General features: G+C 31.1%; 2 protein-coding genes and 1 pseudogene across 2 annotated transcripts; 2 read left to right on the top strand and 1 right to left on the bottom strand.

The window, feature by feature from the left end:
- Nucleotides 1-6,176: 6,176 nt before the first annotated feature.
- Nucleotides 6,177-9,032, bottom strand: LOC145567920 (protein RGF1 INDUCIBLE TRANSCRIPTION FACTOR 1-like). Its single transcript, XM_081627342.1, has 4 exons — nucleotides 8,785-9,032; nucleotides 8,449-8,649; nucleotides 7,536-7,751; nucleotides 6,177-6,989 (listed from the first exon to the last, which is right to left on the bottom strand). The coding sequence occupies exons 1-4, from the start codon at nucleotides 8,785-8,787 to the stop codon at nucleotides 6,696-6,698; spliced, it is 714 nt and encodes a 237-aa protein (XP_081483468.1). The 5' UTR covers nucleotides 8,788-9,032; the 3' UTR covers nucleotides 6,177-6,695.
- Nucleotides 9,033-30,971: 21,939 nt separating this feature from the next.
- Nucleotides 30,972-31,541, top strand: LOC145566977 (uncharacterized). The gene has a single exon (XM_081626223.1). The coding sequence runs from the start codon at nucleotides 30,972-30,974 to the stop codon at nucleotides 31,539-31,541; it is 570 nt and encodes a 189-aa protein (XP_081482349.1).
- An 18,408-nt stretch (nucleotides 31,542-49,949) lies between these two features.
- On the top strand, nucleotides 49,950-50,639 carry LOC145567921 (putative gamma-glutamylcyclotransferase At3g02910 pseudogene; annotated as a pseudogene).
- The last annotated feature ends 6,078 nt before the right edge of the window (nucleotides 50,640-56,717 follow it).

Genomic DNA, 56,717 nt, shown 5'->3' with positions numbered 1-56,717 from the left:
GGGAAGTACGCTGAGCTCTTCATCATGTTCAAAAGAAGAACCTAATAGAGTGAGAAAGGGCGCGACCTATCAAAGTAAAGAGTAGTAAGGGCTAATTGAAGTCAATCTTCAAGGTATTTTGATGACATAAGGCATTGGATACCTCCTGCGTAGAAGCGGACTCCCACAGGTAGTAAGAGGGAATCGATTGAATTGTTATTTTTATAGATGAGCCGTAGTCCTGGGACATGGAAATTTAAGTAGTTGAAAGGTTTGTTTTAAATTCTCGAGTTGCGGCTAAAGAAGGTTTACCGGGCAATGCCATCATCCCTTTCCTTAGATGCCCACTTCCATCGGGGAGCAACATTGGGTAAGGAAAAGCTGCTTTCAAATCGGCTCACATAATGTCTTAGCTTAGAGATAGAAGATCATCGTTTACAAGCTCACTTGACATCACCAAATAGTGAACATACCAAGAATATCTTTTCTATAGCTTATCCAAGATCATTGTATGTCATCTATATTAATAAGCCCAATATCGTTCAATACAATGAGATTATTATCATATATATACATACGTAGGTGATAATTAAGTTAACTAAGGTTTACTAATCACGTGTAATATTGTTTATATTTTTAAGGAATAATGGAGCAAATGGCATGCATATTTTTTTTTTTTTTTATTAATTTAAAGTGGTGCTAGTTCATCATTTGCACAAATTAAAGTTGCAAATTGTCCCACACTCACTATAGGTAACCATGCATTTTGCAATCTAGTCTCTTATCATTTGCTTAATTAAATCACATTTATTATTATGGCTCCATTACTCTATGTTCAATTAGTTCCTGTCTTATACGAGTATTACTTTTTGAAATTTTAGATATGACAATTTGAGTATTTATGGGTTATGGAGTACATAGTTATTGATTATACGGAGTACATAGTTATGGATTATAAATTTCTTCAATCATTTAGTAATTGTGCTTCAACAATGTATGTATCGTAAAATAAAAAAATAAAAAAATTGAAAAAAAACAATGAGATGATATTATTCAAATAAAATCAACTCACGGATAAAAGTCAAATAATGAGCAACTTTTTTTCATTGACCGGTATCATTAGTATCATCGAAACAACTACAGTAACGGCCTAGCTTCAATTATGTTGCTATATATTCTCACAAGTGACACAACCCGTAGATATCATCTAGCCGACCTCCATTATTTTCATTTTCAAAGGTGAAAAATCAAAACATCATCAGCATGGTGTAGGCATGAACAAAAAAAAAAAAAAGCTTCTTTTTTTATGGATATTATTACTAAGAAAAAACCTTCAAAAAATATCTTTTCTCCAATTTTTATTTCTGTAAATAAATACTCGTAATAGAATAGAAAAGAAAGGACAGAAACTAAATAAATTGACTGACATCATCGCTAAGGCAAGCAAGTTGATTAAGTTGGGACTTTTATTCAATTGAAAGTTGAAACCTTGCATTTTAGTGGGGTCCTTTTCTTTAATTATGAATGAATGTTTTTAATTTAAGTGAAGGTCCAATTTGTTACACAATTATAAGGAAGCATGACATGATAATACGCCAACTACATAATATTAATTATATTATGCAAATATTTAATATACTATAGTATGGTGTATAAATTAACTATAAATATAAAAGGTCCAATCAATCATGAAGCTTTATTTTGTGAAGGGGATGGATGATGCATATTGCACCTTAAAAGGGGAATAAAAGGATGCATATTTTTAAGCTTTTAGTATTTTTATAAAAATTTATAATATCTCTTTTAATAATTTAATTGATTTTAGTAGAATTAATTTTGGTTATACATAGCCCACTAACAGCATGGCTGCAGCTTCTGCGATTGCCTATGCATTCACCTTTTTGTACAAGAATAATTCATGTGTGTGATTTGATATTGTACTAGTTTTTTTATATAATGTATTTGTTTAGTCCAAATGTCCAATCCACTAATATTAATTTAATTACTCTCTATAAAAAATGAGAATATTATAGATTTGGTATGATGGGAAGAATGATTTGCATTATGATTCTGCGTTCGTTCTTTTCATTATATTAGCATATTTTTTTACATTTTGATTCTCCTAAATGATTTAATTTGCATTATGCTTTGAATAAAAATTTGGAATTACAATAATCATTAGTGTACACAATAACAATGTTTACACATTATGTACTTGGTGTATTGCGAGTTGGATAAGTATCAAACACATGGTCGTGTATATATGTAGGTGACAATCGAGAAGTGTAATGTAATAATGTACGAGTATATGTTTAAGGTTCCTAATTATATTCAAAACTCTTTTCCGAAATCAAAATATAACAAATTGAATGCAATTGAATACAACCCTCATTTTCTATCTAATACTGATGAGCACTACATTTAGGAACACTTTGTGTTTCATGTGCAACTAAAATACGAAGTATACCTTATATCTATTATTTACTACGTATTTGTTTATGCTGGTTATAAAGGTCGTCTTACTTCATTAGCTTATCGTAAAGGCTAAGTTATCAAATGTGCACCTAATATTATTATTGATACGCTAAGTTTATAATGTAAAAACAATTAACAGACTAGACCAAATTGATGGGATTGGATTCTATATTTTGTACTTAATAGCATTGTATATAGGTAAAGACTAAAGAAAATGAAAGAGGAAGGATGATAGAGCATGCACTTAGGAAGACATTTTTAGATTCCATACATAGGAAGACATTTTTAGAAATATGTCGTATATGTGCAGGGACCAGTTGTGCAAGGCTTATATTTTATGTTCATTATTGCACTATATTGTTATTATTAAAAAAATTGTCTATAAAATTTTAGTGAATAGCGGTTAATAATAAGATAGCAAGTACAAAACTTAACATTTAATACGAAGTAATTGATTTAATTATTAGTTTAATATTATCTTAATAAACTTGTGGTCTACTAATGTAAATCGGTACGTTTTCTGTGTGGCAAAGGTTACTTATTCAGGGGTTACTCGATCGGTTAGAGATTGTCCCTAAACAAGCAATCTCGGTAATACGATATGACCAGTCATATATAAAAATTTATAAATGTAAATTAGGGTTGAAGTTGAAGAGAGTAATATATATACTAGGTAGAACACTTTTACTAATTAATAATGTAAAAGTGACATGTGTTATGGACAAAAGAGTCGGCATTAGAATGACAACACTAGTGATGAATCGAGACGACTAATAAACATAAGTAAGGAAATTGAAATGCTACCAAAAGCATAAATAAGCGAGTACACTCATCCTAAAATTAGGTTACCACATGGCTCAACCTCCATCACTTACACTAAAAATCGTGTACTCGTTAAATGAAATGAAAAGATATTGCTTCGTATATACTTGTACCAATTAACATCCAAATTAAATTAAAAGGCAAAAATAAAATTCAAAAAAAAAGTTGTAGGGTATGAAGTTAAGTAAAAAAAAAATTCAAAAAAAAGTTGTAGGGTATGAAATTAAGTTTTACGTGTCATTCAATATATTTTTTTTTCAATTATTAAGAATAGTATAAATAAAGATATACTACGTAAATATTAGAGATAACATAAGTCCAATTGAACAGTTGGGTCTTAGGGTCTGTTCACATTTACTGAACTGGGCTGATTGGAGCTAAACTTAACTGAACTGAACTGAAGTGAATAGAGTTGAAATAAATATTTTATGAGACAAGAAAATTAGAAATTGAACTGAACTGATTGAAACTGAATTGAACTGAACTGAAATTAAGCTGAAGTGAACAGGCCCTTAATCGTGTCATTTGGGTGAACCCACTAGAATCCTCAAGTCGATAAGGATTTTTTTCTTTTTTCATTCTTTTTAATCTTGTTATTTATTAGAATATGTTTAATTTTCATATTTTGTTTTTTTGTGGTGTATTAGCACTTTCTAAGAAGTGAGCTCTTAATAATACATTTCATAGGTATAGTGGGTCATGCATTATTAAGGCTAAGTGACAAAATTTGAAGGCCAAGCTCACCTTACAATTATGAGTTTTTGTCATTATCACTTAAGTCTATTTTAAATTTCTAGTTGAAGGTGTACTGTACGTGTAGAAGTCGTTTAATTGTAACTAATCCACTTTGTTGTTTCCGTTTTTAACATTTAAATCTGTAAATTTTGGGATTTAAGAATAAAATATCTAACAATAACTCAGATGGGAAACTATTAAGGAGGGGAAACTAGTAAGGAATCATCTTACTGTAATATATATGAATTGTTTGCTCTTTTTTGCCTGTCTAAAAAAATTGTTATTGGTTATATGATAGTGTAAGTAACATAAGATATTTTAATAACTCGTTTTTGTCCATGCTTTTTCACTTTTGGCAAGTAAGTCCATTCAACAATAATTTGATAAAAATTGCTTTTAAGTTTAAATTTTACAATCATTTCTCATGGAAAAAAAATAATAAAAACAACACTCAAATATTAACTCTAATAAAATACAAAATTGATCTCAAATCCTCAAGCCTCTTTTCCATTAGACAAATTACCAAAAATAAGCACTAGAGATTTGATTTAATTTAATTAAACTTTAATAGTCACTTAAACGATCGATCCACTAATGTTTTGCCAAACTTTCCAATTCCGACCATATCTAAAGAAGCACAAGCATTGAAGATGCTAAACAAAACAATAACTCTAGAAGCTCATCACACTATTGATATGAGATATCCTTTGACAACAGCAACCACCTTCTTCATGGGCGCAATAAATGTCTTTTGAATTTCTAAATTAAGAGTGGGTGCAAACAAAGTATGACCTTCAACTTCTATTTCAGGTCAAAGGTGATCTTATCACACGCTCCTGATTTTACTACCATGCGGTAAATAGCAATTTAGCATGACGACCCACTTCAATATTGTTATCAATCAAATATTCTTCTTAATCTTCCAGAAAATTTATACATATATGATGTGTTTTTATAGCAGTAATTCTCAATCACTAGTTGTTTGCAATTCAATATCTTCGACACTCTTAAGAAATCCATTAACCACAAGTTTATTATTAAACGATAACATAAAATGACACACTTAGGGCATGTTTACATTTACTGAACTGAGTCGAACTGAACTGAACTAGACTAATTGGAGTTGAACTGAACTGAACTTAAATGAATATTTTATGAAAGAAGGAAATTAGGAGCTGAAGTGAACTGATTAGAGCTGAACTGAAGTAAACTGAACTGAAATTAAGTTGAAGTGAACAAGCCCTTAGTATCATCAACTCATCAAGCGATCAGTAAGAACCTGTCAAACATACTTAAATTAAATAGTAAAATGAAATTAACGAACAAAATCATTAAAGCTTACTTCATATTATCCTCGGATTATTCAGAAACGCATACTTACGGATAGAACCAACCGAGAGATTGATCAAGCAAACTACAACCGTACCAATCAATATAAGAACTATTGGTACATTATATTGACATATCATTGTCAACAGTAATTTGGCAAAAATGGAAAGTGATTTGTAACGAAATAAACTAGCACTAACGAAATACGGATAGCAAGTTGCAACATGTACAAAAACAAAAAAGAAAAAAATCCCACTAGCCATAAATGAAATTGGAAGGATAAGTACTCCATCGCATTCCTTCTCGATTAAACATCTTAAGAGTGGGCCCAGTGTGAATGGTAAAAAAAAAAGAGGCCCATTTAACGGCCCATAATATAGATACCAAATTTACCACTATTATTATTAATTGGCTGCTCAAGGCGGTCGACCTTAATTAGTTCCCGAATTCCACGAATCAAGACACACTTAACTTTACCATCTTCCCAATCAACACTTGCCACGTACCCCTCACATTCCACGGGTCAGCCGCCATGGACCCCACCACTATTTGGATAGGACTATGAGTACCATTTCCAAGATAATTATTATCTCACTTAAAATTAATCAAATATTGACTATTAGTCAACTTTGCAAACTTGATCACCAGTCTATATAAAAGATGTACACATTATGACGCATACCATGATAATTACATCAAATAAGTGATTACTGATGATATATATTACTGATCAAAGTTCAACAACAAATGATCATATGTTTAACTATTACGAAATTATCATTCAATAAAAAAGACTCTAGTCGAAAAAAAAAAAAAAAAAGACTCTAATCGAAACATAAAGAAAAGCACTTCTATATTTTCCACAATTCCATGTATTTACAAGCAACATATAAGTAAGAAGTACATATTTCCCATCCTTTTTGAGACAAAAACAACAAAATATGTACATTTCTTCCTAACTTCCCAGTTCCCACCATATATGAACCCATACACTAAAAATAAAAAGGCATACTAATTTGCAATACCTAAATAGTTTACATACAATTTTCTTCCCAACTTTTATTATCATTGCACCTATTTTCTTTACACACAACTACACAGGGTACTTAATTTTTTTTTTTTTTTTCCTCCTTATTAATTTGCATTTCTATCCATATATTTCCAACTTTCTATAGCATCATTGTTATATATACATATAGAGAAGGGGGTGATTTTATAAGATCACCTAACACTGGCTTTTAAAAAGCACAATGCGTTAGGAATGTGGACCACTATGGAAAAACTAGTTCAAGTATAAAAAAGGGATATGATATATAGAGCAATTATCTTAGAGACTAAGGACTTAAAAGCTAGTTTTAATATTCTATGATTAGTCCACCAAAAGGAGCTCTATGTGGAATACCCTTTCTTCGCTTGGCTGTCCTGTAACTTGCTGCTGTTGGAGGTGGTGTTGATGGACTAAAACTTTGCACCACTTTATTGTTGGTGTAGTTGTTGTGGCTGTCCATCATCATCTCATTTCTACCACGGCGAGGGGAGTGGTGGTGGCTCGTGGTTGTGCTCGTCGTGCTACACGAGTCCTCGGAATCTGACCCCATTGCCCGTTTGATTTTCTTGTTCTTCTGGAAATTCTTTGAAGTTCCCACAATCTGTTGCAATAAATATCCATGATCAAAACCATTGCTTTAAGCCTTTAATCAAATTTTAAAAAGCATAATAAAAAAAAAAAAAAATCAAAGAAATCAAATCTCATAATTCAATATTGGTGCATTTTGCATATCAAGACTAGACAGTACCCATCATTAAAGGTATCAAAATCAATCAATTTAACTGAATAAATCAAAACCAAGAAATCCCCTTTCAAAATGTTTCAGAGTATCAAAATTGATTTATTCCGTTCACATTTCAAATCAACAAAGATTGTCAACAAATAAATTAATTAAACCAATAAAATCCACATTGATCCATTACTAAAGTCATTCATTAACCACCCATTCTAGGCATACCAAGGTACATATTTAGGTTCGGACCCTTAACAAACCAATAACACGAGTTATTAATCCAATTCAACAACTAATTATTCAATTTTCGGCATTGTAGATATAACGTAATCAACTCGATCAATCAATATCATGATCGTACATCAATGCGATTAATTAATACGAGTAATTAGCAATGTGAATAATAAAAATTACCTTACAACCAAGAGAGCAAAAACGGAAGGAATCAAGAAGGCTACGTTCACAAACTTGGCATGTGTTGGTGACACCTTTACCAGGCCTAGGTTGTGGCCTTTCATTTAGGAACACAACTCTAGCACTGTTGATAATGTACGTCTGAACTCCACTTATATCCAACACTTTCTGAATTTCATTCACTCTAATCACATCATGATATGAAGACCTTCGAATCTGTAAAATTAATTTTTAAAAAATTAAAATTAAATTAAGAAAAATTATAGAGGAGAGAGAAAATTTGGTGGCAGAGCAGCCTACCACAGTAGTACAAGTCAACAATATTTGCTGAGGGTAAGCAAGAAAAACTGACGAAAATTTGCAGAGTAAATGCTTGGAGAGCAAGAAAGTTACTTCGATAAAAATTTGAGAAAAGTTTAATGTTGTACCCAAAAAGTCCTATTTTTGGTAAAGTAAAATGCACAAATTTGGATGAAATAAATTGAACTAGTCTTATTTATTAAATGGCATGCCTTAGAATTTAGAATGTTACAATTGTTGAAACTATCACACGAAATGCAATGTCCCAGAAGAAACCCAGTTGAAAATTAAACCGACTCAATTTGGGGCTTTGTTTTTTTTTTTTTTTTCCTTTTCAAAACAATAAAAATAAAGTTTTGAAGAGGAATTATTAGATACCCATTTTTGATTATTGACAATCCAAAAAACCCAGAAATCAAAATTAATTTAAAGAAAAGTTACATTTTTTTCCTCAAATTGAGTATGAAACAGGGAAACCCCAAATTACAAAATGTAACACCAAAAACATTAAAACACCATTGATTAACAACATTTTAATGAAAACCCAGAAAAATCCAAATGATAAAACTGTGATTAAGAATATTTAAAATGTGAATTAATGAATAAATTATACCTGAATAGCTTGGTGGTCGCGGTGATGAGAGAGACAGAGCGAACAGAGAGCGCCATTCATACAGTCCAAACAGTACATATTGCATTCACTCTTATGAGAATCCGCGTGAAATTGGCATTGAACAAAGAATTTTTCACGGAGTAAAGGTTTCAACCATGGCGGCCATCGAGTAAAGTCTTCATCTTCTGGACCACCAGCACCCTGTTTTCACAATTTCAATACAAAAAAACAAAAATGAGCGAAAAAAATGAAAGAAAAAACCTACATTTATAATGAAATTGATGAATAATATTGAAATTAGGTATAAGGGTATAATTAAAATGGGGAAAAATGTACCATGATTCTACGATTCTTGGGTTTAATCTCACGAACAGCGGATGCTTGATTAACGATCGCCAGCTTGAAAAACAGGGGAGAAAACAGAGTACTCTGCTATTATTCTTGTTTAGAGAGAGAAAATGAGAGCTTTTTTTTTTTATTTTTTAGAGAGAGAAATGAAGTGAAAGAGTTAAAGAGAGAGTGAAGGCAGAGAAAATGAGAAGAGGGTTTTAATTATAATGAAAGGAGGAGAAGGTGGTAGATGGCGTAGGATCAAGTTTTTATATAAAAGCACAGAGAAGAAGAGTCGTGCTTATCCTTTCTTTAAACCCTAAGCTTCGGAACCAAACCTAAATATTTTATAAATTAATTTTGGTATTTTGTTTTATTTTTTTTTTTAGAAAAATAAAAAAAGGATGAAAATTTAAAAGGAAATAAAAATAAATAATGAAGATACGTTTTGTGCAAGGAAGTCATGAGAAGAACCGACCTTAGCTCTGTTTTTTTTATATACCCACTATTTTCGTTTCATTTCATTTTCATGTCCTTTGATCTTATCAACCCTAATAATTTAATAATGACTTCTCTATTATTTATGAGTATTATTAATATTATAAAATAAAATCTTATTTAGTGAAAGTTATGGGTTAATTAGGTGTTCAATTATTGGCATTTGGCTCAAGTTTTGGTAACAGTATGTACATAAATATACACTATTTATACAAGCATATATACTTCCTCCCCGTTATACTTCGTAGCATGAAATTAATCTTTAGCTTAGTCTAGTAAAAAGGAGAAAACCTTTCAACCGTGTCCTAACCACGATATTAAACATTCAATCCCCATTAGTGACAATTTGGAGATGAAATTCCATTATATTTTTCCCACTCTTTCAAATTATTTAGCCCGCTAACTTAAGCTGACTTGATCCGTGAGGGGCTTTGGCTAGATGGCCTAAAGCGCACAATTCACACGCTATAGTTAGTTATGCCTAAACTCACCATACAAATTTAATTGATATATAATTAAATCCTTAAATTTAATTAAAATTTGGGTTTGTAGGCAAGAAATGAGCCAAAATGATGTAGTGGGGCCCACAGTTCTTGTTTAATTGATGGAGTACAGGGAAGAGAATATACTAGGGGTCGTTTGGTTAACATAGGAAGTGAAAATTCCCATGAATTTCTAATATATAGGAAATAAATTCCATAATCAAATTCACGGGAATTTCTCAAAGTTGTTTGGTTAGTAATGAGGGAAGTTAATTCCCATAGGAATTTCAACTTACCTAGGGGGGACTAGGTAATTAAATTCCTACATTTTGTGGGAATTGGAAATTCCTAGGAAGTTCTACTTCCTCCATTGCACCAAATTTCATTCAACCAAACAACTTACTCATTTTGCAATTCCTAGGAATTTCCAATTCCCATGATTTTGTATGTAAACCAAACAACACCTAAAAGAAAAATAAGTATAATTACACTTTGTATTTTTGCTGGTCTACTGTGTACTGTTGTTGATTTCTTTTTATTTGGAATTTTTTATACATTTGATTTATTAAAATTTTATTTTACAAGGGTTTTATTATTGAGTCAATACATATGAGCCATGCATTTAGGTAGAGTTTGGTTTTCATAATGGAATCTAGCTTTATATCTTAATGATAATTAGTTACTTTCACATGATTTTGTGGATATGGCCTTTGATATATTCTCTATCATTCAATATTATAATTTTCCCTCTCCCATTGCCTGAAAAAAGACTAATACGATTACAAGTAATTTGTTGAGTGTTTTTTTTTTTTTTCTGGTAGTAATTGATGCAATTTGTATGTATACTTTAATTTTGACATTTACAAAATAATGTTAGGTAGATAATGGTAATTCACTTTCGAATAGACTTGATAATCACCAACATAAACACTTTGACGTAGTAAAATAAAAACTTTTTTTTTTTGGTAATGTGTTTGTTACATGATGCACATTTGGACTTAAATAATGATTCTAATTCTACAAGTATAAACATATATATTTTGTCAAAAATGTATATACATATTCATATACCATTTCCTCCCTATTCTCCTACTGTCCTGCATAGTTTTAAGTTCTTGAATTTGGGTCTATTTCTCAACACTAATACCACTATACTTCGTATTGGATCCGTGGTTTGTTGTATTACTCATCATCCTAAATGTAAATATTACAAATGTACATGCATTATACAAGTAGTTGAATAATTGATGATATTTTTAGGAGAATAAAATTGAAAAGTCATAACTAATGTGTTTATATTGTTTGTCTCCACTATTATACAAGAAAGCTAAATGCAATATGAATTTGACAAGTTAGCTTCTGTGTCATGGTCCCTTGGAAAGAATTCCAATGCAATGCATTCAATATTTCAAACTTTTGCAATTCTATGTTTCTAAAGGACAAATTTGGTATAGCCTGAAAAAAATATTAGGAGTACCATTATAGCATAAGAAATATTGCTTTAACTCGAAAGTTGACACAAACTTTTTCTTAATTCTTAATAGCCTATAATAATCTGTAAGACTTCAACAATTTTTTGTCAAATGCTTAAATATTCCATTGGAAAATTTAGTTGCTATAGTACCTCTTATATCAAAAGATCAAAAGGCAGAAATTTGGAATGTTTGTTTAAGTTGTTTATTTAAAATAACAAATGTTAAGGAAAAAAAAAAGGGTTTCTGTCGAAGTTTTTTTTTTTTTTTTTTTTTTTTTGGGGAAAATTAGTGTATATATAATTTCTATTTACTTGGACATTATGATGACCGATGAGATTATTATAAGAAACATTGTTTTTTATTTTTATTTTTCTTTTTTTCCTTTGTGGGTTGTGAGACATTAAATTAATCACAATATGCTGGCCATGTTGTGTGGCCAGAGTTACTTGGTCAAGGGTTATCTTCCATCAATGTTTTTATATACGTTAGCCTATTATAAGGCGATAATATCAAAGTATATGGGATATATTTCAAAGATTTTAGAGAATGAAACATCTTGTTCTCCAAGTCAAGGTTAAATTGTATACTATCCGGTAGAAGTTTCTCATAGAGTTTCAAACAACTCACAAAATACTTCATTCACCTCCCATTATACCAAAAATGATAAGACCCGGCCCTTATATAGCAACACTTGACATTTTAATTTTTCGCTAAGTCTTTGCTACATATGAAATAATTAATTATTACTATGACATATTATAATATTTTTGGATATATATTTGTAGGATAAAAAGGGTTGGATGCATTTAGATAGATTTTTTAGGATAAAAAAAAATAGTTTAGAGTTTTAATTTCAATAAAATTTTGGATAGTTTTAGGATAAAATGGTTGGTTCAAGGTTATTTTTCGATAAAATTCCAATATTTATGTAAGATGCTACGAAATTCAATAATATCCTACGTCAAAATATCTCAAATCAAAACAGATTTACACCTCATACATAACATCGTTTGTATCAATGGTATTTAATTAAATTTGACATATAGATAAAAAAAAATCTTAAAATTCAATAAATAATAACCCAGGCATTATTGGGGCACAAAACTAGTATTATATAAACCCATCTCAATTAAACTCACACCAAAATAAAGTGTTGACTCATAATTTGATATGCATGTTACCTTAAATTCTAAAGGTTCGAGTTTTGAATCCTACCAAGTAAGAATACATGCTTTCATTGGGTTAGTGATTCCCCTATCCCCAAGTATTTGACCTACAACTACTACCTTTGTTCCTAGAAATAAAATAAAATATAGAGATCACAATATCTTGATAGGTCAATAAGAGCAAGTATACTCATGTAAGATCTTATTTGATATATAAGTTGGGTGTTTCACAAATCACAATACAAAGTATCAAATTTGAAAATATATAAATTGTGTCCAAAGATATTTAACTTTTTTCGAGTTTTGAAAAAAAAAAATAAATTACTTTGTATATATACGGATATACCTCCTTGTTCTTCAAGGATAATACACGTGCAAATTCTTATCTTTTTATCAAGGAAAAACAGGATTCATTTATATTATTTTATTTATTTATTTTATTTTTTAAACAAAAGGATAAACAGGATTTTTGTTTTATAGAAAGAATTATTTTATCACGGAAATACAGGACTTTTGTTTTTAAGAAAGAAAACAGAGTTTTATGTATACAAATAGTATAAAGATCTTTTATAATGTAGCAATTCTTGTAAGGGAAAAGAATCAAGGTTGACCTAGTGGTTGGAGACTTGAAGGCCTTCCTTTCATCCCTGTGAGAAGGGTTTGGTTCTCGATTTGTCACCCCAAGCAAGTAGGATCTCTTATTTCCCCCCAACTTACAAGGAAATTCTCCTTACCTTAAAATAAATAAATCTTGTAGGATTAAAACACTAGATTATACTATTACAAGCTTTATATAAGGCATATTATAAAAATATTTCCCATAGTTATATTGAGATTTTTTTTTTTTTTTTTTTTTTTGTGAAAATAATTACTTTGATACTTGGTACGGAGTAAGATTTTATTAAATGGTTGATAAACAAACATTCTTCTATATAAAATAAATTGAATGTCAACTAGTTCTATTAGTTAGACATTTGTGGGTGCTACCAATAATCCAATATAATCGCTTTTCAACTGCGTCACTTAAGCTCCTTGGCTACAATAATCAGGCTAAGAGATGTGAACATGAATGAATTTATATATGATTATGGGATCATAAAACAGAATTAGAAACTTGACTATTTTATTCATATAAAATCATTGGAGCATGATTACATTTATGCTGATCCCTCATTACAAATCCAATGGTAACATTGTCCAAAATCTTCAAGGTAGATAAAATTTGAAACCTTTGAGCTCTTTTATAATATCAGAGTAAAAAAACTTGCGTGGACCTGGTCCACAATAATATATTGAATATACGCACACAACTGATATTATAGTGAATATAATGACCCTAATTTTAACATGGTAACCTTTATTGAAACTTGTCATTATATATGTTGAACATACTGACCCTATTAACATATTAACCTTTATTATTCATACCGAACCGTATTCATTAAAAAAAAATAACCTCAATTGACAACTACCATCTTAACTAAGTACTAAAAATATTGGGAACTGGCCCTATTTTTTTATTTATTTATTTTTTTTTTTAACTCCGTAAATTTTTTATACAAGTATTTTATTATAGGGGACAAGTCCAATTGGTCCTCAAAAATGATCTCCATATTAGATGCAAATCATATACACACAATTAATAGATATAATAAATGATCCTTTATAAAATTTGAAATATTCCAAATGCTTATCTCATGCATTACAACATTATAAGATCACGGTTAGGATATTTTGAAAATTGGCTATAACTACTAGTATTGTAAGATCAAATTGTGACAACTTTTTCCGAATAACTTACGGCTATATACAAAATGACAATTATAATATTATATTGGATGAAGTACGTACTCCGTATGTAATAAGGAAATCAAAATATCTATATGCATAAACTCTCAACAGTCACATGCATGAGAATTTATGACAATGAATGAATTTATATTGCATTCAAGAATTACCATTTTATACGAGTAAAATACGTTTGTGGAAAAACTATTTGTACCATGTACGTACCTGGTATAAGTAATTTTAATTTAATGATAAATTCAGGAGTTGACCAATAAGGTACGATATCCTAGGTGAATAAATTGATATTAGACACTTGGAGATTAGGTTAGTCTCAATGATTGGTCTCATCTAATTAGGAGAGGTACTACTTCTCAGATCATAAGTTTCAGAATTTTTTGGCAAAAGTACCAAAACAAACCTCTCCCTCTCATATAAAAGTAATTTTCAAATGATTTATTATACTCTGAAATAAAAATTAAATAAAGAATTATAAGTAATTTTCAAATGATTTATTATACTCTGTAATAAAAATTAAATAAAGAAATATAAGTAAATATAAGTATATATATATATATATATATATATATATATATATATATATATATATATATATATATATATATATATATATATATATATTCCCGTCAAAAAAAAAAAAGAAAAAAAAAATTGCCTTATTGGTGTAGTCGTAAGCATTGTTAGTAATGTATCCTAATTGGTAACTCATATGGATTAGTTACTAATCAATAAAGACCCACTTTAGTGATCATACTATGAAATCTTTTGCACATTCATATATATAATATAACAATTGCGTAAATGATAAATATATAAAAAATTGAATTAAGAAAAGATCATAGGCAAGGGCGCAAGGCCAATCAATCCCTTTGTCTCATGTTAGGGCCTTTGGCTCACCACTCAACTGTAAAGAAAATTGAGCGGCATTCTAGTAAAAACAAAAACTTTTACAAGAAATTACCTTATGATAATGAATTTTTGTAACTTTCAATAAGTTCCTGCATATGGTCCTTACTAGTAAGTAATGACAATAATTAAGTATTAGAAATTCAAGTAAACTTCTTTTAAATTAACAATATAATAAAGTTAATAAACTCTAACCTTGAATTTTAAATTATTTTTATTAAATAAAACTGTTAAATATTTGATTAGGTGATTAGTAAAGAGAAGGAACACACTAGTTTTACACTTTTACAAGTAGTAAAAAGAACAGGAGGATAACTTGGTGGAAAAACTTTTTTGACTAGGGTGGGGATAGATAATAATCATATTATGTTATGTTATCACGTGTAAAACAAGGAAGTTGTGTTATTTATCTTATACTGGAAGTTGTTAATTGCATTAAAGTTTCTATCTTAAAAACAGTGTTACATATACATGTGGCACATTATCGCACTCATGTGTTATGTCGTTCTCTAATTTAATTTGGCCTATTCAAGACTATTTTTTCACCATTTTCTCTAAAAATAATACGAGTAATTATAAAAACTACTTGTATAATTTTATTTTATTTTTTTAAAAAAGTTGATTTTATGACAATATAGGAGGCTAATTTTGACGCTAATTAAGGACTTATATACTATCTCCTCAAAAAAAAAAAAAAAAAAAAAAAGGACTTATATACTAAGTACGTACATATTGTTATGAGTAAATTAAATGAAACAATAAAGGGGTGGGTGTCTTAAATATCTTCAATTTTCCATGTAATTGCGGATAAGGAGGGATATGGTATATGGATAGAATCATAGAATATATTTCTATATTGAAGAGTTTATTAGATACTTAGATTCGGATGTAAATTCTCATCTCTTGATCAAGAAGATGCTCGGAGATGAGGATAATGAAGGTGTGATTGGTGTCATGGACTCATAGCGTCATTATGGCATATTTTGACATGCGTAACATTGCATGTATTAGGAATGGGCATTTGCACTTTGTGACCATTTTTTTTCCGTTTATCCTCCTCATTTTTAGGTCGAGTTTTAGCTTACCATGAAAATGTTTAGTTGATCTTTAGATTTGAGCCATTTGTTACACTCTTATATGTGACTTACAAAAAAAAAAAAATCCTGATAAAGCTATTAGCTTAGTTATTTGGATAAGAATCACTTCAATGGATAATACTTAGCTTATCTCATGTAAGGATAATATTAAAATTAATTAGTAATTATGGGTACAATTCTAACTAAACACTTTATCTAAAACAAAGTGATTTTCTTTTTTGTAAGAGTCACAACGAATAAATAAGAATTATTATCGAATTTCCGTTGTTATGATTAAAAACATACAAGTATTTATTAACTAGTCCGTTCGATGCACGGTTTGTTAGAATTTTTCCGTTTTTAAATAATTTTTTTAAATATATATTTATCTGCTAAAATTTGTTATATGTTTAGATAAAATTCCTGATATCAAGAGATAATATTTTATATTTAATTAATTAAACTGGAAAATCTCATTCTCCAATTTTGCTTACGTGTCATTTAAATTACTTAATTCTAAAAGAAATTAATAATCTCGTATTTAATTGGCTACCGCTAAAATTTATTACCCTACATGGCGCGCTGAAAAAATTAAATCCTACATGGCTCTCTAAAAACTCGGGAAAAAACTCCCCTTTCCCTTTATATATATATATTAGATAGATTAGATTATTGTGGAGATCGAATTTTTTTCCTATAATATACATTATACTGATTGAATTTTCTTAAGCAATATATTCTTATTATCATTGAAGCTTCGTTTAAAGTTTGAGAGAAGCACCTACATAAAGAATAAAAAAATAAAAAATAAATAAAAAAAAAAAAAAAGAATTAGTGAGAAAGATTCAGTGTACGTAAGTCATTGCTTTCACTTTAAAATTACCACGATTTGTACAACTTGAAAGTCGACATCCTCATCATGTATTAGGTCATTTTTCTGTAAATAGTGGCTTGGTGGATAGGTTAAAGCTTAAATTTGATTTTTTTTTTTTTTTTTTTTTTTTTTTTTTTTTTTTTTTTGTGCAAAATAATACAACTGACATCATAAAATCTATTATTCACCATTAAGTATATTATATGCAATAATGATGAATGTATCCAAATAACTTGGGCTAATATGGTTTCTTACAAGAGAAAAGGTGCTACTATACAGTTAAAGTCCCATTTGTACATGTTTGTAAATGCCTCTTTTCTTTTCTTTTTTTTATACGTTTAAACGCGATGTTAGTTGGTAAATAAAAAATATACACCCGTATTTAGGCTCATATTTATTATGTAATGTATGTATCCTCACAAATGAATTCTTTTAATCATTTTTCATTATTGTTATCAACTTGTCATTGGTTTAATGAAATTAAGAGATATAATTCCACTAACAAAATGGTTAACAAACACTTTAAAGGCCGGGATTTCTTTATTCCATCCTACTCCCTTCGTACCCTCTAACCTAAATCGGATTTATTTGTAAGGTTTTAGTCCGATAGGAAATCTTCTTATATTATCATTTAAAAATTATTATTATTATCATGTACATTCATTAAAGACGACACTGAGCCGGCCTGGCCCGAAGCCCGACACGAAAAAGCATGGCACAACACGGGCACGAAAAAGCACAACACGTGTACGTGTGGGCTGGACCTAGGTAGCCTTTATATGGAAGAAGCACAATAAGACACGTCACGATAAAGCATGCTAAAAACAATACAATTTTGCTTAGACACGGAAGCCCAGCACGACCCGGCATGATGGCACGTGGGCCTGGACCGTGCACGGACCAATCTTTTGAAAAATTCAACACAGTAAGATATGACACGAAATTCGTGGACCAAGCCATGAACCGGCCTAACTAGTCCCAAAACATGTGGACCTGACATGGCCCATATAGCCATTTTTAACATTTACTGTACCTACGGAATCTCAAATATTTCATACAACATACAAAGGTAATAATGTATGCTACTTGTAATGATTTACAAATAATAATTAATTTTATAACTTGAAGAAATATACTTAAATGTTTAATTATTGCTACGATGCATGTGAGTAATGTATTACTTCTTTGAGATGAATACATATATACTTTAAAAAAATTATTATTCGCTATTCTGATTAGTTGCAACTTTTTTTTTTTTTTTTTAAATAAATATATTACCATCGATACACATTATTTGCAATAGTTAAACATTTTTCTATTATATAAAATGGTTACTAATAATCAATAACTTTATACTAAAGCAAATACCAGGAGTGACACGTGTCACATTCTGGTGCTGTTTTTTCCCTCCAAAACTCCTCTTTCCTTTTTAACCCCCCCTTTTTTTTGTTAAGAGCATCTCCAATGGTTCAATTATAAGGACTTGCTTGCAATTTAAATAAAGTTCCTAGCTACATGCTTACCATTGGAGAATAAAAAATTGAGCAACATGCTAGCAATTGTAGCCCAACCAAGCTACATGCTTGATTGAAAAAGAGACAAATAATCTCCATTCATATTGGAACATGTGTATAATTATCTATTTTTTTTTTAAACTTTATTTTTTTGCAAACTACAATATGTTGTGGCTTACCATTGAAACAAGTTGTTGCTTAAAAAGTGTTGTAGCTTAGAAATTTATGTGGAAAAGCAAGCTACAAAGCATTGTAGCTTGCCATTGGAGATGCTCTAATATTTGTTTTTATAATAATATCATTTCAAATCTATTATATTATTTTTATGACAAATATATATTCCTTTTTATTTTGTGTTCATAATTATTCTATATATATACATTTACCTAAATAATTATTTCAACTTCTTTTCAAAAAAAAAATAATAAAAAAAAAAATCTCAACTCCTTTTTAACTATAATTTAAATGGAGTATTATTATATTTTGCCATTAATCAATAATCAATAACTCTTAATACTAAAACAGACACCGGGAGTGACACGTGTCACATCCTGGTGTTGTTTTTTCCCTCCAAAAATCTCTTTCCCTTTTTAACATATGATGTTTATTAAAAATGCATTTATAAATACATATTCACTAATATGGCCATTAGGCCTGATCAAGCCCCGCCTGAAAAATTCCCAAGTTTGAACAGACTAAAAAAATCCATTTTTCAGATAATTTATTGCTTTGCCTATTTATATATATATTATGACATTATAATTTCTATATATTTGATTTGTATGTTTCATCAAATTTTATTTGTTGGATATAATTAATTTTCTTAAAAAAAATTAGACTTACCGTGCATGACATGGACCTTAAGTTAGTATAAGTACTAAAATAGAGGTAATATATAAATGTAATCATGCACGTCATATGGTAATCTATCCATTAGGCAGAGTCCCCACTCATTCCTATAAATAACATGAAGTACGGAGTAGTAACTTTCCTTTTTTTGGGTGCTAAGAGGGTAAGAATTTTTCACAAAGACATATTGAGGAAACGTCGGCTAAATATAAGGACATACAAATTGATGATTGTCCTCTTTGCTCATTATTCCCTACCTTTATTTATTCCCCAATTCTCATTGCCCATAAAAGATATTTTTCCATATATTTATCCCACACACTAAAAAAAAATAAAAAATGTACGCATATAAACAAAGATGTTGAGATTGATGAATTTAATTAAAATGAGTTTTTCATTTTATTTTTGGCGGTCCAAATTCCATGATGACAACGGGTGCATTCCGCATAAGGCATCAACTAAAATAAAAGCAACCAATAATAAACTTCAACCATATTATAAAAAAAAAATATAAAAAACTATGATTAAGGAAATAAATTAATATAAATTTAATTGACTAAAGTAAGCTTATGTCACTGATTTTGGACTGACTACATACATCCACTGATTATATTGCTCATAAACATGAAGTAATCAAGCATGATGCTAGGGAATCCCTTCCATATTTTATGACCTAAAATCTGTTTAATTAGGTCTTATTTGGTATCAAATGTACCTTTCTTTTTTATTATTTTAATTTCCCTAAGCAAAATGTTTGATGAACTACTCTTGCCCTCTTTAATAAAATAACCTTTTGTATTATACTAGAAGGTATCGTTATTCATTTGTAAGTAGATTAGTGTGTTGTCATTTGAGATTATGACTAGTTTTAACAATGACATATATTCTTGATTAAAATAAATAAGGCCTTAATTTTTATTCCGTGTGATGAGAAAATATTTAAATTTACCATATATACCATTTTGTTGCTTTTGTTTGGATTTTGTTCTCATATAATCAATTCAAAATGGATGGGATGATAAGTTCCAATGGAAAGAGTATGAGTACATTCATCATTGTTTTTATTTATTGGAGTAATTTTTTAGTTGAAGGGAATCATCATTGTTAATTACATTGTTGATCAAACTACATTGAAAGAGAATTGAAACATTGTGTATTTGAATATACACATTGTTAACAAAATGTAGATATTGCTCTAACCACTTATAACTCATATAGAGTGGGATAAAAAATTTAAAAAAAAAAAATAGTGTTACCTACTTACCTAGTGAGGTTCCTATAGTTGAAAGTTATTATTATAAGGAAAATTATTCCTCTACGTTGTGTAATATATTAGACTAAGGGTCTGTTCACATTTACTGAACTGAAGTGAAATGGAGCTGAACTGAACTGAACTGATTGGAGCTGAACTAAACTGAACTGAACTGAGCTGAAATGAATATTTTATGAGAGAGGGAAATTAGAAGATGAACTGAACTGAACTGATTGGAATTGAACTGATTGGAGCTGAACTGAACTAAATTAAACTAAACTGAAATTGAGTAAATGTGAACAGACCCTAATACGAGAGTCTCATGATGTGCACTATATTTTGAAAGGAAGAGTCGGTTTATGGAATAACAAGGACAAATTTAGTAGGCCCCATTATCCTCTCTCAAGCTCCATTCCCGATATTAATATAGGGAGTGATTAGTAATTTGGGTGATATGAGTTGATAGGTGAAGATTTTTTCTAACCCCTTGATTAATGCTTGATTAAATAAATAAAGTGAAAGTTTATGCCGTTCACAAAGAAATTGTAACTTTGCAATGTAAGTTCCTTCAAAGAATATAAAAGATTACACACATGATAAATCTACATACAAATATGATAACTATAGTTGAAAACAAGGATGCGGTGACTAGTTTTATAATGTTGGAGTTGGAGGTCGAAGTCATTGTGGGGACCATGGAATCTAATTTTATCCATAATTAATTTAATTATGATCAACAAAAATGTGGCATAGTTTTTTAGTATAGTGTAAAAAAAGTGCTATATGTATCAATGTATGCTCTCTTACCTAACAATATACAGTGATAAGAAAAGATTATATATAGTATTATGCAAGTATTTCATGCTTAATGCCCTCGATCAATTGATTCTAATCGATCATGTTATATATCATGTCAAATCAACTTTTTTTAATCCTAATCCACATTAATAACCATGATAAACCTTAACTATATGGCATGAATTATGAGGAAAAGGGCATAGCAACATTTAGTGATAGTACCCATTGTTTGAACTCAAAATCAATTGTTTATTTTTCCTATATCAATAGAGATCTTATATTTCACTATTTGTCTGAACTCTGACATCTTAATTATGATGCACCATGGCGACATGCTAACCTTGCCATTTGTAATGGATTATTTGAATGTAAGTCGTTGACGTGTTTGAATTGAGAAGTACATTAAAATAGATGAAACGTATGATTCGTCATTAATTGAGAAAAGATCTCAATATTCTCAACCATAATTGCCCTTTTTACTGAAATTAGACGAAAATGAAGGGTGTACTTGCAAACCTTTGTCTAAATTAAATGAATTGTAATTCAGAGAACCTTAGCCAGATTGACTTGAAGGTGATCCTACTTCAATTTTTTTTTTAAGGTACTTTGGTATTTTATATTTCCCTATTGTATCTTTGTCCAACTACTTTACAATTGTTGCTGCCCTTTGTAAGCTGTCAATGGAAATTGTATCTGTAAAGGTGTACATAGGTTGTAATATTGTTTTGCACCCTACAATAATACCTCTTCTAGCTAATTATGATTGGAAAAAAGAAATACTTTTGTTTTCCTTTATGTGTTAATACTTTATAATAAGGTTTTATTTTGTTGAGTTCATAATAAATTAGTAAGAAGTTAAGAACTCAAGATTTCAATGCTAAACAATATATTGTGACACCGCATAGGGTCCATCTTCCCATACACACGTATATATATGATGCATTTTTTAGTGCTTTTAACAACATATTTAGCACTAATTTTTGTCATGTTAATGGTGTTATTATGATTTAATTTAGTTTTTCTTTTCCTTGTATAATGACAATGCCGGTAGAATGCTAAATTATTGATTTTGTTATGTCTACACTTTTTATATAACCATCAAGCATTCAAAAATATCATTTAAAATGAATTACTCTTGTCTCTTGATAAAATATCCTAAAATGTTCTTGACATATTTCAATCAAAGTAAATTTGTGTTGAGTATTTCTAAAAAGGCGATATGTTCTCTTTATGATGCAATGTAGAGAGTATATATCACTACATATATAATTAATTCATAAAAAATTTCCAATTACATATAAAAAAATAACCTTATTTAGGTCAAGCTTCATCATCTAATACTTTAGAGACTAGACCCACTAAAAAGTGATGAATAAAAACTAGAATAACACCATAATTAGCCTATTTAGTCAGAAACTAACCCATATTTCTATATTTAAATATAAAATACAACTCTCCAATGATGGGTGGTAGTTGAAGTTGAACAACAATATAATGGTGGTAATAATAAGAGAGCATTGGTCACCACTAATTAAGTATCAAAGGTCAAAGTCAAGCTATAGCAATTTTACCCAACATTTTCCTACTTTGTCCTTTTTTATTTTTTATTTTTTTATTTGTTTGAAATTGTAATTTTCTCCAAAGAAGCATAAGTCAATTTCGTTCCAATTTCTAATAAAAATAAAAATGAATTAATTGAAAAACTTGAAGCACACGGTCACGGCACGCCAATTTCGACTGAATGAGAAAGAAATTGTGTAGAATTGACGGGTTGACTAAACTACAGCCCAATGGGGGCCCGCCACTTCACTTACCAAATGTACGAGTAATTTTTGTTTTGGTGTACTGCGTGGGCTCCATATTATTACTGCGTGAGTACCAAGTATTTTGTACGGGTATAACTTTGCCTAGCTAGCTTCGGTGTTTTGCTTCGGACCACAACACTAAAGACACCTTAAGGGAGCGAGGGCGTTTGGTTCACTTGTTGACGTGTTTTTTGGATTAACGATAAATTAAAGGTTGCGTTGGTTTATAACATGATTTTTCATACATTGGTTATATATGTCAAGAATGAACATTTTTCATTTGTTTAATACTCTATCAAAGATTTTGTTTACGTTTATAAAACTTGTGATTTTTTCAAATAAACACTAAGTATACGTAAATGAATATTGCTTTTATTCAATTTACATACTAAGACAGGGGCATTCATTCTTATATATGCTACATTAAGATTTAATTACTAGTACATGTGCATGCTTTTGATAATTTTCAATAGAATGTTCCCATTTTTTTTTTTTTTTAATCTATGTCTTTTGGCCTTTTGGGTCACAAAAAGTTTGCTAGTAATTCTTTTATAAATAAAGAAGTGGCCAATAGATACCACGTGGAAAATTCCATATTGTACATGTAAGTTCTTACTTGAATTGTAATGGCTTTATTTAGTGATTTTAATGGTGGTTATACTTATCCATAAGCCATAACCAAGTCGTAATCGCTGAAAAGGACTATTAGCTTGGCCTTTTATTATATGATGCATTGTCAGTCTATAACTAGATATATATCTTAAATTTGGTTTTAATATCTTTCAATCAGCATAAAATTATATTCTATAGACATATATACTGTACCTTGGATAGGTTAGTTTACTGATTAAGGCAACACCTAGCGTGAGTCACCACCTTAGATTTAAGATGCATCCAATGAGCCAATCAAAATTGTTTGTTAGCAGACTTTTGATGTAACAAACATTTTTGATGCGTGAACTCTATCGTCTTCACTTTCAGCAATCAGCATGCATGCATGGTTATACAAATCAAAGGTGCTTAATTAGTTCATATATATACTCCATATGTGTTTATACATCACGGAGTACATATTGATGGAAAAATTAAATACCTCCTGTTGATTTCGATAATAGAATAAAGAAGATAAATGAAAAAAAAAATACTTGATTGAAGATCTCAATTATACAGTTGTATCGCAGAATAGAATCTATTGCAGTAGAAGCGAAATACGCCACCACCACGGATACAGGTTCCCTGATGACGCACGCCCCCCAATGTTAACAAAACTGCCTTTGTAATCTGTGTACCTGAACTCGAAGAATGGAATTGCTACAAGAATTGTTCAGATTTCAAATGATTGGTTTGTGTTTGACGTGTTTAGGGTTTTTTCAAAAGTCGTATCATTGAAGCGACCCTTATTTACATTTATAAAGTTCCAATATAAGGAAACAAATAAATCCAAATCATCTATCAGTTTATGTTATGCCCAACTAGGCCCAAGTGATAGCCACTTCAAATAATACCTGACACACACAATCGTGTAGAAAAGGGTACTTAGCGTATATATAGGTTTGTATGCAAAGCCACACGACTACGTAGCAGATAGTTGTATAATAATAAGTGATAAACCAAAAGTTACTCTCGCCTGATCAGTTGGACGAACCAGCCCAATTAAGTTCGAGATAAACCTTTAATTTCCAATTACATTACTAACTCTAACAAATATCTTCCATACAACATGAAATTAAAGTAGTCCAGAAGTTTTTTTATGCAAGACTCTTTATAGATAGAAAAAGATCATCGATCAAATGATATACACTTTACTTAGTTAGTCTATCACATATCTAGGTTCATTCCGGAATCCATACACTTTACTTAGCCAATGTATCACACATCTAAGTAAAGTGTATTTCGTTGCAACTTAAAACTTCTTTATAAGTACAATCAAGTCAAAAGCATCATAAAGAGTGTGCTAGTTAAACGAAACACTTATGTCCAATAGGAAGTTGGACGTGTGGCCGACGTAAAATTGGAAAGGTTCATGCCAACCAACTTGTCTTGCTTGCAAACTTCCTAGAAAAAGACTTCGTATAATTGAGATCGAGTATAAAACCTTATTAACCTTTTTAATATCACTTTCTGATGTTAGATATTTTAGGAGTCAAATTCTAGTCTTATATATAATGCAAGCATTGAAGCATATAATTCAGACTCCAGAGACTAATTCATTCCAGTTAATCCAAATTCAATACATCCCTTCAAGAAGGGAAACAACTCTTCCTGACAAACAATTGTTATCGCATTACACCATTTTCAAATCTCAAAACTAAGCCATGGATAAGATATGGAACTACTCCTTTATCAGATGATTCAATCAAAGCTTAAATTATCAAATGATTGTACAATGATGAGCGGGTGACATTATTTATCTCACTCTATTTTACTCCATACATATATATTGGAGACATGGTGTCATATCAAAATTAACATGAAAAGAAAAATTCAGTATTATGTCCCATCTTTTTCCTTCATTAAATAAATTGAATTATGTTGTATGGTTGATGGCATGGATCATATCACCAATAAAAGTATCGAATGGGAAAAGAACCAAAGATCTACTAGCATTAAACTAGTGTGATGCATGGGATTTTAAAAAAATAATAAAATGACAGAAAAAAAAACCAATAGCTTATATAAAATATATTTTTCATTCTCCTATAATGAGCAGCATGCATGCTTTATACAAGTATATATTTACTTTTGGAAGCAAACCTAAAAAAGTTCAATACTTGGAATAGAGGTATCAATTTAAATCAATGAGTTCGATCTAGTTTGAATAGTCATAATTGATCATTATTTTCATCAGAATGTGTCTATTTTCTCGTTTATTATTATTATTATTATTATTATTATTATTATTATTATTATTATTTTTGACACCTCTACCTTGAAGCCGCACCTAAATTCCAATCCTATACTATTTCGTGTGCATATACATAATGATCTGATGAAATTCACAAAGGTATGGCAGTCAAGAGTCAACACCAAAGAGAAACAGTATATGTAGACTTTATAAAATTAGTGGGAAACAAATTTTGATTCCTTCGACTCATTCGTGCTAAAAGGGGTCTACTTTACATTTCACTTACTGTTTTTATAGAGTCTTAACAACGAAGTGATCATCAATTATTGTCTGTATTATTATTGTTACATATATAGCTCTTGTGTTTTATTTCTATTTTTATTTCATTTTTTTCAATTCCGATTATTTGTTTTGCTACTAGCTAGCTAGCTCTAACTCTTTAACACATAAACTGTTCCAAACCAAACACTTTAAAAAACACGTAACTGTTCAAACATGTAACTGTTGAACACTTTATATATAAATCAAGGGGACTGAATTAACCAGTTGAAAAAAAAAAATTTCTTCTTTTTTTTTTCTTTTCTTTTTTTCGAATACACCACTTTGATTTGTAATACTTTATTTGTATACTAATGATAAATAAATATGGAGTATTGTTATATAATACATGGGTTTAAGTCCTACTTAAGTGAGGGTGCTTTAGGGATTCCCTAACCCTCCCCTCTACTCCCAAGTATATGACCCGTAAATACTGGACCAATTTGTAAGGGTTGAAGTTTGGTTAGGATCCTCCATGATTCTAATTAATAGAACATTATAGATATTAATGTTCGATTGGTCGCACAAGTGTCTTGATGAAATGTTAACAATACTAAAAAATTTCTGCTTGAAATCTTATGAGAGACATATAAATTCAAAGTATAGGACAAATTATCATAGACATTCAGACATGTCATAATATACATTTTTTGTTTTAAAATAGTTGACATAATTTTACGATATTTATATGTTAATTTTAATGGTATATATACTAGCATAAAATTAAAATAAATTAAATTAAGACCTCCAATATTATCATATAAAATGTTGGTAAATTATATTAATATATATTTTTATAATATCAACTTTTTATAATATAATTTAATATACAAATATATGTTTTTCCTATATTAGAGATCAAATGTATACTTTAACAGGTGTGTCTAGTCATATTCAAATACAGAATTTATCACCAATAAAATTACTTCGTGTCGGTATTGTACTTGAATGGCGCATGAATTAATTTTAATTTATTTCAAAGAGATACGGAGTATTTGTTATGGTACATCTGAAGTCTGGAGATATTGTGTGCCATAGCATTATTATTATTCAATACAAAACTCAATAAAAACAATTACTCCCAAAATAGGATCACTAGGTAATGAAATCTTACGCAACTTGGATCATTTTAATGGGCCTAGAAATTTGAAGTTTGAACTCGAAGGAGAGTGTCTCCTGAAATGCGACCCAAAACTAACAACAATGTTGGTTCTCTTCTACCTAAAGGGGCTGACACCATGTGATATTGTGATAAGTTGGGGTTGTCTATTTTTTTTTTTGGGGGATTTTTTTATTCAAAATTCCAAATAAAGGTGTTTATTACATTATTCTATATACTTCAATGACATAATGTTCATGATTATTAATTGGAGGTTCAAAGGTTTGAGATAATATTATCTACCAAGGTTAAATCCTAAATGGAATGATTGGGTGATCAATATTGAGATAATTTGATACTTTGTATTTACATCGAGCTATACGTTGAACACGGTACAATCAAGGCTATTTTGTTCTCCACGTGCTTATACGCATATGAGCATGTAATGACGTTGGTTGTATATGGTGAATATTCTTTAAATTGATACGATATTCAATATTAAAGTCAGTTCCAACTTAAACGCTTGTAGAGTTGTAGACCATGCATTGATGCATCCCTTATACTGTTATATATGTTCTAGCTTACATCGGGCCGGACTAGATTTTGGTCTAAATATATCGACCAAGCTCACTAAATTTACCTGGTCTTTTGGCTCCGGTTGGATCAGCCCAAAACGAGTAGTTGAATAGTTGAAAATCAACATTAAAATAAAAATGTGCTTAATAAACAACAAAAGGAACTACATTCTACTTGGGCTTAGTAGCCCATTAAACTCTGTCCTTTGCAATAATCTGTACTAAAAAACAAGCTCACAACAGAACTCGTGAAAACCGGTCTAAACAAAACAGGTTTATAAAAATGGTTTAAGGTTTGGGCTGACCACAACTATATTAGGTCCAACATTTTAGGGACCTAATTTTAGAAAAACGTTATACAAAAATAAATCTTACGTTAATAATTGGATTTTATTTTTTTATAGCCCCAATTTTATTTTTGATAACGCTTACAAGCCTTACATAACATTAAATCACCCTGATAGAAAATCAAGTGTGTTTCCCTGTGGGGGCTATGTTTCTAAAAAAAAAAAAAAAAAAAAATGAAGTGTAGAATCTCAGAACATTTTTCAATTCATATTCTACTAATGGCTTTGAATTTACATTGGTATGGTAAATTCGAAGAAAATATAGGTTTGATTTCCAATCTTAAGACTACAAATATACTCCCTAAATTTCATTTCACTACATGTTCAATTGACCAAAAAATTATCAGTCTTTAACTAATATAATTGAACATGTAAAATGAGATGGAGGTAGCAACAAAAATAGAACTTAACAATATATAATTTCTATATGTTTACAACACATGCCAATATGTACACCAACGTTTAAAATAAACATCACATGATCCCCACCTGGACTCATTATCTCTAATAAATGAGACCATTAGGTTCGAAGGGCCGAGGTAGGAGGACCGGAAGTCGAAGTAGTCCCCCCACATAGGCCAGATTGGTTGCACAAAACTTGAATGAAGTAAATCTGTAAGACGATGACCACAGAAAGAGATGATCATATCATACATGGTCCAAGTGAAATGGACAGTTGTTGACACAAGTTTGACCCATTCACATTCAATTGCGCAACCCCCCTTGTTTGTTCTTTCAAACTCCTGCACCTAATTTTTGAATTTTTATCTCCTACCCACCCACTCTCCCCTGATATCCTCAACATTTAATCTTTAAATTAAATAATAAATATACGGAAATAAACTCAGATTAGTAGATTATTTATTGTTTGTGTTAGTGGTACGTTACTTTTAGTATATTTGTTGGATGCTAGTTGTTAGATAACTTTAATTTTGATGGATTCTTGTTATTCCTTTTCCCATTGATTCTATGACTTATTTATTTGTATGGTGATTAATTAGATGTTTAGGACCAACGTCGCTATTTAATCATGATTTCGTCATCATGTATCTTCAAGTCAATTTGACAATATTCTTAACATCATCTCAAGGTTAATTCATCACTATAACCTAATTACCTAAATGCTACCAAATTCTTTGTTTTATCAAGGAAGTAACATTTTTTATATATAAAAAAAAAAATTCTGAGTTAAGTAGGAATCACATATTTAATACGAAGTACTTATTGTTAATTAACGTACATAGATGGTACGTACATCATAATACCATATGATAGGATGTTTGCATGATGTGGCTTTGTGACTTTGTGTTAACCGGTAGCAACATGTGGCACATAAGCACATTGACTCTTGAAAGCCTTGATGATCTTCATTTTTGAAATGATATAGGTAGATACACTTTATTTTGACAATAGTAAAAGCAATCGTAGTTTGTTAATTGTTATAATCAAACGGATGACAATTCTTATAATTGACCTCTTGAGCCATTTTTCAAACTTGCAACTTATCACATGAAAGGTACTCCAATTTAAAGCCGCGATTAATCTATCATGGGGCTTGGGTGCAACCGTGCAAGCCACCTAGACCTTTCAAAAAATTGATTAAGTTATCTTTGTGATGTGCAAGTAATAGCTTAAAAGCAATTTTAGTGTAAAGTTGATATAAAAGTAGCTTTGTTTCAATGATACTAGACTCACTTCGATATAGAGTGTGGGAGTTTATACCTAAAGTATTTTAGTAAAATGAAAAGGAAAAAAATAATATATCGCTCTATTTTATTAATTATTCCGTTGACCCAATATAATATTTCCCTAAATAGAGTGCTTATGTGATGAGTTTCAAATAATCTCTTCCATTAAAAAGAGCATTATTTATTTGTTTCAAAAAAAAAGGCGAAGATAGTGTTTAAATTGTAAACAAGTTTATAATTCGTTGCACATCAAATCCTAATAGTCCAAAAACAACACTAATTACAAATTTATAATTGATTAAAATAATACACTTGGACGTATAATAGATATAAGTTGTAAATCCAATCGTTCCACTAATCGTAGAGTCCCTCTAGTCGAGGTTGGAGTTTTCCATTCAAACTCACCACATTTTCTCAATTCTCATCCTCATGTACATAAGTAGTAAAGTGTGAACATACAGACAAGTGAAGTGACATAACACATCCAATGTCCAAACCACACCTCATTCCCTACATTTCCTCCCAAGTCCCAACCAACATGTTAGCCCATTACCACACCAACCCAAACACCACCCAAATTTACAAATATAACAACAAATTAAATTAAATAAAAATTAAAAAAATAATAAAAAAAAATCCAATGTTCCCGCTCCCCAAAAACGCCGCCCTTTCACCTTCCCCTTCTTAACCCACCAACTTTAACCATAGTTAACCCACTTAACCCCTCTTCCTTATATATAACCCTCTCTCAACCTTCCCCCACAAAACGCTCTTAATTAATTAACCCCCCTCAAAAAAAAAAAAAAAAAAAAAATCAAAAATGGCGTTTTACGCTGAAGAAGATGAAGTTTGGAAATGCTCATTACACCCATCAAAACGTCGTCGTACTGGCGTCTGCCCTTCTTGCCTTAAAGAACGCCTTTCTGCTCTTTGCCCTGACTGCGCTAACGTCCGCCCTTGCTCCTGCTACGCCACCACCTCGTCGTCTTCCTCCGCGTCTTCATCTTTCTCTCTCCATTTTACCGACGGCGGTCGGATTTCTAATCTCATCGACGGCGAACCGGCGTTTCGACGGTCTAGATCTTCCGCCTTTCCGTTCTTCCGATCAGCGAGATATTCCACCGTTGATGAGAAACCTCCGCCGGAAAAACTCGCCGGGAAATCGTCGTCGTTTTGGTCGGTGATTTGGTGGCAGAAGAAACCGAGGAGAGAGAAAGTGGAGGCGGAGATGAGGAGATCGAAGTCGGTTGCTGTTGGCGGAAATAATGATGTCGTCGGAGTTTCGAAAGGAAAAGGGTGGTATTTTCCGAGTCCGATGAAGGTTTTCCGGCAATCTTATTCTAAGACTCCTAAAGTTGTTCACGAACGTTCTCCTTTGCATCGAGGTTGAACCTTAATTGTTCATTTTATTTTATTTTTAGATTATACTCGTAACGAGTTTATTAATTTTGGTACTCCATAATTGTTAATAGCGATAGATAAATGATACTCCGTATTACGTGGTAGCTACTAATGGTAAATCGAAGAATGTTAATACTGGAAATACTTTATATGGGATGAATTAATAATACGAGTAGTGAAGTTTACAATTTGTCATCATAGTTATTGTTTTTGTTACTGTTTTTAAATTCTAATAGTTGAATTAAAGTTTGAAAATTATTGCATAATTCTAATCTATGAATGTATAACGGTTGTGTTATTGGTACGTCATTATGTCATTATTGGTAACGAATCTATACTTTAGACTAGAGCAAGTATAGTGATGGGTTGATAAAGCTTCCAATTCCTTTGTGAGTGGATCGGAACACTAATACCAAATCTAATTGGACCATAATTAATGCCACTCGTTTAATTAGTTTTACTCCTAATTTAGGAGGTAACGAACACTAATAGTTCAGTACTCCATACTAAAATGTATTACTCCTATTTATTATAGTAACTTGACCATGAAATTGAGAACGCATATGTTATAAGAATCCTCGTATTTTAGGCGGAATGTCTTCTAGCTCCATATGCCCCATAGCAATATAGAATTATTGAATTGTGTGTTGCTCAATAGTGCTAACTGCTAACCATTTGACCGGGTTCATATTTAAGTAAAAATTATATGTCGTTTTAGTTTTTTGGGTGCTATCATGCAAATTTAACAATGGGACGAAGTACTACTATGTAGACATGTAGTATATTTAGTTATTAACTTATATTATTGAATTTTATTAATAATACCATAATTAAAAAATACATGTAATATATTTGCAACTCCCTACCAAAATCTCTGTTATAATTTTTTCTAGTGGAATAAGAAACATTTGCACCACATTTGCATTATTCTCTGCACCATGTATGGCTACTATAGCATTTTTTTGTCATTACTCCCTAATTAAAATAAAATAACCTTAACATGTCCAATTGTATATAATTAATCCATGTGCAAGGTGACTCAATCCAATTATAGTGAAGACATTTATAAGTTTTAATTACTAAAGTAACCAAATGAAGTTGACAATTAAGTATATGACCATTTTATGACCTAGCTAATTATAATCAATGGTGTTTGGATCCAAAAATTGAGGCACCTTGCTTTACAATGATTGAATGCATAATTCATACATCAATGGGTTAATTATGAAGGTTGGCATGTCTTTTAAATCAAGGTTCATATCTTTTAAATCAAGATTCAATGAAGAACAGATTATTGTTGGAAGAAGTGACCCTACTTACCTTCCAATAATACAATATTAAAGTTAAACAGTGTTATAACAAAGAAACTATAGCAATAATTGTGACTTCTAGACAATACATATAGCCTTTCTTTGTACTTTTGAGATGCTTTTAGTTTTAACCGTGCGTGCATGATTGTCTAATTTTCATATTTTTTTGGGACACAATAAGGGCTTTTAAGTTCGACCGTTTAGCTAAACTTTTCTTGTTCTTCCATCATTATTTTTGTGTTTTTTGCACTTCTTGGGTCAATTGTACACCTATCTTTTTAACATGTTATGTCAACTACAGGAAACTGATAATATTAGGGAAATTTAGGAAAATAATTAAATTGGATTTCATTAGCATAAAACTCTTTTGGGAATAAATTCAGTCGAAAAAAAAAAGAGGATTTTTATTTTATGATGAAATTTGTACTACTTTTGTCACATGACTTTCAAAAAATTGCATTATATTGGTGTTCTGGTGTAGCCCAATGTATATATAAGAAAGTGATGAATGACTAGGATAATGGATCTTATGTTATCAACTTATTATAACAGGTCGATAATCCGTTAGGATTGAAGAAAGAAAACACGTATGAAAGTTGAGATTATTTTAGAATAACCGAAAGTTGAGGTTATTTCAAAATAAATTGACCGTAATTAAGTTTATTAAAATGAATTTTTCCTTATATTTACTCCTTACACTCAACACATACAATTGTTTTCTCGTATGCACTTTACCATAACTTCTAGCCTAGCACTTTCACATGATTTACATATATTACACCCTCTTTGACTTCACATACAATTATAAATTTTACACTCGTTTGAAGGTTACTTCTACAAGTATCGAAACACTCGAAGTCGTTTTATTGATGATTTTCTACTTGAAGCTGAGGGTGGTAGAATTATGTATAATGCACTGAGAGACAAAAATCTTAAGAAACAAAATGAAGCTTTATAAAATTAAAAAGCAATATCATATGTATTTTAGCGATAACAAGGTACTCCCTCTGTTTTCTTTTATTTGCATCAGTTTGACCGGCACATTTGTCGAAACGTAACTTTGGCCATTAATATCTTTAATTGTTAATTAGTAAAAATTATATTATGAAACTAAACATTATGACGAATCTAATGATATATCATATAACAACATTTATTTATTTTATAAAGGTGAAAAAATTAAGTCAACCATGATATGTGAATAGTGTAAAAATCAAAGTGATGCATTTTAAAAAAAAAACGGAGGGAGTATAAATTAATCTTTTAATATACTCGATTACTCTGTCCCTTCATAGAATGCATGAGCAACCTTCACTTTTCTCTAATGATGACTTGATGAGGGGGTTGTAAAGCTAGAAAATTATGTGAAGAGTGAAAGTACATGTATTGTCACAAAAACAAGGGGAGGAGAGTTAAGGATAATAAACAAAGATTAGTGCTAATGGTGATTAATGTTCCTACAAAATAGGGAACATTCTTCTTGAAAATAGAAACTCGTGAGGCAGAAATTGATGATTTAAGATGACATTTTTGGTGCACGAACTTGTGAAAGCAACCTCTCCTTTCTAACTTCTGATCTTTTGCACGTTTATGAAAGTTGAAACGCAAAAAACATTTTTTATTTTTAAATTATATTTTGATGCCAAACAATTGGAAAAATACAGTAAAGCAGAACTCATCTGGTTGGCATATTTTAACCCTTTGGTCTGACAATTTATCTTGGGTTTTGAAAATAAAAGATCACTCCGTGTTGTACCAAAAAAACAGTTGTTGCAAAAAGTAGTTGTCTTGTTCTTTGAGTCATCTTCTTAACTTGCCTCGGAAGTCAAATACAATAATTGTCACTAAATTTCTTGCACAAATTGAACACTTTAATTTGATTTGCATCATTTAGAGATTATCAATGAATCTAATGAAATTGTAATACTTGAAAGAGAAATCATGATAAAGATCTCATACCTCATAGGAAAATAATCACTTATAACTTGTTTTTAAGGTAAAAGAGAATTATTTTACTGACTCAAAACTTCTTATACATCGACTCAATCCAGTTTAGCAAGTTAAGTTAGACACTTTATAATTAAATGATTGATAGATAATATATATGGATCTAATAAAAGTTGCTAACTTGCTATACAATTTTAGTACCCATAACTTCACTTCAAGCCTTATTATTATTTTTAAAACACTGCTTGAAAAGAGAATAACACAGGAATAATAATCATGTTACAAATTTATGTCAAAATATGTAGTGCAAATGAAACACAAAAATCAAAGAAATAGTTGTCATTTTAGAAAACTTAAAACCATAGATTATTATTTTAATTTTTGGGACAAAAAAACAAGTGCATTCATTATAATAAAAACATACGGTATCTTCTTACAGATTTATTTATATATTATACAAAGTACATTTTCTTAAAAAGGTAGAAAAATAAGAAATGGTGTGGTTGCAAAGGGATGAAAGAGATTAATGTTAATAATAATGTAATGTAGTGTCATGTTCAAGCTTTTTAGAGTGTGTTAAGAGCCGCTGAGAGCATGTGCAAGATATATAGCAGGATCATATTATAGCAGAAAAGATGTTTGATTTTGTTTTTGATAAAAGAAATGTGGATCCCCCTTTTATTTTGGCAATATTTATTTGTCTAGTTTAAACATTTTTATATGTTTTTGATGAAAGAGAAAACTCAGTATTTTGACACGTTGGAGCTAGTTGAGTCCACAATTGATATCAAATAATCTATGCATTTGTTTTTTATTTCAACTTAATTGAGATGGAATTCTAGTCATACATGGTCAAACACTCAAACTAATTAAGCTAACATGTTAGTTACGTATACACAAATAATTTGATGGACATTGATGCTTAACTAATTTATTATATCCATAACTATATGATAATATCCAAGCTATCTTGTAAAAATATTCTCACATACAATAAGTTTTACTACATACCATGTATAAATTATGGATCAATTTATGTATTGTTATGGGTTATTGGTACCATGTCTTTAGTTAAAATCTCATGTCGTAATTGTACTATTTACAACTTTATAAGCAGTAACATAAACTTACTTACGTCATTTGCAAACAAAGATAAGCGTCTATGTTTGTGGCACTTAGGCCTACAAACGAGAATATCTGATGTATTTTCTAACTTTTTTAGTACATAATGACTTAATGATGCATAGTTTTGTGACGAAAATAGGAAATTTATTTATAATGGATCGGAATTCTCCACAAGCTATCATCAACCTGTCATAATAATAATGAATATGAGTTTGAATAGTTACGTAATTTCGGTTTATCAAACAATATAAGTTATATATATAGATTTCAAATGTATGTGACTATACAATCATATCATTAAAATCCTAAAATTCGATGAATTTAATGTAATGATCATATTATAATTTATCCATTGTAGAATTAGCGTAAGATGATTGATTGATAGTATGTGCCTTTGGTCCTTATAGTAGCCCAAGAGCCGAATGAAGATTAATGGGGTTTGATGGAATTATTATATTGGTGTATCATCAAATCAAACCATATATTTTTAGTCATTGGACTATTCATGGCTTGCATGGCAAATGATAATTTTTGTTGCCTTCAGTTGACTAATCACATGTTCGTATATAAGATTGGATTTATTCACATGCAAGTGGCCTTGATCTATTTCTTCATTATTGAAAATTGCCCTAATTTCTGTATTTTTTTGCCTACACAAAGAATTTATAAATATTTACTCTGTTGTTTATGATCATTGAACCCTTCTTATACATTTTTGAGGGGATATCATTTGAGACTATTCTAACTCTTTGCATTTCAAAATAATTACATTTTTATTTACATTGTTCTTAATATGCGGTATGCTTTTTTTTGTTTTAATCATTAATTTGTCAAACTTAAGAAAATACTTGTATTATCTCGTAGCAAATCAAATTAGCTTAATTTATATATATATATATATATATATATATATATATATATATATATATATTATTTTAAAAAATTCAAATAAACCGTGCATCGCACGGGTTTCATCTAGTTTCTTCTATTTCGATCCTTGATGGTATATTTATTTTTATTTTTTTATTTAACATTTAATAATTTTTCATTCACCAATTATGTTAGGTTGAAAGATATATATATTCATGGTTGTTTTTTTTTTTTTTTTTTTTTTTTTTTACTATAAATAATCACTATTACATTAAAAAGTAATTACTTGTATAGGAATTTATATTAAAAATATGATTAGATATCTAAGTTGGTAAATATATTCTTTAAAAAAAAATGGTAAGTATATTATTTTACAATTTTTTTCCTAAATTTTAGAGGAAAATATTTTGCATATATTCTCTAGCAATTTTTTGTATATTTTTTTTTTAAAAAATATACTAAGAACACACAAGAAAATGACATGCGTCATGCTGGTGTGTCTTTTAGTATATAGTTATTGATTGCCATTAATTCAAATGAATTTTGATATATGTGATGATCCAGGCCAACATTTGGTGTTGCCATGTTGGTATATCAATATGCATTAGTGATGCATGGTTGCATGCAGTACTATGGAGCTTCATCAATCTAGCGGCTTTTTATTTCATTCCTGCGCATTGTCTTTGGCACACCCTTAATTAATTTTGACACACCTTTATATGAGAGCACAATTTTCTAAACTCTTCTCAATTAAGGGCGTGCCAAAATCAATTTTCATTGTCAATTCTTATGACCAATCCTTTCACCTTAAGCTTATAGGCCTACGTCAATTTCTAAAACAACCCTTTGCCGAGTACCTTGTGATTTCATGTTAATCCATTATTTGTTTTTATTCACCTATCTATCTTATATTCTTATTGCTCGTCTCCTAACATTTTTCACTATTCATTTGCCTTTGTTGATAAACCAAAATAATTTTACCATCGACATACATGTGTTACTCCGTATTTACAATTTAAGCACATAATTGATAACTTAAATTAGTAGTCGATCTAAAGATGGCACTAGGCCGAGCCAGTCCGAAGCACGACATGGCTCAGGATGAAAAAGGCCCGACTTAGGCACGGAAAAAGCACGCGCGGCATGTTATTGTGCGTGTGGGATTGTGGGCCGGGCCTAAACATCCTTTATTTGGGAGAAGTACGATAAGACATGACACGGCTGGGCTCGACACGACAAAACATGCTAAAATCAACGCATTTTCACGCAAGCCCGACAACGATGGCACGTGGGCCTCGGTTGTGCACGGACCAACCTTTTGAAAACTTCAGTCTGACACGGTATGACACAAAACTCGTAGGCCGAGCCTAACTAACCCCAAAGCATGTGAGTCTGACATGAGACAGATTACGGCACGACTCAAAGCCATCTTTAAGTAGTCGATCGATAGCAATTTGTACAATTCTCCTATTCAACTTACCTTATCATATACGAAGTACTAATTTTCTTTAAAACACTTGAAGATTATACGGAGTAGAGCTGAGAATTGAAAAATAACAACCTTGCAATTAGAAGCACCACGCACGATAAGAAGATGGTGGGATAGATGGATGGGCGATCCCAAAGGGGCAACGGTGCACGTGACAATGTCGTTTGTGAGCTTTATGTAGCAAATATCAGAAACCACAAGAAATTAAAAAAAGACTATACTTTATTAATATATTAACTTGAATTGGTATTTAGAGCAACCAATACCATATAAAAACATTACATTATACATCAAATATTAATTAAAAAAAAAATGTCTGTATTCTTTGAATGTTTAATACGTCTCTGAAAACTCACAAAGATGGTTTAATGGGCCGGGGGAGACAGTGAATGTCCCTTTGATGACAACCATTACACGCCGAATTTGCCCACACGAATGTCTATATACCTTATCTTTTCTCCTTGTTTCATTTTGTATCTTTGCTTATTTTTTCTACAGTATGTTTAAAGCTGTTTCTTACTTAAAACCAATACAATAATACGCTTGAAATCCTCTAGATAGGTTTGAGACACTTTTAAAGGTATTTATAATTAATATATGGCAAAATTGGTATAAATTACCTTTTTTTCAACATTTTTAAAAAAATCACTTTTTTATTTTTTACTAAATCACCTTTCAAGTACCTAAGATTTTGATTGCACCACTCCTATTTCAAATTATGACGAAAAATATAACTAAAACCTCAAAGGGGCCCACGACTTGTGCTTTTCCCTCCTAAATCATTTATTTTTCCCTTCCAAAAACATTCGACCCTTCCCTCTATATAAATACATGACTAAATTGAGTAAAGCTCTAAAAAAATCAAACCTAATTTTACTGCACAAATTAGATTATAGTCTTTGTTCATTCTCAAACCCTAAACTGAGGTAATTGAAGTGGATGGTTGAGATGGGAGAGAAGGTTTTGATGTGGTTGTTGATTTGGAAGTGGATGGTTGAGATACAATCTGTTAAATTTGAAATAGGGGTGGTGCAATCAAAATCTTAAGTACTTAAAAGATGGTTTAATTAAAATAAATAAATAAAAGGTGATTTTTTCAAAAAAGTTGGACAAAAAGATGATTTATACTAATTTTGCCTTAATATATATATACGTATAACGTGGTATATATAATTATATTTTAATATTTATTATGCAAGGGTTGTGTCATTGTGTGGCTCTCACATAAAATCATATCCACCGATTCATGCATGTACAAATAATGTACTCCGATATAGCCAATCTCGTACATGATCAGTTGGTTACCCGAAGGTTGAACTTGTTTCCAAAATAAAACATGATCCGTAATTCATAATCCCAATGCTAAAAAGTACAAGTTACGACGTGGATCAGGCTAAGCTTATTGACTATTTTAATTATTGATAAAAAGAGGGACAAGGATAAAGGAAAAGGGTTAACTTTTGCTTGATAACCGAGATTAATGTGATCTCTTGTTGGACACTAAAACTAAATTACTGATATGATTCTTCTAATTAATCTTGCCATTCTTTAGGATTAGGCTAGGGGATCTGAACTTTGATCAAATCACATGAAAATAGGAAATTTAGGCTAATAAAGAATGTAATACTAATATACCATGGTCGGTTTATTTTAATACATTCAAAGGAACAAGAATTCAGGATATAGTTAAATGTATCCCTCCTTTTGTTTTATGGATATTGTGCAATGATTAGTTTTGTTCATTATGTTCTTGTTTTTCAGTCTTATCTTTCTTAAATTTAGCTATTAATGAACAAAGAAATATTTGTTCTACATGTAGGCAGATATACAAATTTGAGGTTTTGTATGATAATATAATTGTTGGTCTGTCTAATATATGCCAAAATTTATTATTAGGCAATTAATATTTGATTTCAATCAAATGGTTCACTTAACCTGTTTGATTTATAAATAAATTTGATTGTTTGTAGTGTTGAATGTTACTCCATATAATCATTTAGTAGTTGTATAAAATTACTCCATAATTGGGTAAACCATACTTGTTTTAAGTAGATACTTGTTGGAAGTTACAGAGTACTATACTATATATTATGTGTTTGGGCAAGGGCCTTATTATTTTATTTGATACCCTAGGATGATCTGATCCAATTAAATTATAAGATATGAACGTACATCAACAATATAGGGGATAAGAATGAGGGCTTATGGAAATATGTACAACTACATTTTGATAAATTGAAAGAATACTAGAAGGAAGAGTTAATCACCACTTTCTAACGCTAATTAAGTAGGAATTATCTGTCGTAATTGCCATATAATTTTAAGGTATATGCTTCATTCAATTTTGTGATGTCGACTCGATCTCATTTTATGGTTGGTATGTATGACCCGCATGAATGCCCATATCCCATATGTATGTTATTATTGGATCCCTATAATATGTAAGGGTATCCGGACACAAAAACAAATAGGTGCCTACATTGCAGCGCAGTTAGATCAGTTGGAAATTGAGAATATTAACGATTACCAATACAAATTTGTAGAATATTGTCACATTCTTAGATTTTCAATGCGATACTTGAAGAATAATTAGCCATTCTCGTATGCCAACCAAATAAAATAAGACAAATTCAGTGGACTGCTGAATATTGATTCATGCAATCATGCATCCCTTTTATTTGACGTTTAGTTTAATTTATTTCTCAATCTAATGAGCCAATTTACAATGCTAAAATGACAAATTAAAGCATCTTAAAGTTCTTTTACGAGGTAGACTATTTAATTTTAGTAGTTAAAGATCTTTTCTGTGATTTGGTATTATCACCATGTGCTGCTTTGGTTCATCAATCAAGTCTTGAATCTTATGTTATGTTTGCTTCAAATTTACATTTTGTACAGCTAATTCTTGCTGGTTAGAAGAATCTAGTACTATTTTCACTATTAATTGGAAGTATTCCCTTGGATTAAGCAAATGAAATCTGTTAATTTTATTTTGTGCATTTTAATACACACTAGTCTATCTAATTAAGCTAATAATCTAAGAGTAAGACTGTTTTGCATGTTCGCTATCCAACACCTAATACAATAAGGTCGGTAACCTCGCTCTAACCAAGCTCAATAATCTAACAGTAAGGCCGTTTTGTGTGTGTTCGCTATTTATAACACCTAATATAGTAAGGTTTTGTTCTTTTGAGCTGTTGTGGTGTGCTATGCTGAGTATAAATAAGATTCTCTCAAAAGCTTAAAAGAACAGGGCCTAAGGCCGGTAATCACTAACCTCACATCAATTTTTATTTGAGAAAATACTTTACTTATTCAAAATTTCTAAGGGTTATTATGTTACGAGTATTATATTTTATAAAGCGTGTTTGTGGTTATTATAAATCTCATCATCATTTAACTTGATCTTCAACATATACTACGTTGGGGTGTCTGATAATTGATGATTAACATGTTTGATCGAGGAACTCGCTCTTATATTATTGGAGGGAGGGCAAAGCCAGAGAGGAAACTCCAAAGGGATAACCTCAATTAACTCAATGAGTCTAATTAAGGTTAAGAGAACTTATTGTCCTCCCACCCCCAATGAGTCTAATTCTAGAATGACGAAAAGAAAAGTTCAAACATTGTTAATTAATTACGTCATACAAATGATTTAAATTACTCAGTACAAACTATAAAATGAAAACTTTAGAGAAAGTAGTATTTTTCAAAAATAATTAGTAACACTATCATAATTATTACTTTAACACTCAGAAGTATGATATTTGAGATGATTTGGGGAATAATCAAAGTGGAGGTTTGGTTTTATGCAACAACCCAAAAATGAAGATGCATCATTTGTGAAGTATGAATTCGACCTTGCCCACGTTCGTTAAAGTTGGGCCGTGTAACTTCATTAGCCAGGAACATGTAGTTTACACCATCACTAGTCCACTTCAATATGTAGTCCAGCCCAAATTGATGTCTCATGAAGAATTTGTGTTCAAAGATTAAGCTACTGTAAGCTATCACCCACTTTAAAGATATTCATAACAATTTGGGTACTGTTAAGAGTTAATTAAATTAGTCAAGGTGTGAATGTCCACACTCCAATTCTTCATTGCATTTAATGTAGTAGCCAACCCTAATTGCCACCCTCTAAGGTTATAGCCCACAATGTAATAGTGGTTCTTACTATTATAAATAGCCATGTAATTTCACTTGTATGATGCACAAAAATATTACCAAGAGTAATACATAAAAGTAGTAATACTTCTCTTATTACCTTCTTCTCTTAATCCTCTAATTTCTATATATTTCATAACACGTTATCAGCACCATCTTCAATCAGGTATACTTATACCGATTATCCAATTTTTACAAAGATTCAATTTCCTTCACAAAATATATTTTAAGGAGTATGCTCTATAGTTGCCCATATGGGATCCTCTATACCAGAAACTCACAATATATTTCTCCACAAAATTACTCCACATTATTAGCCATGTTGATTAAAAATGAGGATATCAATACATACCTTATTTATGATACTTAGTTTGGTAACTCTCATGCATGGTTATAGAAAGTAATATATAATTACTTTTGCATGTGGAAATATTTGTTGTATGCATGTTAATAGAGTAAATTTCATGGTCACACAAATCATGTTTATACTTACTTACTTGTGCATAATTACTAAAATGAAAAAAATGATGCAGCCTTTATATTTATTTAATTTTTTAGATTACACACTTTTATGTTTCTTTCAGTTTTCGAACCCTTGACCTCATGAATAGATTAGGGTTCTCGGACCACTACGGCTTGCATCCCAGTGTGATACTTATTTACGTTTGTAAATATTAATAGTTTGATTACGATTATTTTACCAGTCTACTAGAACATTGTATGATATTTTTACAGTAGTGTAAAGCTGAAACGGATAATTTACCCCCCTATAAAAGGCGGATTACACCCCCTTATTTCACCATACAAACCTTATCCCCTCCTTAAACTTTACCCAAATTATCTCCTCTTCTTCTTCCTCCATTTACACCGGTCATACACCATGTTCCCCGTCGACAACCGACAACCACCACACCCCTTTACTTTCGAAGAAGATTTAAGGAAATTAAAACTATATTTAGTTTTAATTATGGCCCTAGTAGTTTTATTAATGGCAATGATGATTTTCATCATTTTACATAAGTAGCGCTCGGTTTTTCGACAAAGAGAATTCATGCATGTAATCTCCGTAGTACTTCAAGTTTTTTTTGTCTTCTAGGTAGATTATAAGTGCATTTTGTTATAATAAATATTTCTTTTGTCTTATCATTAATGTATGTCATTAATATTATTATTATTATTATTATTATTATTATTATTATTGTTGTTGTCGTTGTCGGTGATGTAGTGATAGTAGTAGTATTTATTGTTATTGTTATTATTATCATTGTTATTGTTATTATTGTTGTTGTCATTGTTTAACTAACGTAATTATCATGTTTAATTTTAGCTTAACTTTATGTAAATCATAATAATAACCCAAGGGGGAGAAGCAAATATGTTTTAAATGGATTATTATTATGATTACAATTTGATTACTTTAATTATCACTTGCTTAATTGGCTTAATAATAATTACCTATTTGATTGTAGTTAAAATGGGAGACTTGATGAAAAGACAATTTGACGTATTAGACTTGTCTGGACATAATTATCTTGAATGGACAGTTGATGCCCAAATGAATTTGAAGGCTCAGGGATTGGAACATACAATCAAAGAAATTACCATCCCAGGAAACGAAAAAGATGCCCCTGCTCAAGTTAAAGTTCCAACTGATCAAGAGAAAGCAAAAGCTATAGTTCTCTTAAGGCATCATTTACATAACAGTTTGAAAACTGAGTATTTAATGGTGGAAAATCCCAGAGAACTATGGGATAGCTTGAAAGGAAGATATGACCACCATAAAAGGGTACTCCTTCCTTCAGCACAATTTGAGTGGACAAACCTGAGATTTCAGGACTTTAAATCTGTCAGTGATTATAATTCATCATTATATAAAATCGTATCAATATTGAGATATTGTGATCAACCAGTCACTGAAGTACAAATGATAGAGAAAACACTCTCTACATTCCATGCTAACAACATTGTATTGCAACAGCAATACCGTGAAAGAGGCTTTGCAAAATATTCTGAGCTTATTTCTACATTATTGGTTGCTGAAAAGAATAATGATCTTCTGTTGAAGAATCACAACCTAAGACCAACTGGGTCTCAAGCATTCAATGAAACAAATGCTGTAGAAAGCTCAAATCCACCCGAGACAAATGTTGCTCATAGAGGTGGACGTGGAAAATATAATAACCGTGGCAGAGGTCGTGGAAATTTCCGCGGACGTGGCCGTGGACGTGGTTATGGCCGTGGTAGAGGCCAATTTCCCCCTAGAAACAACACTCAAAGGGGGCATCAACAAGGAAACAAAAATCAAGCCACCACAAAAGGAAAAGACACATGTTATAGATGTGGCATGACTGGACATTGGGGACGTACTTGTCGTACGGCCAAACATCTGGTAGAACTATACCAGGCTTCCATTAAAGGGAAAGAAAAACATGCCGAAACAAATTATGTTAATGAAGAAAATGTCCCTGGAATTAGCCTTGATGTGTCTGATTTCCACATAGACAATGGTGAAGCTAGTGGTGAATTTATCTTTGGAGAGAATAATCATGTTTAGATAATTCATCAATTACTATGATATGTATTATGTTTTCATTATGTACTTTTCTTGTATGTTTTTTTTTCATGTTCAAGTTATGTACTCTTAATTATTCATTATTAATAAAGTACGTCCAGTTTAATTATCTTAAACTAATCTTATACTTATTATTTTATGAAGATATGGATCTGCCCGAAGTTGGTTCCAAATTTCAATGCCTTTTGGACAGTGGAACAACACACACTATTCTGAAGGATAGAAAATATTTTTTAAAGTTAAAATTATTTCAAGCAAATGTTAATACCATTTCTGGGTCAGCCAAGCTAATAGAAGGTTCTGGAAAAGCTTGCATAATACTCCCAAATGGAACAAAATTAATCATTATTGACGCTTTATATTCGAGTAAATCTCGAAGAAATCTTATAAGTTTTAAAGATGTGCGTCAAAATGGTTTTCATTTAGAAACAATGATAGTGGATCAAAAAGAATATTTATGCCTCACGGCAGAAAAACATGGCAAGAAACATGTGTATGAGAAATTGCCAGCATATTCTTCAGGGTTATATCATATAGATATACGACCAGTTGAAATAAATTTGATATCTAACCAGAAGTTAGATAATAAGAATCTGCTAAATTTATGGCATGATCGTTTGGGTCATCCTGGTACAGGAATGATGCACAAGATTATAGCAAATTCAGTAGGACATTCAATTAGGAATGTTAAAATCCCTCGATCAGATGAATTAACATGCTCTGCATGTTCACTTGGCAAATTAATAATAAGACCATCTATGAACAAAATTGCTACTGAATCTCCAACATTTTTAGAGAGGATTCAAGGAGACATTTGTGGACCAATTAATCCTGCATGTGGACCATTCCGATATTTTATGGTATTAATTGATGCCTCAACTCGATGGTCACATGTAAGTCTCTTATCCAGTAGAAATGTTGCTTTTGCAAAACTCCTTGCTCAAATTATTAAACTAAGAGCACAATCTCCAGACCATACAATAAAAAGAATAAGGCTTGACAATGCAGGGGAATTTACATCCCAAACATTTAATGATTATTGTATGTCGATTGGAATTGTTGTAGAACATCCTGTAGCTCATGTTCATACACAAAATGGACTTGCTGAGTCATTAATTAAGAGACTACAATTGATTGCAAGGCCATTATTGATGAGATCAAAATTGCCTTCATCTGCTTGGGGTCATGCCATAATACATGCGGCAACTCTAATTAGGTTGAGACCAACTGCTTATCATAAGTTCTCACCACTACAATTAGTTTTTGGTCGAGAACCTAATATCTCACATCTAAAAATTTTTGGTTGTGCGGTGTATGTTCCTATTGCTCCACGCCAACGAACAAAGATGGGTCCACAAAGAAGGCTGGGAATTTATGTTGGGTTTGAATCACCCTCCATAATTAAATATCTTGAACCAATGACCGGTGATTTATTTACGGCCAGATTTGCCGACTGTCATTTCAATGAGACAGTATTCCCAGCCTTAGGGGGAGAGAAAGTGGACCCACGAAAGAAAGAAATAGAAATCATTTGGAATGCAACACAATTGTCAATGTTTGATCCACGAACAAATATGTGTGAACAAGAAGTTCAGAAAATTGTTCATTTACAAAGCATTGCAAATCAGCTGCCTGATGCATTTATAGATGCAAAGAAAGTGACAAAATCACATATACCAGCTGAAAATGCCCCTGCACGAATTGAAATTCCTTCTGGTGATAAGATCATTGAAAATGAATCTCTAGCACGCCGAAAGCGTGGAAGACCACTTGGTTCAAAAGACTCTAAACCAAGAAAATTAAAAAGACCTGATGAGATCGACAATATTCCCCTTACAGAAGGTCAAGAAAGACAAAGTACAGATAAGAATAGAGAAAAAGATGATAATCCGAAAGGGGATGAACAAGATGACCATAACATCGATAACAATGAAACTTCAATAAATTTTGTTTCTACCAGGAATTATTGGAATAGAAATGATGTTATCGTAAATGAAATATTTGCATATTCCATTGCAATTGAAATGGCATCTGACGAAAATGATAGTGAACCAAGAACAGTGGAAGAATGTCGTTGCAGGCATGATTGGCCAAAATGGAAAGAGGCAATGCAGACAGAGTTAAAGTCACTCGAAAAACGAGAAGTGTTTGGAAAAATAACCCTTACACCAGAAGGTGTAAAGCCAGTTGGATACAAGTGGGTATTTGTGAGAAAACGAAATGAGAAAAATGAAATTGTAAGATACAAGGCAAGACTTGTAGCCCAAGGTTTTTCTCAAATTCCTGGGATTGATTATGAGGAGACATATTCTCCCGTAGTTGATGCAACTACGTTAAGATTTTTGGTAAGCTTGACAGTCTCAGAAGGACTAAAGATGCGATTAATGGATGTAGTAACCGCATATTTATATGGGTCACTCGATACAGATATTTATATGAAAGTCCCAGATGGACTAAAATTACCAGAAAACCACAAGCCTAGACATTTACTTTCCATAAAATTAAAAAGGTCACTTTATGGATTGAAACTGTCTGGGAGGATGTGGTATAATCGTCTTAGTGAATACCTTATGAAAGAAGGGTTCAAGAATAATCAAATCAGTCCTTGTGTTTTCATTAAGAGATCACAATCAGGGTTTGCAATTGTTGCAGTTTATGTTGATGACTTGAATATCATTGGAACCCCAAATGAACTTGAAAGAACTGCAAAATACTTGATGAAAGAATTTGAGATGAAAGACCTTGGACAAACTAAATTTTGCCTTGGATTGCAAATTGAGCACTTAAATAATGGTATTTTCGTCCATCAGTCTAACTACACCGAAAGAGTGTTAAAACGTTTTTTCATGGACAAAGCGACCCCAACAAACACCCCGATGATTGTTCGGTCTTTGACTATGAAATATGATCCATTTAGACCTCGAGAGGAAAACGAGGATGTCCTTGGTCCTGAAGTACCATATCTAAGTGCAATTGGGGCTCTAATGTATCTAGCTAACAATACTAGACCAGACATAGCTTTTTCTGTGAATTTGTTAGCCAGGTTTAGCAACGCACCAACGAAGAGACACTGGAAAGGAGTAAGACACTTACTACGATATCTACGAGGAACAAAAGATCTTGGTTTGTTTTATCAATCAAGGCAAGATGCCACCCTCATCGGATATGCAGATGCTGGATATCTATCAGACCCACAAAACGCCAAGTCACAAACTGGATATCTGTTCACCTATGGTGGAACTGCAATTTCTTGGAAATCAACAAAGCAAACCTTAACTGCGACATCATCAAATCATGCTGAGTTGATTGCCCTTTATGAAGCAGGACGTGAGTGTGTATGGCTAAGGTCAATGATCGGCAATATCCAAGAAGAATGTGGGATGAAAGAAGTAACTGAAAGTCCAACCATCATTTATGAAGATAATACTGCATGTATCGCACAAGTAACTGAAGGATATATTAAAGGTGATAGGACTAAACATATATCCCCAAAACTGTTCTTTACACACGATTTGCAGAAGGAAGGGAAGATAAATGTCCAACAGATCCAATCATCTGATAATCTTGCAGACTTGTTTACAAAGTCCCTACCTTCGAAGAGTGTTGAGCGGTTGGTCCACAAGATTGGGATGCGTCGTCTTCATAAACTATGTTAAAATCAGGGGGAGCATTATATGCACTGCACTCTTTTTCCCTTCGATCAGGTTTTTATCCCAATGGGTTTTTCCTGACAAGGTTTTTAATGAGGCAGTACACTAAAGCATATAGTAATGTATTGTTGTACTCTTTTCCCTTAGCTATGGCTTTTATCCTAAAGGGTTTTACCTAGCAAGGTTTTAACGAGGCAACATATACCCTATTCTGTATGGACATTCAAGGGGGAGTGTTAAGAGTTAATTAAATTAGTCAAGGTGTGAATGTCCACACTCCAATTCTTCATTGCATTTAATGTAGTAGCCAACCCTAATTGCCACCCTCTAAGGTTATAGCCCACAATGTAATAGTGGTTCTTACTACTATAAATAGCCATGTAATTTCACTTGTATGATGCACAAAAATATTACCAAGAGTAATACATAAAAGTAGTAATACTTCTCTTATTACCTTCTTCTCTTAATCCTCTAATTTCTATATATTTCATAACAGGTACATTGAATAAATTAATATTACTTCGCATATTTTAGCTCACTTGAGTTACTTCACAATCTTATCTCTCCATTTTTTTTTTCAAATTGGAAAAAAAAAATACTCTATATATATTTTACGTATAAAAATTATAACCCTCACTCCACTTCAACCATACTCAATGGTGGAACAAGCCAATGAAGAATAAGAGCCCTTAATGTGTGGAGTTTTTCCTCCATAATATAATAATGGCCAAACATTGAATTAGTTGGACATTATTTTTGAACATACCCATATTCGTCTGTAGCCTTAATGCACACCATATTCACAAGATCATGATATGATATGATATAAGACCCTATTCCGTTCACCCACTTTTTACTTATTTAAATCTCATAAGTTCAGCAAAGTACATACGGAGTATAAGATAAATTAAGGAAAAATAAGTTAAGATTAAAATAAGTTTAAATAAAACAAAATAACATACGTATAACATAATTGAAAATCCAGTGAACAAAACATACCTTAACTTTCAATTCATACCAAATTTTTTTTTTATGTGATACAGAGTATAATTGTATAAGGGTCTGTTCTCTTCAACTTAATTTCAGTTCAGTTCAGTTCCTAATTTCCTTCTTTCATAAACAGTGTAATTTAGTTCACTTCAGTTCAGTTCAATTCAATTTTGTAAATCAGGAGCTTTAATTCCTTATCCTTTCTCCACTCTTTATAAACTTCGTCCATTAACAAATCACGTTAACCAGTGAGAGAATTTAGCATAAGAATCCAATTTTCAAATTAAGGCCCAATCCAATATCAATATATGACATAGTATCATTTCTACTGTTTCCCCAAATCCAAAAACTCTCTCCACTCTCCAGTCTCCAGTCTCCACCACAACAATCACCAATGTCCACCAACCAATCTACCAAAATCTTCGTCTATGGAACCCTCAAACGAGGCTTCCCAAACCACCATCTCTTAGAAGAACTCACCGCCTCAAACGACGCCATTTTCCTAGGCTGTTACAAAACCCTCAATTCATACCCTCTAGTATGCGGGCCCTTGGGTATCCCCTTCTTGATCAACATTCCCGGGTCGGGTCACCGGGTCATCGGAGAGCTCTACTCAGTATCGGGCCTGGGCCTGGCCCGGTTGGATGAGCTTGAAGGGATCAGCCGTGGACACTACGAGCGGCTTCCTATAGAGGTGGTGACGGATGAGGAAGGTGAACCGCGGGTGACGGTAGCAGAGGGGTATTTTGGGCATCCTAGTTTTGGGGAGGAATTGTGGAATAAAAATGGGAAAGTGGGAATGGAGGAATATTTGGATAAACTAGGGGAGAAATATGTTAGGGTTAAGGATCGAGATGTTGGGTTGAATTTGAAGGATTATATTCTTGAATTTCTTCAATCTCATGATCATCATCCATCTAATTGATTTGTGTAATGATAAAATTAAATGTGACTATTATTATCTTAATTATGCAGTGAAGTTGTTTAATATTATTTCCTGTCAAAAGGGTTTAAAAGTACAGACGTACAGTATACGAGTAGTCGAGTACTCTATAATTACTACTCGTACAAATTAATTCTCTAAATCCTGTAGAAAAAGAAGATGGATTATAGTTTTATTTTAGGAGAGAATTAGAGGCAAAATTAAACAACATAATAGGCTATCGATACAATGTTGATACAAATGAATAAACATTAGCTTGATAACGAGTTACAACTATAATCTTCAAATCTATTCATACGATGGAACAAATTTTTTAATGATCGTCACCTAGCTTCTTATTGTTATGTTTTTGTTGTTCATTTTCATTAATTATGTTTCAAGTGAGTACTAGCTCTTAATTTAACAGCAGATCAAGTGTTTTTACCTAGTGAATTAACTTTTCAACCACAATTGTTTTTCCCTTCACTTTAGGTTAGTTCTTTTTGTATGTTTAATTTCAACAACTTATGTTCTTGTTTGTTTGTCATGGACTAACTTCTGATTTTCCGAACTTCAATGATTTATGTATCATGTTATAGAATCATAGAGGCATAGAGACTTACTAATTGACATGTGTCGCTCGTTTACTGCTCATATCACATTTATATAAGCCCCAAGTGGTCGTATCAGGTATAAGCATAGATGCTTATTATCTTCAAGTTTACAATTTATCAGCAAAAATCAAACTTTCTCCCTGTCGAATCTGGAATATAATCTGATTTTGCCTTGAATCAACATCTAATGCTGTTTTGCCGATTAGGAAAATAATTATGTAATGAACTGATTCGATTAACGTTGCATTAAGCTACAATTGATTCAATTCAACATACTGTATAAATAGCAACTGTAAAATATACAAAAAGTAACACCTTAAACCTCAAACCAAGTAAGAATAATGCTAGCATATACTCCAGAATTTAATTTTTAAATGCACAATTGTATTGGAGATGAAATACACATATTTCTTGTATAGTTGCATGATTAAATAAGCAAGCACAATTCACATTTTAATTACAAAATACCTTTAATTACTCGTATCATTATATATTTACAGTGTATATGACCTATTACTCTGTTAGGGATAACCATGGAGTATTATTATATGACCTATTACTCTGTTACAAAAATATTATATGTTGGACTAGTTTTAAAGTACGCCTATGATATTATAAGTCACGCAGTGATCGAAATTTAAATTCTAACCTAACTAAGAGATTATAGATGACTAGACTTCATTCTTGTGTGTTACATTCACTAGAATAACATGGCTAATCTTAAAAAATTAAATTTCAAACCATCTTAACAATTACTCCGTTGTATATAACCAATAATACAAGATACACTTTTGATTACATATATATAATGAACCAAGAGGTCATATTGTCATTAGAGGCACTTCAATAGTTCAATTCCTATCTTCCTGCAAAGTTTGGAAATGAAATCCCCTTATCCTCTATCCACCTTCAAGGATCACACTGTAATGACCGAGATTGACTATCTGTCGACATAGGAGAATAAGAGATCCAGGCCACCACGATGTGATCCGTTTTGTACCTGAGTACAAAAATGAAAAATATAATCCATTTATGAGCTGAGTTATGTGAGACTGTGACACAATAAGGATCAGGGGTGTCCGTTCGGTTTTCGGTTTGGATTTAGCCAAATCCGATCCAATCCGCAATATAATTCGGTTTTCAATTTTCCAATCCAATCCGATCCCATTTTCTCTCCCAATCCAATCCGAATTAAAATTCGGTTATTTGGATCCGATCCGAAAATCCGAATTATAATACAATATTTTTTAGCGCTTAATTATAAAAATAAAACTTTAATATAATTACAAGTCTTCAAAATCATTATTAAAATAAATAGTTCAACATCAAGTCATTAATTAATTAATACAAAGTCTCCCTAATATATTTCATGTAGTAGTAAGTATTAGAGCTAAACTTCAAAAATTAAAGAAATACATATTTATTTTACAATTCGGTTTTCGGTTTGGATTGGATCCAATTAGGGTCAATCCGATCCAATTCGAAAATATGAATTTTCAAAAAAATTCAATGCGATCCGATCCGATTTAAAATTTGGATCCGATCCGAATTGAGAATTCGGTTTGGATTAGATTAAATTTCGGTTTTAATCCAAATAATGGACACCCTTAATAAGGATTAAGGACTCATGGTGCAGTGTATGTTGTGAACTTGTGATGAGTGAACGAGTGAGACCACTTACATTACATAAAGTAGTAAAAAGATGCTATGTAACTTTCTTGAATTGGCCTTTTCATGCTTTGAAGGGCCAAGTTTGTTAATTGCAAAAATCTTAAGAATAAATATCTGCTAATGCAGCAACATACATAAATAGACAACAAGAGTATAATTAATCATGTCATATTTTATTAATTAGGTGAAATGTGACTTAGTAATTAATAGTGCATTTGTTTTGTGCTTGCTTGCCTAAAGCATGAATTAAAAAGGAGACCCCAAAAAAAGAAAAAGAGAAAATTTCATTTATATAATTCAGAGAATTAGTCATTATCTCATGGATCATGACTAATTAAATACTTGGAATAAAGACTTAGACAGTTAGACAAGACCTTAATATAATATAATTAATTCTTTCATTAGGTTTATATGGGGTAATTAAGAACGAAGCAACGACATCAACGAAGCATGAGCGATTGCGTAACGTTAAGCTAATTAATCAAAGCAGCTGATGATGTGTATTCCACAACCAATAAGCCATACTCAATTCCACTCTATCTTAATACGGAATATATATATATAGGTAGGACGTGTGGGGTCTTACTTAGCTGGATACCACGACTCTATATCACTTTTTTTTTATTTTTAAAATATGCCTATCTGTTTCTAAATACTACTAATGCATACTCTATAGTCATTTTCGACTTGTAAGCTTAAGTTTTACTGTATAATACAAAACTATAAAAATTTGTAATAAAACTTTACAAAAATTTATACATAGTATTGGAATCTATAATGTGTCTAACAATATGATTCAATGACTTCTATGATTAGATATAATTTATTACTTATCTATTTAATTAGTTGATTGTGATTTTGCTTTAGCAAGATACTCCTATATAAAACTTTATTAAAGTTCAATATATTCGGTCTTCCACTAAAATAAACCTCTTACCTCTATGATCACCTTTTTTATGTCTATATAAAGAGGCACCCTAAGTCTTAGCTACAATTCTTATATGATCGCTCTTTCGCTAAGGTAACAAAATTATTTGCCTAAATTAAAGCATAATATTATGAAGCCATCAAAGTTCTCTTGTGACGCTTCCTTAGTTCACGAGTGGAAGAGTGTCATCGGAGAAGAGCTCAAGCATGTTCACGAGGCGGCTATGGTGTCCATGGTAAGAGATACTAATAAAGATATTAATAAACATCGCGTTACTCCTCCATCATCTGCGAGACGAAAATTAAACATACATAATAACGAAGATCCTATTCGAGTAATTATGTTTTTAGGGCCTTGGAGTCACACTTAGGTCCTTTAAACTAAAAACATAATATAGTTGCGTACAATCTTATCTCATGAATCAATTATATATGGATCTTGAGATGAATTGAGTAATCTCATGCTACTAGTTGGCTATGATGATATGATTAGCCTAGAAATCGATCAGATTGATGTACAAAATCATGTAGCATGGTTTGCATGAGATCGAGGATGTTATGTATCAAGATGAATGTATATACTCGGCTGATGTCGTACGATCCATGAAACTTGTATGTATATCTTTTGGTTGCTTAGCTTAGCTTGAGTATGTACTACATGAACAAAAACTATCACTCGAGTGAAGTTTGTTGATAAATAATGCAAAATGATATTTGAGCTATGATTTTGTACATGATTGATTTATTGTTCTTTGTACTTAGCTTCTACATACTTTAATTTGGAACCTTTCACTTTTCAATTTACATCAACAATTCGATCATTTTAGAGTAGAGATCTATATTATGAATAGGAATTTCTATAAGTTCGATTGATTTTCAAGGATTAAAGCTTGATAAACTAAAGAAACATTTATATCATAATTTGTTACAACAATTACTTCTTATAACAAAAAAGAAATCGATCATATGGCTAACTTGATGTTAATGAATAGGAGTATCATGTTAAGCTTAACTTAATTATTTTGTTTTTACTTTAATAATAATACTACGTAATAAAAAAAAGATTAGAAATACAATAATTATAAATAGTTTCGATGGTATAAGGAAACTCATCACTTCCTCTACTACAATAGTCACTCCTATGCCCCTCTTTCGATCTCTTATCTTTTTGGATCTATTTTCATCTGGTGGGTTGGTGATGGGAAGTTTGAGCATTTTCAATAGGATAAGGTGGAGCCACATCCCTACACAATGTTTTTTTTTTGGTACTTATCAACTTTAGTCCAAGAAATAATGGAGAAATGTATCCATCAATTTAGCCATTAGTCCATTATGAATTTATGATCGAATATGATGCTCTAACTTATCCTATTAAGTACAGAGTAGTAATTATGTTTAAAAACATTGTTCAAAATTCTGATTTAATAAGTGTTTTTGAAATAAGTATTTAAGAGTGTTTTGTGCAATATATACGATATAGTGATATATGAATTCAATCTTAAGTAAGAGTACTATTTTGTCATATATAAGAGATAATGAGATATGACTTCGAGGAATCATAGGATCATCTATCAATGTTTCAGTATCATGTTCCATTTGTAGAAATTCTCTAGTATTACTCCGTAGTCGATACTACTCTTGAATGAGGTCATAAGTTTTGACCATATATAGCAATGCTTGAATATCATCTTTACTTTAACTAAAATAAATAAGTTTTGAGTTATGCTTGAATGCTTGATTCAACTTACTAGTGAGATGGACTATAAAAATAAGACGTAGAACTATAATTTTTTAAACAGATAAAATAGGGAATATATTAATTTACCTAGCATAATTGGTCAAAGTAACTCGAAGTATAGAACTTTGGACATATGTTTTGTTATCTTCTATATCTAGGGTATCCTTGTCTTTTTATAGTTTTATGAGTGTATGCAAGTGGGGTTGATGGTGGGGACATATTACCAAATAAGGAAATGAAACAATCTTTAAGGAACATTCAAATATAGAATATCAAGCAAACAGATAGAGACATAGGAGGTATTTGATTTGTGCCAAACAATAGTCAATACTCAATAATAAAGTAAATTAAAAAATGAGAAAGCAAAAGAAAAGACAAGATAACTTAAAGACACAAGGATTTACATGGTTTGATCAAGAGAGACATTCCACAAGTGAGAATAGAGAGCTTTACTATATCTTCATTAATTGAAGAAAATTAAACAGGGAGATTTTTTTTAATGTGGTTTAATAATATTATCACCAAATTGTTTCTTTTATAACAAAATCAAACTTAATAATACCCTAAATTATGTTCCAATCGATAACCTTACAGTCGTCATGACTCATAAGCAACATCGAAAGCTTAACATCTAAGTGACAGTAGTTAATGGCTGAGGTCGACCTCGGCCAGCACTAGCTAAGGTCGTCGCCAAAATTGAACATTTAGTATAACAAAAGTCAACATTTTCTAAGTGAACATATTTTACAATAATTTTGTATTTTTTCAATAATCAAATATTCATTATCATGTAGTATGATATTCATTCTTATAAAATAAATGTTCATTTTCATGCCGTATGATGATGTTCATTCTTATACAAATAATGTTCACTCGTAATGGAGTGATACGGTCACCTTGATCATTTACTATAATTTCAACTTTACCATTGTTGTACCTTGTACACATGAACACATGAGTAGGTGGTACCAAGTTTAATTCCAATAACTGTACCAAGCTTAGGAGTTTCATCTTTCGCAATAACGAAAGCAAATAAACTACATGAAAGTCATTTCAAAGACAAAAGAAATTCTATGTTAAATCAATTGCATTCAGTGACATTTACTGTGTAACACTTTATATTAAAGCAATTAAACAAACATATTATGCATATATCCTGTAGCTTCCTGAAAA

The sequence above is a fragment of the Chenopodium album genome, chromosome 11 (assembly GCF_948465745.1).
Source record: "Chenopodium album chromosome 11, dcCheAlbu1.1, whole genome shotgun sequence".
Classification (NCBI taxonomy): Eukaryota; Viridiplantae; Streptophyta; class Magnoliopsida; order Caryophyllales; family Amaranthaceae; genus Chenopodium; species Chenopodium album.
This window is presented reverse-complemented; position numbering and strand designations above follow the sequence as displayed.

Excerpts from the sequence above, each read along its gene's own strand:
- LOC145567920 (XM_081627342.1), bottom strand. Across the intron at positions 7,752-8,448 it reads GCGACCACCAAGCTATTCAG|ATTCGAAGGTCTTCATATCA; the intron begins GTATAATTTATT and ends TTAATTTTACAG. Across the intron at positions 6,990-7,535 it reads TTTGCTCTCTTGGTTGTAAG|ATTGTGGGAACTTCAAAGAA; the intron begins GTAATTTTTATT and ends TTATTGCAACAG.
- LOC145566977 (XM_081626223.1), top strand. The coding sequence starts at position 30,972 with ATGGCGTTTTACGCTGAAGAAGATGAAGTTTGGAAATGCTCATTACAC.